General features: G+C 45.9%; 1 protein-coding gene across 1 annotated transcript; it reads left to right on the top strand.

The window, feature by feature from the left end:
• The first annotated feature begins 19,665 nt into the window (after positions 1-19,665).
• On the top strand, positions 19,666-60,734 carry MUC4 (mucin 4, cell surface associated). Its single transcript, XM_066346856.1, has 29 exons — positions 19,666-19,865; positions 20,235-20,828; positions 25,805-26,029; positions 26,168-26,401; positions 27,364-27,582; positions 31,519-31,647; positions 31,985-32,137; positions 33,423-33,556; positions 34,417-34,581; positions 35,359-35,517; positions 37,097-37,227; positions 39,315-39,403; positions 41,908-42,087; positions 42,272-42,397; positions 43,208-43,327; positions 43,883-44,091; positions 44,592-44,670; positions 45,093-45,260; positions 45,820-45,918; positions 46,301-46,534; positions 48,767-48,907; positions 50,342-50,523; positions 52,367-52,526; positions 53,411-53,590; positions 54,020-54,093; positions 55,224-55,288; positions 55,372-55,610; positions 59,010-59,172; positions 60,124-60,734. Exons 1-29 carry the CDS (start codon positions 19,775-19,777, stop codon positions 60,308-60,310), a joined length of 4,929 nt encoding a protein of 1,642 aa, XP_066202953.1. The 5' UTR covers positions 19,666-19,774; the 3' UTR covers positions 60,311-60,734.
• Positions 60,735-72,089: the final 11,355 nt, after the last annotated feature.

Here is a 72,089-nt window from a genome sequence, read left to right as displayed (position 1 = left end):
TTTAAATGGTTGTGAAAGACAAATACCACACTGTGTTTTGATGCAACTAATGCTAATCTCTTCCTTCTAGCAACAGGCCCAACAGATTTAGGACCTGTTCAGGCTGCACCTACTCCCCTCCCTACACAATAAAACTGTCATCAACATGAAGGGGCTCACCTTGCTATTCGCTAGGGGAGGACATTCTAATCATCTCAGCCCATGACTAGCAAGTTCTTTCAATAAAAATTCAAAAAGCAGACACAGCCTTGTTTGACAAGATTTAAAACTATATAGTATTACCAAGCAAAGATTTGTTCAAAGGAAGAGGACATTTGGAAACAGGTACACTCTCATATTCTAATGAGATTGTAAATTGGCATGACTTTTCTGCAAAGAAATTTAGCAGTATGTAATGACATGAGAAATTTTATTATAGCATTAGCCAGTTATTCTACTTAGAGAAATTTCTGTATGTTTTCTTTACTGAGAGGAGAGGAGGCAGAGACAGACTCCCGCATGCACCCGACCGGGATTTATCCAGCAAGCCCACTAGGGGGTGATGCTTTGCCCATCTGGGGCCCTTGCTCTGTTGCATCCAGAGCCATTTTTTAGCACCTGAGGCGAAGGCCATGGAGCCATCCTCAGCACCCGGGTCCAACTCACTCTAATAGAGCCATACCTGCAGGAGGGGAGGAGAAGAGAGAAAGAGAGAGAGAGAGAGGAAGAAGTGAGAGGAGGAGGGTGCAGAAGCAAATGGTTGCTTCTACTGTGTGCCCTGACTGGAAATCAAACCCAGGACATCCACATGCCGGGCTGATGCTCTACCACTGAGCCAACTGGCTGGGGCCCACTTGGAGAAGTTTATGTTAAGGAGATGACCTGAAATAATAAAAACAAAACAAAATATTATACATAAAAATAGTCATCAAAGCTTTATGTATAATAGCAACACGTTGAAAACAGTAATTATGGGTTATTCTTATGATGGAATGTTATTTAATGTATAAAGATGATGTCCAATGTTCCATGAGGAACATGGACACCCCCTCCCCCCCGCCACACACACACACATACATTATCACACATAATACTAGCAACATGTTGGAGCAAGAATAAAGTAGGCCCTGGCCAGTTGGCTCAGCGGTAGAGCGTCGGCCTGGCGTGCGGGGGACCCGGGTTCGATTCCTGGCCAGGGCACATAGGAGAAGCGCCCATTTGCTTCTCCACCCCCCCCCTTCCTCTCTGTCTCTCTCTTCCCCTCCCACAGCCAAGGCTCCATTGGAGCAAGGATGGCCCGGGCGCTGGGGATGGCTCCTTGGCCTCTGCCCCAGGCGCTAGAGTGGCTCTGGTCGCAACAGAGTGTTGCCCCGGAGGGGCAGAGCATCGCCCCCTGGTGGGCAGAGCATCGCCCATGGTGGGCGTGCCGGGTGGATCCCGGTCGGGCGCATGCGGGAGTCTGTCTGACTGTCTCTCCCCGTTTCCAGCTTCAGAAAAAAAAAAAAAAGAATAAAGTAAGTTTTATTAAGGAAAAACTTTCAAGCAAAGAAGCAGTAGGGTGCATAATCCCCAAGCTCTATTTAGGTCACAGAGAGGTGGTTATAGCCAGACACACTCAAGGAAAAGCTCCAGGAGAGAGACTTACCCCTGTGCTGCTGCTATTTATAGGGAAATGGGAGTGGTGACAATGAAAGGATTCAGGTCGAGGGAATGCTTTTCTTTTGTTGGAAAAGGGGTCCTTCAGAGCCCGGCAAGGGGAGCTTACATGCAGCCCCCATGATCTTGCTGCTGGGCTTAGCAGGCCCAATCCCTCTGAGCCACACTTCCAAAAGGAAGAAGAGAAAAAGATGCCATTCAAGACACAAAAGATTTGTTTATCCTCAGGCTATGCTTACAAAAAATGAATACGTGAAGAACTGCTCATGATATCAGGGAAAATTTATTTTTTTTAAATTTATTTTAGAGAGGAGACAGACACAGAAAGAGAGAGAATGAAGGGAGGAGCAGGAAGCATCAACCCCATATGTGCCTTGACCAGGCAAGCCCGGGGTTTCGAACTGGCGACCTAAGTGTTCCAGGTCGATGCTTTATCTACTGTGCCACCACAGGTCACGCAATATCAGGCAGAATTTAAAAACAGGATATAAAGTTGTACATACTGAGTAAGTTAAACTATATATATATTTTTAATCTTATTTTTATTAATTTTAATGCAGTGACATTGATAAATCAGGGTACATATGTTCCAAGAAAACATCTCCAGAGTATTTTGACTTTTGATTATGCTGCATACCCCTCACCCAAAGTCAAATTGTCTTCTGTCACCTTCTATCTGGTTTTCTTTGTGCCCCTACCCTCTCCCTCCCCCTCCCTCTCCTTCCTCGCCCCCTCCCCACCCTTCCAACCCACCCCCTATTACCATCACACTCTTGTCCATGTCTCTGAGTCTCATTTTTATGTCCCATCTATGCATGGGTTCATATAGTTCTTAGTTTTTTCTTATTTACTTACTTCACTCAGTATAATGTTATCAAGGTCCATCCATGTTGTTGTAAATGATCTGATGTCATCATTTCTTATGGCTGAGTAGTATTCCATAGTATATTTGTACCAAAGTTTTTTAATCCCCTCATCTTCTGACGGACACTTGGGCTGTTTCTAGATCTTCGCTATTGTGAACAATGCTGCTATAAACATAGGGGTGCATTTCTCCTTCTGGAACGGTTCTATGATGTTATTGGGGTATATTCCTAAAAGTGGGATGGCTGGGTCAAAAGGCAGCCCGATTTTCAATTTTTTGAGGAATCTCCATACTGTTTTCCACAGAGGCTGCACCAGTCTGCATTCCCACCAGCAGTACAAGAGGGTTCCCCTTTCTCCACATCCTCGCCAGCACTTATTCTGTGTTGTTTTGTTGATGAGCGCCATTCTGACCGGTGTGAGATGATATCTCATTGTGGTTTTAATTTGCATTTCTCTAATGATTAGTGATGTTGAGCATTTTTTCATATGCCTATTGGCCATCTGTATGTCCTCTTTGGAGAAGTGTCTATTCATTTCTTTTGCCCATTTTTTTATTGGATTGTTTGTCTTTCTGGTGTTGAGATTTACAAGTTCTTTATAAATTTTGATTATTAACCCCTTATCAGACGTACTGTCAAATATGTTCTCCCATTGTGTAGTTTGTCTTTTTATTCTGTTCTTATTGTCTTTGGCTGCGCAAAAGCTTTTTAGTTTGATATAGTCCCATTTGTTTATCCTGTCTTTTATTTCCCTTGTCCGTGGAGATAAATCAGCAAATATATCGCTGTGAGAGATGTAAGAGAGCTTACTGCTTATGTTTTCTTCTAAGATGCTTATGGTTTCACGCCTTACATTTAAGCCTTTTATCCATTTTGAGTTTATTTTTGTGAATGGTGTAAGTTGGTGGTCTAGTTTCATTTTTTTGCAGGTTGCTGTCCAATTTTCCCAACACCATTTGTTGAAGAGACTATCTTTACTCCATTGTATGCCCTTACCTCCTTTGTCAAATATCAGTTGTCCATAGATCTGTGGGTTTATTTCTGGGTTCTTCGTTCTGTTCCATTGATCTATGTGCCTGTTCTTATGCCAGGACCAGGCTGTTTTGAGTACAACGGCCTTGTAATATAGCTTGATATCAAGAAGTGTGATACCTCCCACTTTATTCTTCTTTTTTAAGATTGCTGAGGCTATTCGTGTTCTCTTTTGGTTCCATATAAATCTTTGGAATATGTGATCTATATCTTTAAAGTATGTCGTTGGTATTTTAATTGGTATTGCATTGAATTTATAAATTGCTTTGGGTAATATAGATATTTTAATGATGTTTATTCTTCCTAACCATGAGCACGGTATATGCTTTCACTTGTTTGTATCTTCCTTGATTTCTTTTATCAATGTTTTATAATTTTCCGAGTATAGTCTTTAGTCTCCTTGGTTAAATGTACTCCTAGGTATTTTATTTTTTTGGTTGTAATAGTGAAGGGGATGGTTTCCTTAATTTCTCTTTCTGACTGTTTATTGTTGGTGTATAAAAATGCCTCTGATTTCTGAGTATTAATTTTATATCCTGCCACCTTGCTGAATTTATTTATCAGGTTTTTTGACTGAGACTTTAGGATTTTCTATATACAATATCATATCTTCTGCAAATAATGATACCTCTACTTCTTCTTTTCCAACTTGAATGCCTTTTATTTCTTCTTCTTGTCTGATTGCTGTGGCTAGGACTTCCAGGACTATGTTGAATAAGAGTGGTGAAAGGGGGCACCCATGCCTTTTCCTGATCTAAAGGGGATTTCTTTTCATTTTTGCCCATTGAGTATGATGTTGGCTGTGGGTTTGTCATAGATGGCTTTTTATCATGTTGAGGTATGTTCCCTGTATTCCCACTTTGTTGAGAGTTTTGATCATGAATGGGTGCTGTGTTTTATCAAATGCTTTTTCTGTATCTATTGAAATTATTATGTGGTTTTTCTCCTTCCTTTTGTTTATGTGATGAATCACATTGATTGATTTGTGAATATTGTACCAGCCTTGCCTCCCCAGAATAAATCCCACTTGATCATGGTGTATGATTTTTTTCATATATTGTTGGATTTGGTTTGCTAATATTTTGTTGAGGATTTTAGCATATACATTCATCAGGGATATTGGCCTATAATTTTCATTCTTTGTGTTGTCTATGCCTGGTTTTGGAATCAGAATTATGCTTTCCTCATAAAAGGAGCTTGGAAGTCTTCCTTCCTCTTGAATCTTTTGAAATAGCTTGAGAAGAATAGGAGTTAGTTCTTTGAATATTTGGTAGAAGTCATTTGTGAAGCCATCTGGCCCAGGACTTTTGTTTGTTGGGAGTTTTTTTATTACTGTTTTGATCTCATTAGGTGTAATCAGTCTGTTTAGGTTTTCTGATTCTTCCAGATTGATTTTTGGAAGATTATATGCTTCAAGGAATTTGTCCATTTCATATAGGTTGTCTAGTTTTTTGGCATACAGTTCTTCATAGTATTTTCTTACAATCCTTTGTATTTCTGTTGTGTCAGTTGTTATTTTACCACTCTCATTTCTAATTTTATTTGAGTCCTCTCTCTCTGTTTCTTGGTGAGTCTAGTTAAAGGTTCATCAATCTTGTTTACCTTTTCAAAGAACCAGCTCCTAGTTTCATTGATCCTCTGTATTATTTCTTTAGTCTCTATGTCATTTATTTCTGCTCTGATCTTTATTATATCCTTCCTTCTACTACATTTGGGCTTTACTTGCTGTTCTTTTTCTAGTTCTTTTAGATGCAGGGTTAAGTTGTTTATGTGAGCTTTTTCTAGCTTCTTAAAGTATGCCTGTAGTGCTATGAACTTCCCTCTCAGTACTGCTTTTGCTGTGTCCCATAAATTTTGAGTTGTTGTATGCTCATTATCATTCGTTTCTAGGAATTTTTTTATTTCTTCTTTGATCTCATTCTTAATCCATTCGTTATTTAACAACCTGCTATTTAGTTTCCATGTGTTTGAGAATTTTTGAGCTTTTCTGCTGTGGTTGATTTCTAGTTTCATGCCATTGTGATCAGAGAAAGTGCTTGATATGATTTCAATCTTCTTAAATTTGTTGAGACCACTTTTGTGCCCTAACATGTGGTCTATCCTAGAGAATGTACCATGAGCACTTGAAAAGAATGTATATTCTGCTGCTTTAGGGTGAAAGGTTCTGAAGATATCTATTAAATCAAGTTGATTAAACTATGTATTTTTTAAAGTGTAAAAAAATCCTGGAAAGATACATAATGATGTGGTTTTCTGGGTAGTGTGAGATGATAGGTTTTTGGTGTCTCAATTTTTTACATTTTGTAATTTTAATGAATATGTCTTCTTTAATATATTTCAGGATGTATAATTATTTTAATATGCTGCAGAACTTGATTTGTTGCTATTTTATTGAGGATTTTTGCATGTTCATAAGAAATATTGGTCATAGTAGATATGTGGTGGTGTTTTTTTATAGTGTCTTCATCTGGTATCAGGATAATGCTGGTATCAGGTTTGGTATCAGGATAATGCTGGCCTAAGAAAATGAGTTAGGAAGTACTCCTTTCTCTTCAAATTCGTTGGAAGAGTTTGAGAAAGATTGGCATTAGCTCTTCTCCAAACGGTAGAATTCATCAGTGAATCCTTTAGGTCCAGGGCTTTTCTTTGTTGGAAATTTTTTGATTGTTGACTCAGTCTCTACAAGTTATAGGTTTATTCAGATTTTCTATTTCTTTTTTATTCAATCTTGATAGATTTTGTGTCCCTAAAACAAACATTGACCATTTCATCTAGATTACCCAATTTGTTGGTTATAATTGTTCATAGTACTCTTATAATCTTTCATATTTCTATAGAATTGGTAGTGTCTCTACTTTCATTTCTGATCTTAGTAATTTAAGTTTTCTCTTTTTTTAATTATTCTATATAGCTAAAGTTTTGTCAATTTTGTTGATTTTTTTTCAAGGAACTAATTTTGATTTCATTGATTTCCTGCATTGCTTTTCTATTCTCTTGTCTACCTCATTTATCTCTGCTCTAATCTTTATTATTTTCTTCCTTTCACTTGCTTTGGGTTTAGTTTGCTCTCCTCTTTCTAGTTCCTTAAGTTATAAAGTTAGGGTCATTCCTAAATTTCCTTCCTTCCTCCCTTCCTTCCTTCCTTCCTCCCTTTTCCTCTTTTTCTTAATTAAATTGGCCCAGGAGTTGTCTATTTTATCTTCAAAGAACCAACTTTTAATTTATTGACTTTGTTTTTAATTTTTTCTATATCATTTAGTTCTATTCTTTTCTTAATTATAGCTCTCGTTCATCTTTATTTTTCTTATTTCTTCCTGATGTTTCTAGTTCACCTTTTCACTGAGGGTTCTAGCTTTATGCAGAAAATGTTCAATTTACAGCATTCTGATTTAAGATCAGTGTCTCCTTTCCACATGCAGTCCCTAAAACCCAAAACACTAGATCTCAGAAATCTGTAAATCCCATGAGAGCACAAGCTTACCATCTTAGTTTTCAAATCTTTCAGTCCTGTTTCCCTTTTTTCCTTCTGATCTCAATTCTGTATTTACAAAAAATTTATTGCACATTATGTGGTATTTGCAGGTTTTGTATTTAAACGGTTATCTCTTCTACCATGTTGCTAGAAATGAAGCTATATTACTTTTATAAATAAAAATCTTTAGGTAAAAAGTTGGACTGTGCCCTGGCCAGTTGGCTCAGTGGTAGAGGGTCAGCCCTGCATGCGGAAGCCCCAGGTTTGATTCCCGGTCAGGGTACACAGGAGAAACGACCATCTGCTTCTACACTCCTCCCCTCCCCCACCCCCACTCCTCTCTCTTCTCTCCTCCTGCAGCCATGGTTCAAATGACTCAAGCAATTTGGCTCCAGGCACTGAGGATAGCTCCATGGCCTCACCTCAGGTGCTGAAATAGCTTGGTTGCCGAACAACAGAGCAGCGACTCCAGATGGGCAGAGCCTCATCCTGTAGGGGACTTGCTGGGTGGATCCTGGTTCAGGCACATGTGGGAGTCTGTTTCTCTGCCTCCCTGCCTCCCCGCCCCCCCCAAAAAAAAGTTGGACTGTGATCTCAAGAAACATTTGCTGCTGATACTGATTTTAAGATAGATGATGAAGGCTATGAAAATATGCTAATTGCCGAATCTATAATAGTAGTTTGACATGTCAATAGCTTCTATCTGGTGACTCAAAGCCAGATGATGGACCAGTGCTTTCATTTATGTTATAAGAAAAATGAAATTAGGTTCATCATAATTGCATAGTGAATGTTTTCTCATCTAAACTTTATCTGGAGAAATCAAGTTTTGGAACTTTATTGAAGAGAGAGCAGGCACAGAGTTTGCTGTCCTATAAACAAATCAACTCATAATTCTGAATAAAGGAAGTTCCTTTTTAAAGTTGAAGCAGGGTCATTTTGGGTTAAGCAGGGACACAAGTTTCTCCTAAGACACTCTGAAACTCAGTTCATGCAGTTGTGCACACCAGTTGAGAAGTGTGTCACCTTTAATTAGCAACTATTAACAAAATACAGAAGTTTGTAAGCGAGTCACTTATTTTTATTTTTTTTTATTTTTATTTTTTTATTTTTTTTAGAGAGAGAGAGGAAGGGTGATAGAGAGAGACAGGAATATTGGTTTGTTCCTGGATGTGCCCTGACTGGCAAACTTGGCGCTTCTGAAGGATGCTCTAACCAACCAAGGTCTCCAGCCAGAGCAGCGAGTCACTTATTTTTAAAAAATTAAAGCTGGCTGAGGCTTTGTCTGTAACTAGTGTGAGTGTATTCAAATATTTTATTTTATTAAATTTTATTTTTATTTATTGATTTGAGAGAGAGAGAAAGGGAGAGAGAAAGAGGAGAGACACAGGAACATCGATATGTTCTTGTATGTGCCCTGACCAGGGATCAAACTGCAGCCTCTGTACTTCAGGATGAAGCTCCAACCAACTGAACTATCCACCCAGGGCTCAAATATTTTAAACCAAACAGCTTGGTAGTTAAATGTTCTGCCTAATAAATAAATTGGAAACAAAAACCAAAAAACTTGACATGATCAATTGAATTAACATCATGTTATGATGTGACCAGGACTGGAGTATATGCACTTACTTAGGTTTCTGCTAGACTGAGACAAATGTTAAAAATGAAAAATAAAAGGGTCTAAAATTTAATTTGCTTTTTTAAAAATGCTATAATTCAGGTTGAAAGAGTTAATATTCCCTCCCACTGCAGAGCTTTAAATGGTCTGATTACCCCTGTAGTCTAACCTTGCCTTTTTCCTCACCAGAAAGACAGCCTTGAGTTGTTATGTTCCTGAGATTTATTTATTTATTTTTAATTGGAAGCAACCCTAATCACTCTGTGAGAATCCTGCATCTCCACTCCTTAGTCTTTTTTAAGAAAATTATTTTCAATTACAGGTGATTTTCAATGTTATATTAGTTTTAGGTGTATGCATAGTGGTTAGACATTTATATAATATATGAAGTGATCTCCCCAATAATTCTAGTACCCACCAGACACCATACATAGTTATTACAATATTACTGACTATATTCCTTATGCCGTACTTTACATCCCTGTGACTATTTTGTAATTGCCAATTGTATCTCTTAATCCCTTCATGTTTTCACCCACCCTCTCAACCCTCTCCCACCTGGCACCATTAGTTTGTTCTCTGTATCTATGAAGCTGTTTCTGTTTTGTTTGTTCATTTATTTTGTTTCTTAGATTGCATGGGCCCTGGCCAGTTGGTTCAGTAGTAGAGCCTTGGTCTGGCATGTGGATGTTCTGGGTTCAATTTCCAGTCAGGGCACAGAGGAGAAGCAACCGTCTGCTTCTCCACCCTGTCCCCTCCTCTCTCTCTCTCTCTCTCTCTCTCTCTCTCTCTTTTCTCCTGCAGCCATAGCTTGATTGGTTTGAGTGCATTGGCATGGGGCACTGAGAATGGCTCCATGGAGCCTCCACCTCAGGGACTAAAAACAGCTCGGTTTCAAACATGGGGCTCCAGATGAGCAAAGCATCGGCTCCAGATGGGGTTTGCTGGGTGGATCCCAGTCGGGGCACATGCAGGAGTCTGTCTCTCTATCACCCCTCCTCTCACTTGGAAAAAAGAAAATAAAAATAATAAAAGATTCCACTTGTAAATTAAATCATATGTATTTGTCTTTCTCTGTTTTGTTTTTTTTTTTCACTTAACATAATACCCTCTGGATTCATCCATGTTGTCACAAATAGTAAAATTTCATTCATTTTATGGCTAAGCAATACTCCATCATATATATGCACTATTTCTTTTTTTTTTTTTTTAAATAAATTTTTATTAATGGTAATTGGATGACATTAATAAATCAGGGTACATATATTCAAAGAAAACATGTCTAGGTTACCTTGTCATTAAATTATGTTGCATACCCCTCACCCAAAGTCAGATTGTCCTTCGCCACCCTCTATCTAGTTCTCTGTGCCCCTCCCCCTCCCCCTAACTCTCCCCCTGTCCTCCCTCCCCCCACCCCTGGTAACCACCACACACTTGTCCATGTCTCTTAGTCTCATTTTTATGTTCCACCAATGTATGGAATCATGTAGTTCTTGTTTTTTTCTGATTTACTTATTTCACTCCTTATAATGTTATCAAGATCCCACCATTTTGCTGTAAATGATCTGATGTCATCATTTCTTATGGCTGAGTAGTATTCCATAGTGTATATGTGCCACATCTTCTTTATCCAGTCTTCTATTGAAGGGCTTTTTGGTTGTTTCCATGTCTTGGCCACTGTGAACAGTGCTGCAATGAAAATGGGGCTACATGTGTCTTCACGTATCAATGTTTCTGAGGTTTTGGGGTATATACCCAGTAGAGGGATTGCTGGGTCATAAGGTAGTTCTATTTGCAGTTTTTTGAGGAACCACCATACTTTCCTCCATAATGGTTGTACTACTTTACAGTCCCACCAATAGTGAATGAGGGTTCCTTTTTCTCCACAGCCTCTCCAACATTTGCTATTACCCGTCTTGTTGATAATAGCTAATCTAACAGGGGTGAGGTGGTATCTCATTGTAGTTTTGATTTGCATTTCCCTAATAACTAATGAAGCTGAGCATCTTTTCATATATCTGTTGGCCATTTGTATCTCTTCCTGGGAGAAGTGTCTATTCATGTCCTCTTCCCATTTTTTTATTGGATTGTTTGTTTGTTTGTTGTTGAGTTTTATGAGTTCTTTGTAAATTTTGGAAATTAGGCCCTTATCTGAGCTGTTGTTTGAAAATATCATTTCCCATTTAGTTGGCTGTCTGTTTATTTTTATATCAGTTTCTCTTGCTGAGCAAAAACTTTTTATTCTGATGTAGTCCCATTCATTTATCTTTGCCTTCACTTCTCTTGCCATTGGAGTCAAGTTCATAAAATGTTCTTTAAAACCCAGGTCCATGAGTTTAGTACCTATGTCTTCTTCTATGTACTTTATTGTTTCAGGTCTTATATTTAGGTCTTTGATCCATTTTGAATTAATTTTAGTACACGGGGACAGGCTGTAGTCGAGTTTCATTCTTTTACATGTGGCTTTCCAGTTTTCCCAACACCATTTGTTGAAGAGGCTTTCTTTTCTCCATTGTGTGTTGTTGGCCCCTTTATCAAAGATTATTTGACCATATATATGTGGTTTTATTTCTGGGCTTTCTATTCTGTTCCATTGGTCTGAGTGTCTATTTTTCTGCCAATACCATGCTGTTTTGATTATTGTGGCCCTATAATATAGTTTAAAGTCAGGTATTGTAATGCCCCCAGCTTCATTCTTTTTCCTTAGGATTGTTTTGGCTATTCGGGGTTTTTTATAGTTCCATATAAATCTGATGATTTTTTGTTCCATTTCTTTAAAAAATCTCATAGGGATTTTGATGGGAATTGCATTAAATTTGTATATTGCTTTGGGTAATATGGCCATTTTGATTATATTTATTCTTCCTATCCAAGAACAAGGAATATTTTTCCATCTCATTGTATCTTTTTCAATTTCCCTTAACAATGCTTTGTAATTTTCATTATATAGGTCCTTTACATTCTTTGTTATGTTTATTCCTAGGTATTTTATTTTTTTTGTTGCAATCGTGAAGGGGATTATTCTTTTGAGTTCGTTTTCTAATATTTCATTGTTGGCATAGAGAAAGGCTATGGACTTCTGTATGTTAATTTTGTATCCTGCGACCTTACTGTATTGGTTTATTGTTTCTAATAATCTTTTTGTGGAGTCCTTCGGGTTTTCGATGTATAGGATCATATCATCAGCAAAAAGTGATACCTTTACTTCTTCTTTTCCAATATGGATGCCTTTTATTTCTTTGTCTTGTCTGATTGCTCTGGCCAGAACTTCTAGCACCACGTTAAATAAGAGTGGAGAGAGTGGACAACCCTGTCTTGTTCCTGATTTAAGGTAGAAAGTCCTCAGTTTTATGCCGTTTAAAATGATGTTGGCTGATGGTTTATCATATATGGCCTTTATCATGTTGAGATATTTTCCTTCTATACCCATTTTGTTGAGAGTCTTAAACATAAAATTGTGTTGTATTTTATCAAAAGCCTTTTCTGCATCTATTGATAAGATCATGTGGTTTTTGTTCTTTGTTTTGTTGATATGGTGTATTACGTTAACCGTTTTGCGTATGTTGAACCATCCTTGAGATTCTAGGATGAATCCCACTTGATCATGATGTATTATTTTTTTAATATGTTGTTGTATTCGGTTTGCCAGTATTTTGTTTAGAATTTTAGCATCTGTATTCATTAGAGATATTGGTCTGTAGTTTTCTTTCTTTGTATATGCACTATTTCTTTATTCAATCATCTGTGGATGGATACTTAGGTTGCTTCTATAACTTGGCTATTGTAAATAACACTACAATGAACATAAGGGTGCATATATCTTTTCCAATTCTCCAACCCTTAGTCTTTTTTTGCAGAATTTTTCCTTTAAGCTTCCCTTCAGGCATGTCTAAACTTTCAACCCAAAGCAGGTTTTATTGACCAGACAGAACTTCTGGCTGTTAGCCTAAGGGCTGCCTGGCTGTCCAGGGCTACACACCATACTGCAAGACTGAAGGTTTTCCTCCTACATGGGTGCTACTTATTCTCCATAGTGAAGAAACTTGTCTTTATCTTTGTATTTCTCAGGGCTGTCTTAAGGGATGGAATATTTGACAAATTTAGCAGAAAAGACTGGCCACTTCAGATCAAATAAACAATATTAAAATTTGACAAATTTACTTTTGAGGTGCTGAATGTATCCATTAAAGCCCTCAATCACCAGAGAAGCATTTTCCTCTAAAATAAATATTAATCTTATTAATACTCTGAAAAAACTTCTCCTAATTAATAATTTTGAAACATTTGAGAAAAAGCTTTCTTCAAAAACAGTAGCAGTGTTGGCCCTGGTCAATTGGTTCAGTGGTAGAGTATCAACCCAGCATGTGGAAGTTCTGGGTTTAATTCCTGGTTAGGGTACATAGGAGAAGCAACCTCCCCCTCTCCCCACCCTCCCCTCTCCTTTCTTTCTCTCTCTTCTTTTCCGAAAGCAGCCATGGCTCAATTAATTTAAGTGTGTCAGCCCTGAGGACTGAGGATGGCTCTGTAGAGCCTCCACCTCAGGCACTAAAAATAGCTCAGTTGCGAGCATCAGCACCAGATGGACAGAGTGTTGGCTCCAGACGGAGGTTGCTGGGTGGATCCCAGTCAGGGTGCACATGAGAGTCTGTCTATCTCCTCTCCTCTCACTTAGAAAAAAAAAAGAAAAGAAAAAAAAGCAGAAGCAGTGTCTTAGCTTTGATGTTCTTGTTCTTGATTACTTGAGAGAATATCTCTTGACAAGAAAGTGTTTTTGTTTTGTATTTTGGGGGGGGGTTTGACAGAGAGAGACAGGAAGACAGAGAAATGAGAAACATTAACTCATAATTACAGCACTTTAGTTGTTCATTGATTGCTTCTTATATGTGCCTTGACTTGGGAGGCTTCAGGCAAGCCAGTGACCCCTTGCTTAAGCCAGCACCTTTGGGCTCAAGCCAGCAACCATGACAAGCCGGCACCCCTGTGCTCAAACTGGTGAGCCCATGCTCAAGGCAGCAACCTTGAGATTTCAAACCAGAGACCTCAGTGTCCTAGATCAATGCTCTATCCACTGCACCACCACCGGTTAGGAAGAAAGGGTTTTCAATAAAGAGCCAAATACTACTAATGTGTTAACTGAATTTGTTGTTATATCTCAATAACTGCATGGGGGGTGATTTAGGATCAACATAAGAGCTGAGTCAAAAAGAAGTTAACTCTGGTTTTTAAATAAACTTTCTTTTTAAAGCTAAAGATAGCTTTGGGAAAAATCAAAAGGGACACAAATTAATGTAAAATATAAAATGAAATTAGATTGCCATTGGTGAACTTATGCTATTATGCCTATCTTTTTTTAGTTATTATAATTATTTTATAATAATATATATTATTATATATAATATATAAATATATATATATAAATTTGAACTTAACAAAAAAAATAAAAATAACTCAAGTAAGTTTGGATTCTTATGAAAAAAATAAGTTAAATAAATGAAAGTGTTTTGAGTTATGCCTATCTCTTTTATTTTTTTTAATTTTTTATTGATTTTAATTTATTGTGTTTACATAGATTCTAGTGTTGCCCTGAATGCATCCCCCCTCCTCCATATTCCCCTCAACATCTCCCTTGTCCCCTTCCCCATTACGCCCTCCCCCTTCCCTTCAGGTTTATCCCATCCTATCATCCCCCTTCCCTCTGTCCTCTTTTTCTCTGGTCCCTTTGATCCTTCCTCTGTCTCAGTTTCGTTCCTCAGTTCACATTGTTCATTGGATTTCTCAAATGAGTGAGGTCATATGATATTTTTATTTTTTTGCCTGGCTTATTTCACTTAACATAATAGTTTCCAGGTCCATCCACGTTGTCGCAAAAGGTAAGATTTCCTTCTTTTTCATGGCCCCATAGTATTCCATTGTATATCTGTACCATCGCTTTTTAATCCACTCATCCACTGACAGACACTTGGGCTGTTTCCAGATCTTTACTATTGTGAACAATGCTGCCATAAACATGGGAGTGCATTTCTTCTTTAGAAACAGTGCTATGGTGTTCTTGGGGTATATTCCTAAAAGTGGGATAGCTGGGTCAAAAGGCAGTTCAATTTTTAATTTTTTGAGGAATCTCCATACTGTTTTCCACAGAGGCTGTACCAGTCTGCATTCCCACCAGCAGTGCAGGAGAGTTCCCTTTTCTATGCCTATCTCTTTAAAATGTAAATATAGACCTGGCCATTTGGCTCAGTGGTAAAGCGTCAGCCTGGTGTGTGGATGTCCTAGGTTTGATTCCCAGCCAGGGCACACAGGAAAAGCAACCACCTGCTTTTCCACCTCCCCTCTTTCTCTCTCTGTCTCTCCCCCTTCCTGCAGCCATGGCTTGATTAATTCAAACAAGTTGGCTCTGGTACTGTGGATGGCTCCTGTGGCTTCCACCTCAGATGCTAAAACAGCTCAGTTGCTGAGCAGTGGAGCAATGCCTCAGATACACAAAGCATTGCCCCATAATGGGCTTGCTGGGTGGATCCTAGTTGATCCTGTCAGAAAAAGCATGCAGGAGTCTGTCTTTCTTCCTCCCCTGCTCTAAATTAATTAGAAAAAATAATTTTTAGGCCCTGGCCAGTTGGCTTAGTGGTAGAGCATTAGCCCAGCATGTGGAAGTCCTGAATTCAATTCCCAGCCATGGCACACAGGAGAAGCACCCATCTGCTTCTCCACCCTTCCCCTTCTCCTTTCCTCTATCTCTCTCTTCCCCTCCCTCATCCAAGTTTCCATTGGAGCAAAATTTGGCTCGGGTGCTGAGGATGGCTCCATGGCCTCTGCCTCAGGCGCTAAAATGGCTCTGGTTGCAATGAAGCGACACCCCAGATGGGTAGAGCACAGCCCCCTGGTGGGCTTGCCAGGTGGATCCCAGTCCGGCTCATGCGGGAGTCTGTTTTTGTGCCTTCCTCCTTCTCATTTCAGGAAAAAATACAAAAAAAAATTTTTTTTAGATATAATTGACATATAATGTTAGTTTCAGGTGTACAATCTAATAATTTGATGTTTCTATACTTGTATTTTTATTAATGTGTCTAGATTTTTGTTTGGGTTGTTTAGCAAAGGGCCATACGATGACTTTCACAGAACCTAAGCACTTTTGCTTTCCTGAGCCCCTTTCTCTATTAAAAACAATTTTTTAAAACTATGTTATACAATTATGCTAAACTAAAGGCTAATGCAATCAATGCCGGATTCATTATTATATGTTTTTTATTATTATTAGACTGATTTCTTACCCTCTGATTGTAAGAGAAATGAGCATAAAAAGAGTTCTTTTGGATTCCAAAAATAGCTTCGGCCTGTGCCTTGTGGGATCTGCACCCCACCTATTCGTGGCCTCACTGGCAATTGTAAGGTGGTGGTGCCTTGAGAAATTGTAAGCCTGCTGTGGTGAGTAAAAAGGAGATGATCCTAGATTAGGACCTCACAAGATGCTGAAAAGGAGACAGAATTACCTCTACTCCCAGTAAATAGAAAAAGTGAAGTAAGCAAGAAAAAGTTCTAGATTGTAGTAGGTAGAGGGACTGCAGACAAAGAAAGGTCCTCAGGGAAAGTACCATGAAACAAAAGTAACTATATCTCTAAAATAAGACAGTGTACACCAACAATGACCCCCACAATATTCCAGTCACGTTAAACTTGATTCCTCATAAATTCTCTTCTATAATTGGTTACATGCTAGACTGTTCTATATTGCAAAATTGTTTAAGACAGTACAATTTGTTCATATGTACTGTCAATAGTGCATGTAATTGGACACGTTGGGCATTCAAATATATAATTATTACATGTCCTTTGTTAGAATGAGAGCATTAAACGTCACCCTCTATAATGATATTTTCCACTCCTTTCACCTCAGGAACTATAATGACAACGAAAGTAAATAGACAAGCTACAGAAACCTTTACCAACACCTCTTCTCAGCAAACAGTAGCATCTTTGCAGAACCACCACACAGAAAACAATCAGACAACCAAAGAACCACAAACCACCATCAACGCACCAGTGAGTACATCTACAATTTCATCTTCACCAATTGGAAGCTTCCCAACTGCTGATCTCCCTCAGGAGAAATCCACTTCAAGTGAGACAACTACTTCATCCTATTCCACTGTCTTCCACACACCTTTCACAACATTTGAAATGACGACTGTCCTAACCTCAACAGACACCACTGAAAAGGAGTCAAAGTCAACTTCTGAAACAACAACTTCTACTTCAATCACCTCAAAACATATAATGAAAACTCAAGTAAAAGAACAAACATCACAATCCACATCCGGCACCTCTCCACAAGAAACATCACCATTTTCTCAGAACCATCATACAGAGAACTCTCAAACAACCAAAGAACCACAAACGAGCATCAGAGTACCAGTGAGTGCACCAACTCTTCCATCTTCACCCATAAACAGCATTTCTACTATGGGTATCCCTCAGGATACATCCACTTCAGGTAAGGTTACGAATTTATCCCATTCTACTAATGGCCACACACCTCTGCAAACATTAGAAATGATGACAGTCCTAACCTCAAGAGACACCACTGTAAGAGAAGACAATTCACACCGTATAATGACAACATCTACTTCAGTCACCTCAGAAGGTCCAGTGACAACTCAAGTAAATGGACAAACAACTAAACCCTCTTTCAGCACCTCTCCTCAGGAAACATCAGCATCTTCTCAATACCAGCACACAGAGAACTCTCAGACAACTACAGAACCACAAACCAGCATCAGTGCACCAGTGAGCAAACCACCTCTTACATCTTTGCCCATAGGAAGAACTTTTACTACGGATCTCCCTCAGGAGACATCTACTTCAGGTAAGGCTATGATTTTATCCCATTCTACTAATAGCCACACACCTCTGCAAACATCAGAAATGAAGACAGTCATAACCTCAACAGGCACCACTGTAAGAGAGGACCAGTCAACCTCTGTGACATCTTATACTGCCCTCACCTCAGAAGGTCCAGTGACAACTCAAGTAAATGGACAAACAACTAAACCTTCTTTCAGCACCTCTCCTCAGGAAACATCAGCATCTTCTCAGAACCAGCACACAGAGAACTCTCAGACAACTACAGAACCACAAACTACTATAAACACACCAGTGAGCACATCAACTCCTGCATCTTTACCCATTTCAAGCATTCCTACTTTGGTTGTTCCTAAGGAGACATCCATTTCAGGTAAGACTACCACTGCAGCCCATTCTAATACTGGCCACACACCTCTGCACACATCAGAAATGATGACAGTCCTAACCTCAACAGACACCACTGTAACAGAGGACAATTCACCCTCCACAATGACAATCTCTACTTCAGTTACTTCAAAAGGTACAGTGACAACTCAAGTAAATAGAGAAACAACAAAACCCTCTTTCAGCACCTCGCCTCAGGAAACATCAGCATCTTCTCAAAACCAGCACACAGAGAACTCTCAGACAACCACAGAACCACAAATCAGCACCAACGCACCAGTGAGCACAACAACTCTTTTAACTTCACTCTTTGGAAGCATTCCTACTTTGGGTGTCCTTCAGGAGACATCCTCTTCAGGCGAGACTACCACTTCATTCCATTCTACTATTGGCCCAACACCTCTGCCAACATCAGAAATCATGACAGTCCTAACCTCAACAGACACCACTGTAAGAGAGGATAAGTCACACTCTATAACAACAACATCTACTTCAGTCACCTCAGAAGGTCCAGTGACAACTCAAGTAAATGGACAAACAACAGAACCCTCTTTCAGCACCTCTCCTCAGGAAACATCAACATCTTCTCAGAACCAGCACACAGAGAACTCTCAGACAACTACAGAACCACAAACCAGCACCAACGCACCAGTGAGCACACCAACTCCTACATCTTTACCCGTTGCAAGCATTCCTACTTTGGTTGTTTCTAAGGAGACATCCATTTCAGGTAAGACTACCACTGCAGCCCATTCTACTACTGGCCACATACCTCTGCACACATCAGAAATGATGACAGTTCTAACCTCAACAGACACCACTATAAGCAAGGACAATTCACGCCCTGTAATGACAACCTCTACTTCAGTCACCTCAGAAGGTCCAGTGACAACTCAAGTAAATGGACAAACAGCAGAACCCTCTTTCAGCACCTCTCCTCAGGAAACATCAGCATCTTCTCAGAACCAGCACACAGAGAACTCTCAGACAACTACAGAACCACAAACTACTATAAACACACCAGTGAGCACATCAACTCCTGCATCTTTACCTGTTTCAAGCATTCCTACTTTGGTTGTTTCTAAGGAGACATTTATTTCAGGTAAGACTACCACTGTAGCCCATTCTAATACTGGCCACACACCTCTGCACACATCAGAAATGATGACAGTCCTAACCTCAACAGACACCACTGTCACAGAGGACAATTCACCCTCCGCAATGACAATCTCTACTTCAGTCACTTCAAAAGGTACAGTGACAACTCAAGTAAATAGAGAAACAACAAAACCCTCTTTCAGCACTTCTCCTCAGGAAACATCAGCATCTTCTCAAAACCAGCACACAGAGAACTCTCAGACAACCACAGAACCACAAATCAGCACCAACGCACCAGTGAGCACAACAACTCTTTTAACTTCACTCTTTGGAAGCATTCCTACTTCGGGTGTCCTTCAGGAGACATCTTCTTCAGGTGAGACTACCACTTCATTCCATTCTACTATTGGCTCAACACCTCTGCCAACATCAGAAATGATGACAGTCCTAACCTCAACAGACACCACTGTAAGAGAGGATAAGTCACACCGTATAACAACAACATCTACTTCAGTCACCTCAGAAGGTCCAGTGACAACTCAAGTAAATGGACAAACAACTGAACCCTCTTTCAGCACCTCTCCTCAGGAAACATCAGCATCTTCTCAGAACCAGCACACAGAGAACTCTCAGACAACTACAGAACCACAAACTACTATAAACAGACCAGTGAGCACATCAACTCCTGCATCTTTACCTGTTTCAAGCATTCCTACTTTGGTTGTTTCTAAGGAGACATCCATTTCAGGTAAGACTACCACTGTAGCCCATTCTAATACTGGCCACACACCTCTGCACACATCAGAAATGATGACAGTCCTAACCTCAACAGACACCACTGTCACAGAGGACAATTCACCCTCCGCAATGACAATCTCTACTTCAGTCACTTCAAAAGGTACAGTGACAACTCAAGTAAATAGAGAAACAACAAAACGCTCTTTCAGCACCTCTCCTCAGGAAACATCAGCATCTTCTCACAACCAACACACAGAGAACTCTCAGACATCCACAGAACCAAAAACCAGCATCAGTGCACCAGTGAGCAAACCACCTCTTACATCTTTACCCATAGGAAGCATTTCTCCTACGGACCTCGCTCAGGAGACATCTACTTCAGGTAAGGCTATGACTTTATCCCATTCTACTAATAGCCACACACCTCTGCAAACATCAGAAATGATGACAGTCCTAACCTCAACAGACACCACTCTAAGAGAGGACCAGTCAACCTCTCTGACATCTTATACTGCCCTCACCTCAGGAGGTCCAGTGACAACTCAAGTAAATGGACAAACAACTAAACCCTCTTTCAGCACCTCTCCTCAGGAAACATCAGCATCTTCTCAGAACCAGAACACAGAGAACTCTCAGAAAACTACAGAACCACAAACTACTGTAAACACACCAGTGAGCACATCAACTCCTACATCTTTACCCGTTGCAAGCATTCCTACTTTGGTTGTTTCTAAGGAGACATCCATTTCAGGTAAGACTACCACTGCATCCCATTCTACTGCTGGCCACACACCTCTGCACACATCAGAAATGATGACAGTTCTAACCTCAATAGACACCAATATAAGCAAGGACAATTCACGCCCTGTAATGACAACCTCTACTTCAGTCACCTCAGAAGGTCCAATGACAACACAAGTAAATGGACAATCAACTAAACCCTCTTTCAGCACCTCTCCTCAGGAAACAACAGCATCTTCTCAGAACCAGCACACAGAGAACTCTCAGACAACCACAGAACCACAAACCAGCATCAGTGCACCAGTGAGCAAACCACCTCATACATCTTCACCAATAGGAAGCATTTTTACTACGGATCTCCCTCAGGAGACATCTACTTCAGGTAAGGCTATGACTTTATCCCATTCTACTAATAGCCACACACCTCTGCAAACATCAGAAATGATGACAGTCCTAACCTCAACAGACACCACTCTAAGAGAGGACCAGTCAACCTCTGTGACATCTTATACTGCCCTCACCTCAGGAGGTCCAGTGACAACTCAAGTAAATGGACAAACAGCAGAACCCTCTTTCAGCACCTCTCCTCAGGAAACATCAGCATCTTCTCAGAACCAGCACACAAAGAACTCTCAGACAACTACAGAACCACAAACTACTATAAACACAGCAGTGAGCGCATCAACTCCTGCATCTTTACCTGTTTCAAGCATTCCTACTTTGGTTGTTTCTAAGGAGACATCCATTTCAGGTAAGACTACCACCGCAACCCATTCTAATACTGGCCACACACCTCTGCACACATCAGAAATGACGACAGTCCTAACCTCAACAGACACCACTGTAACAGAGGACAATTTACCCTCCACAATGACAATCTCTACTTCAGTTACTTCAAAAGGTACAGTGACAACTCAAGTAAATAGAGAAACAACAAAACCCTCTTTCAGCACCTCGCCTCAGGAAACATCAGCATCTTCTCAAAACCAGCACACAGAGAACTCTCAGACAACCACAGAACCACAAATCAGCACCAATGCACCAGTGAGCACAACAACTCTTTTAACTTCACTCTTTGGAAGCATTCCTACTTTGGGTGTCCTTCAGGAGACATCCTCTTCAGGCGAGACTACCACTTCATTCCATTCTACTATTGGCCCAACACCTCTGCCAACTTCAGAAATGATGACAGTCCTAACCTCAACAGACACCACTGTAAGAGAGGATAAGTCACACTCTATAACAACAACATCTACTTCAGTCACCTCAGAAGGTCCAGTGACAACTCAAGTAAATGGACAAACAACAGAACCCTCTATCAGCACCTCTCCTCAGGAAACATCAACATCTTCTCAGAACCAGCACACAGAGAACTCTCAGACAACTACAGAACCACAAACCAGCACCAACGCACCAGTGAGCACACCAACTCCTACATCTTTACCCGTTGCAAGCATTCCTACTTTGGTTGTGTCTAAGGAGACATCCATTTCAGGTAAGACTACCACTGCAGCCCATTCTACTACTGGCCACACACCTCTGCACACATCAGAAATGATGACAGTCATAACCTCAACAGGCACCACTGTAAGAAAGGACCAGTCAACCTCTGTGACATCTTATACTGCCCTCACCTCAGAAGGTCCAGTGACAACTCAAGTAAATGGACAAACAGCAGAACCCTCTTTCAGCACCTCTCCTCAGGAAACATCAGCATCTTCTCAGAACCAGCACACAGAGAACTCTCAGACAACTACAGAACCACAAACTACTATAAACACACCAGTGAGCACATCAACTCCTGCATCTTTACCTGTTTCAAGCATTCCTACTTTGGTTGTTCCTAAGGAGACATCCATTTCAGGTAAGACTACCACTGTAGCCCATTTTAATACTGGCCACACACCTCTGCACACATCAGAAATGATGACAGTCCTAACCTCAACAGACACCACTGTCACAGAGGACAATTCACCCTCCGCAATGACAATCTCTACTTCAGTCACTTCAAAAGGTACAGTGACAACTCAAGTAAATAGAGAAACAACAAAACGCTCGTTCAGCACTTCTCCTCAGGAAACATCAGCATCTTCTCAAAACCAGCACACAGAGAACTCTCAGACAACCACAGAACCACAAATCAGCACCAACGCACCAGTGAGCACAACAACTCTTTTAACTTCACTCTTTGGAAGCATTCCTACTTCGGGTGTCCTTCAGGAGACATCTTCTTCAGGCGAGACTACCACTTCATTCCATTCTACTATTGGCCCAACACCTCTGCCAACATCAGAAATGATGACAGTCCTAACCTCAACAGACACCACTGTAAGAGAGGATAAGTCACACCCTATAATGACAACATCTACTTCAGTCACCTCAGAAGGTCCAGTGACAACTCAAGTAAATGGACAAACAACTGAATCCTCTTTCAGCACCTCTCCTCAGGAAACATCAGCAACTTCTCAGAACCAGCACACAGAGAACTCTCAGACAACCACAGAACCAGAAACCAGCACCAACGCACCACTGAGCAAACCACCTCTTACAACTTTACCCATAGAAAGCATTTCTACTTCAGGTGTCCCTCAGAAGACATCTACTTCAGGTAAGGCTACAACTTTATCCCATTCTACTGCTGGCCACACTCCTCTGCAAACATCCGAAATGATGACAGTTCTAACCTCAACAGACACCACTGTAAGAGAAGACAATTCACACCCTGTAATGACAACCTCTACTTCAGTCACCTCAGAAGATCCAGTGACAACTCAAGTAAATGGACAAACAACTGAACCCTCTTTCAGCACCTCTCCTCAGAAAACATCAGCATCTTCTCACAACCAGCACACAGAGAACTCTCAGACAACCACAGAACCACAAACCAGCATCAGTGCACCAGTGAGCAAACCACCTCTTACATCTTTACCCATAGGAAACATTTCTCCTACGGACCTCGCTCAGGAGACATCTACTTCAGGTAAGGCTATGACTTTATCCCATTCTACTAATAGCCACACACCTCTGCAAACATCAGAAATGATGACAGTCCTAACCTCAACAGACACCACTCTAAGAGAGGACCAGTCAACCTCTGTGACATCTTATACTGCCCTCACCTCAGGAGGTCCAGTGACAACTCAAGTAAATGGACAAACAACTAAACCCTCTTTCAGCACCTCTCCTCAGGAAACATCAGCATCTTCTCAGAACCAGCACACAGAGAACTCTCAGACAACCACAGAACCAGAAACCAGCACCAACGCACCACTGAGCAAACCACCTCTTACATCTTTACCCATAGGAAGCATTTCTACTTCAGGTGTCCCTCAGAAGACATCTACTTCAGGTAAGGCTACAACTTTATCCCATTCTACTGCTGGCCACACTCCTCTGCAAACATCCGAAATGATGACAGTTCTAACCTCAACAGACACCACTGTAAGAGAAGACAATTCACACCCTGTAATGACAACATCTACTTCAGTCACCTCAGAAGATCCAGTGACAACTCAAGTAAATGGACAAACAACTGAACCCTCTTTCAGCACCTCTCCTCAGAAAACATCAGCATCTTCTCACAACCAGCACACAGAGAACTCTCAGACAACCACAGAACCACAAACCAGCATCAGTGCACCAGTGAGCAAACCACCTCTTACATCTTTACCCATAGGAAACATTTCTCCTACGGACCTCGCTCAGGAGACATCTACTTCAGGTAAGGCTATGACTTTATCCCATTCTACTAATAGCCACACACCTCTGCAAACATCAGAAATGATGACAGTCCTAACCTCAATAGACACCACTCTAAGAGAGGACCAGTCAACCTCTGTGACATCTTATACTGCCCTCACCTCAGGAGGTCCAGTGACAACTCAAGTAAATGGACAAACAACTAAACCCTCTTTCAGCACCTCTCCTCAGGAAACATCAGCATCTTCTCAGAACCAGCACACAGAGAACTCTCAGACAACCACAGAACCAGAAACCAGCACCAACGCACCAGTGAGCAAACCACCTCTTACATCTTTACCCATAGGAAGCATTTCTACTTCAGGTGTCCCTCAGGAGACATCTACTTCAGGTAAGGCTACAACTTTATCCCATTCTACTGCTGGCCACACTCTTCTGCAAACATCAGAAATGATGACAGTTCTAAGCTTAACAGACACCACTGTAAGAGAAGACAATTCACACCCTGTAATGACAACCTCTACTTCAGTCACCTCAGAAGATCCAGTGACAACTCAAGTAAATGGACAAACAACAGAACCCTCTTTCAGCACCTCTCCTCAGGAAACATCAGCATCTTCTCAGAACCAGAACACAGAGAACTCTCAGACAACTACAGAACCACAAACTACTATAAACACACCAGTGAGCACATCAACTCCTGCATCTTTACCCGTTTCAAGCATTCCTACTTTGGTTGTTCCTAAGGAGACATCCATTTCAGGTAAGACTACCACTGCAGCCCATTCTACTGCTGGCCACACACCTCTGCACACATCAGAAATGATGACAGTCCTAACCTCAGCAGACACCACTGTCACAGAGGACAATTCACCCTCTACAATGACAATCTCTACTTCAGTTACTTCAAAAGGTATAGTGACAACTCAAGTAAATAGAGAAACAACAAAACCCTCTTTCAGCACCTCTCCTCAGGAAACATCAGCATCTTCTCAGAACCAGCACACAGAGAACTCTCAGACAACCACGGAACCACAAATCAGCACCAACGCACCAGTGAGCACAACAACTCTTTTAACTTCACTCTTTGGAAGCATTCCTACTTCGGGTGTCCTTCAGGAGACATCCTCTTCAGGCGAGACTACCACTTCATTCCATTCTACTATTGGCCCAACACCTCTGCCAACATCAGAAATGATGACAGTCCTAACCTCAACAGACACCACTGTAAGAGAGGATAAGTCACACCCTGGAACAACAACCTCTATTTTAGTCACCTCAGAAGGTCCAGTGACAACTCAAATAAGTGGAGAAACAACTGAACCCTCTTTCAGCACCTCTCCTCAGGAAACATCAGCATCTTCTCAGAAGCAGCACACAGAGAACTCTCAGACAACCACTGAACCACTAACTAGTATAAATACAGCAGTGAGCACATCAACTCTTTTATCCTCACCCTTTGGAAGCATTTTTACTTCAGATGTCTCTGAGGAGACATCTACTTCAGGTAAGACTACCACTTGATTCTATTCTACTAATAGCCACACACATCTGAAAACATCAGAAATGATGACAGGAATAACCCCATAGACACCACATTAAGGTTGAGAGAGGACAAGTCACTCCTTGTAACTACAATGTCTTCTTTACTTATTTCAGCAGCTATAGTGACAACTCAAGTAAATGGACAAACATCACAACCCACATCCCAAACCTCTCCTCAAGAAACATCAGCATCTTCTCAGAACCATCATACAGAGAACTCTCAGACAACCACAGAACAAAAAACCAGCATCAGTGCACCAGTGAGCACACCGACTCCTGCATCTTTACCCATAGGAAGCATTTCTACTTCAGGTGTCCCTCAGGAGACATCTACTTCAGGTAAGGCTACAACTTTATCCCGTTCTACTGCTGGCCACACTCCTCTGCAAACATCAGAAATGATGACAGTCCTAACCTCAACAGACACCACTGTAAGAGAAGGCAATTCACACCCTGCAATGACAACTTCTTCTTCAGTCACCTCAGAAGGTCCAGTGACAACTCAAGTAAATGGACAAACAACTGAACCCTCTTTCAGCACCTCTCCTCAGGAAACATCAGCATCTTCTCAGAAGCAGCACACAGAGAACTCTTTGACAGCCACAGAACCACAAACTAGTATAAACGTACCAGTGAGCACATCAACTCTTTTAACTTCACCCTTTGCAAGCATTCCTACTTCGAATGTCCCTCTGGAGACATCCACTTCAGGTGAGACAACTACTTCATCCTATTCTACTGTCTACCAAACACTTTTCCCAACATCAGAAATTATAACAGTACTAACCTCAACAGACACCACATTAGGAATAAGAGAGGACAGGTCCTGGCTTGTCGACTCAGTGGTAAAGCTTCGGCTTGGAATGTGGAATTTTTGGGTTTGATTCCTCTTCCAGGCACACAGGAAAAGCACCCATCTGCTTCTCCTTCCTTCCCTTTCTTCTTTCTCTCTATCTCTTTATTCCCCACTTGTCGCCAGGGCTCCATTGGAGAAAATTTGTCCCTGGGTGCTGAGGATGGCTCCATGGCTTCTGCCTCAGACATGAGAATGGCTTTTCTTGCAACAGAGCAATGGCCCTGATGGGCAGAACATCACCCCTTAGTGAGTTTGCTGGGTGGATCTCGGTCAGGTGCATGCAGGAGTCTATCTCTCTGCCTCTCTGTTTCTCACTTCAGAAAATAAAAAATTTTTTTTAAATGAATAAGAGAGGACAGTCTGACCAGGTGGTGCAGTGGATAGAGTGTAAGATTGAGATGCCTAGGACCCAGGTTCAAAACCCTGAGGTCACCAGCTTGAGCATGCACTCATCCAGCGTGAGTGCGGGGTCACTGGCTTGAGTGTGGGATCATAGGCATGACCCCATGGTCACTGGGTTGATCCCAAAATTCGCTAGTTTGAAGCCCAAGATCACTGGCCTGAGCCCAAGGTCACTGGTTTGAGCAAGGGTCACTCACTTTGCTGTAGCCTCCCAATCAAGACACATGTGAGAAAGCAGTCGATGAACAACTAAGATGCCGCAATGCAGATGTTTCTCATCTCTCTCCCTTCCTGTCTGTCTGTCCGTGTCTGTTCCTCTCCCTGACTTTTTCTGTCTCTAAAAAAATAAAGAAAGAAAGAATAAGAGAGGGCGAGTCATCCTTCGTAACTACAACCTCTTCTCCACTTATTTCAGCAGCTGTCACTTCAGCAGCTGGACAAACAACAGAACCCTCTTTCAGCACCTCTCCTCAGAAAACATCAGCATCTTCTCAGAACCAGCACACAGTGAACACTGAGACAACCACAGAACCACAAACTAGCATCAACACACCAGTGAGCACATCAACTCTTGCATCTTCACCCATTGGAAGCATTTCTACTTTGGGTGTCCCTCAGGAGACATCCTCTTCAGGTAAGACTACCACTTCATCCCATTCTCCTACTGGCCACACACCTCTGCAAACATTAGAAATGATGACAGTCCTAACCTCAACAGAAGCCACTGTAAGAGAGGATAAGTCACCCTGGCCGGTTGGCTCAGCGGTAGAGCGTCGGCCTGGCGTGCGGGGGACCCGGGTTCGATTACCGGCCAGGGCACATAAGGAGAAGCGCCCATTTGCTTCTCCACCCCCCACTCCCCTCCTTCCTCTCTGTCTCTCTCTTCCCCTCCCGCAGCCAAGGCTCCATTGGAGCAAAGATGGCCTGGGCGCTGGGGATGGCTCCTTGGCCCCTGCCCCAGGCGCTAGAGTGGCTCTGGTCGCGGCAGAGTGACACCCAGGAGGGGCAGAGTATCGCCCCCTGGTGGGCAGAGCGTCGCCCCTGGTGGGCGTGCCGGGTGGATCCCGGTCTGGCGCATGCGGGAGTCTGTCTGACTGTCTCTCCCCATTTCCAGCTTCAGAAAAATACAAAAAAAAAAAGAGAGAGGATAAGTCATCCTCTGTAATGACAATATCTACTCCACTTACTTCGGGAGCTGTAGTGACAACTCAAGTGAATGGATAAAAAACAGAACTTCATTCCAACACCTCTCCTCAGGAAACGTCAGTATCTTCTCAGAAGCACCAGCAGAGAACCCTGAAAACACCAAAGAACCACAAATTAGTATCGTCACACCAGTGAGCATATCAACTCCTTCATCTTTACACATTGGAAGCATTTTTACTTCGTGTGACTCTCAGGAGATTTTCATTTCAGGTGAAACTATCGTTTCATCATATTCTGCTGTAGGCCACACACCTTTCACCACATCAGAAATGATGACAATACTAACCTCAACAGACACCACTTTAAGAATAAGAGAAGAAAAGTCTCCCTCTGTAATGACAACTTCAACTCCACTCACCTCAGCAGCTATGGTGACAACTCAAGTAAGTGGGCAAAAAGAAAACCCAGTACCCTTTTTCAGCACCTCTCCTCAGGAAACTTCAGCATCTTCTGAGACCTGCCACACCGAAAGCCCAGAAGCCGCTGAGGACCCAGAAACTATCATCATTATAGCAGTGAGCACTTCAACTCTTTCCCTGTCACCAAGTGAAAGTTCTGTGTATGGGAGCATTTCGCTGGCAACATTTTTTTTTAGGTGAAACAACCACTTCATCTTCTTTCACTGTCAGCAACACACCTTTGTCAACATCAGAAATATTGACACAACCAGCCTCAGAACATACTTCTGTGGATAACACCTGGAAGACATCACTGTCTGCCTCTAGAAGTTTTTCCCCATTTACATCTAAAGTTTCTACAACCTGAGAGTCTGGGGTACCAGCAGCATCACTCCCTATCAGTTCTTCAGCTCCACATTTATCTATAGTTTTTCACACCCACCAGAGCAAAGGCACAGAGACCACAGGATGGCCTTATGCCATCAGCTTTTCTCATGAAACGTTCACTCCAGGTGAAACAACATTCACTTCTTCTTCCTTTAGTGATAGCCACAGAACTCAGTCACAAAAAGAACAGTTTTTAACACCAATAACTGCCACTATGCTGGCCCCTGAAAACACATTTATTTACACAGCTAGAACCATTATTTGGGTTACCTCTAAACTCTTAACTGTATTGGCCCTGGCCGGTTGGCTCAGTGGTAGAGCATCGGCCTGGCGTGCAGAAGTCCCGGGTTCGATTCCTGGCCAGGGCACACAGGAGAAGCGCCCATCTGCTTCTCCACCCCTCCCCCTCTTTTTCCTCTCTGTCTCTCTCTTCCCCTCCCGCAGCCGAAGCTCCATTGGAGCAAAGATGGCCCGGGCGCTGGGGATGGCTCCTCGGCCTCTGCCCCAGGCACTAGAGTGGCTCTGGTCACAACAGAGCGACCCCCGGAGGGGCAGAGCATCGCCCCCTGGTGGGCAAAGCGTTGCCCCCTGGTGGGCGTGCCGGGTGGATCCCGGTCAGGCGCATGCGGGAGTCTGTCTGACTGTCTATCCCTGTTTCCAGCTTCAGAAAAATACAAAAAAAAAAAAAAAAGAAACTCTTAACTGTAGGTGAACAGGGAGAGCCAATCACATACATGAGCACATCTCCTCAGGAGACAACACTGGCATTTCCCCAGACTCATTGGTCACAAGTCTCAAGGACCACTGGAGATACTCATGTCAGCAGCACTAGCTCCAGTGTGACTGAAACTATCAAAACAGGCACATCTGAATCTCCTTCACCCATACTAAGTGAATATACCTCTCCACAAACTGTAACAGTAAGCCCAAGGCAGTTAACACCACTGTCTACCACCGTCTCCCCTCAAGAATCATCAGTTATTACCCAGATAGATCCCACTGAAAGCACACAGACCACACAAGAATCACACACCATGAGTTTAGTCTCCCCCATGACAAACACATTCAAGACAATCACATCTGCAATTTCTTCATTCAAACCAATTGGATACACAGTCTCAGAACGTGTTCCTCAGGTCCACAGGTGAAGTGACAACACTCACGTCAGCACCATCCGGGACAGCCACACAACTCAAGTCACTGCTACTGCCACAGAACAGTGGACAGAACCAACCAGCCCTGCCACCACCCTGGGAACCTCAGGAGGCACATCATTTTTCATGAAAAGCACCATTCCTCTGGCCACCTCTATAAGTGTAGGGGGACAGTCAATATCTCCTGTTACCTTGCCTGATACAACATCAGCCATTTTCCAAACCCATCAGGCTCAAGGCACAGTAACAACTGGAGAACCACACACCAGCACACTGGCTTGTTTGGTGATGGAAACCACCTTGGGGGAGGCACCACCTCAGTGAGCACAGCTGCAGCCTCTTCATCCACAGCAAGCACAACCGCAGGAGGTGCTGTCCCAGAAATATCCACCTCAGACAAGATTAAGAGTTTCTCACCAACTCTCTCCAGGGAAAATCACACAACTCAGTCCACAACTGAATTGTCCACTGCAGCCAGTCATGACACTCCAGGAACCATGGGAATCATGTCCGTTATTGTCCCCAGCACCATTCCAACCATCACCTCTGAGGTCTCAGCAGCAGGGAGACTGACAAGGCAGCAGCCATCCTTAACTTCTGCCAGCACCTCTTCTCAGGAAACACCAGCTATTTCCCAGGTAGCTCAGACTCTAAGTACAGGAACCACCAGAGGGTCTGAAGCTGTCAGCTCAGGCTCCCAGGTGACTAACGGCTTCTCAACAGTCACATCTTCATTCACACCAAGTGTGTACACATCTCCACACACTGTTGCCCACGCTCTGTCACCTTCAGGCATCAGTATAACATTAACCTCAAGCCCAGTCAGAGACAGCCACAGGACCCAAACAGCAATGCCCACCTTGTCATCAGGGCCAACTGAAGGGCCAACTACAGTTGGTTCTACCACCCTGAGTGATGCAGCCTCTTATTTCACTACTTTGTCACAAGTGGAGAAGTTCTGACATTGACCTCAAGCCCAGTCATCCATGAAAACATGACTGCAGTGGCCATTCCCACTGTGGGTTATGGCGGTAACTCCTTGATGAATACCACGCAAGTCCCAACTTCCTCGGTGAGCAAGCCAAGCACACCCACCACTGAGCATCCTGCAACTGTTCACCTGGCAGCCTCCACTACCAACCCTACTACAAGACCAACACATACGAGTTCGACAGATAATCCTAACAGCGTAGCTGGGTCCACACTGACTCTGTCATTTCCATCTACAACCTACCCTTTGATCAAGACCACTCCTGATACTTCAGCATCTGAGTATTCTAAGGGTACATTGTTTACAGTGTACTACAGCCATTGATGGACTAGGACTCTACTTCTCTGACTCTACTTCCCCTGGTAATGTTAACCAACCTCAGATCATACCGAGTTTCTATACTTCAACCTGTAATTCTTCATTCTCTCAATCAGCCCCTGGCCCTGCAGTCACCTGGAGCTCCACCACCACAGTCACAGGCCATCCCACACTTCTGTCTGGAGCTAGCACTTTCCCACCATCCACAGCATCCTTAAGCTCCACTGTGAAGACTCAGACCTCAGGTAGGCGGGGACTCCGGTGTCTCGGTCTCTTACAGTGGCCCATTGGCTCAATTTGGCCTAGTGCTTCAGAGTTGATGGTCAGTAAACATTACCAGGCTAGAATTTAGGTCAGGTCCACAAACGGATGAAGTGAATGGAGGTGTGGTGGGTGACAGGGTTACCATCCTCTCTGCCTCAGCAGACAATTGCTTACCTGCAGAGAATGGTTTGGGAATGACCAGAAGACAGACAAGAGGGTTTCTAGTCATCTCTTACAACTCCTAAAGTCTGTGGCTGGTTTTGACTCTGCTATTTTCTGACTGTAAGACCCACTCCAGTCTTCTCTCCCCTCATCCAGGAGCAATTACAACCTCACTGAGGACAGATAGCGACAGAAGCATAGCAACATCACTACCCTCAACAACTTCCCAGACCCTTACAACCTCAACTGCCAGTACGTCCACAGGCACACGCTCAACGGCTACCCTAGTCCCCACCAAGCCCATGACAGGTAAGTGATGCCATCGAGCTGGGACCTTTCCACCCTTGGATGAAGAGGACTGAGCTAGATGTGAAGTTAGTAATTGTGTCAGCTGGATTGGATCTACCAACGAGGGCCCTTGTAGTTAGTTCTGTGGATATCTTCGATGCCCTTTCTGGACCATGGAAAGTCGAGCTGCTCCCCATATCTCCTTTATAGGGTGATGTAACTGAATGCTCTCAGCCTGTTTGCTCACAGCCTCTGTTCTTTCATGTCAGAAGGGCCCCACAAGGGACAATGAGATGGCACCAGAGTTGGGTACTGAAGGCTGGCTCTGTACATGGCACTGGGGTAGGAGGTGGAGATAAGGAAATGATCAAGGTGCTGTGATCAATCTGCTGCCGGAGGAGGTGCAATTAGAGAAATAAGCCCAGGGTATTAGGCACACACAATGAAAGTCCCTGAAGGGATATGGGGGTGGGTTCAAGGTGAGGAGGAGGCTTCTTAGAAAGAATTAATAGGAGCTGGAGAGAAGAAACACCCTAAGTCAGCAGGAAGGCCTGAACAGCTGGACTAAAGGTATAAATGTGAAAAGTAGTCCCAGTATAGGATGGGGAGACCCCCAAAGCATTCGGGGTTGCTGGAAGGAAGGTGAGGAGTGTTGAGAAGAAAGACTATGATATAAGGGAATCTTCTGGGTAATGGGAACCAGGGTGGATGTGGCTAGATTTGCATTTGTGAATGGTGCTATGGTGGCTGGGGTGGAGGATGAATTACAGGAAGCCAGGAGAGCAGTGTAGAGACTGCTGTGGATTCCAGGCAAGATCAGTTGTGGGTGAGTATGGGAAGAAGGAGACCCATTTGAGAAATGTTTAGGACAGTTTCTCAAACTGCCCAAAGACCTCCAGGGGCTCCTGGAAAAATTCTAAGGGAGTCTTCAAGTTTACCTAGAGAAATAGTATTTTAGGAAATGTCTCATTCTATAAAATGGTCTTTCAATTACTCATCTTCACTGCATTGGAGGAGTTTCGTCTTTTTACCCTTAAAAGAACTATGAGTGCCATAACAGATGCAGAATAATTTGTTGGTATTTTGACAGCAGAAAATTTCCCCATATTTTCTAAACTGGGGAAGAACGACAGTATCAGTTTAAAGGGTAAAATGAGGAGAAGGGTTAAATACAGGTGGAAAGGGGGAGAGAGGAGGAGTTGACGGCTCCCAGTGAGGGGAACAGAGAATAAGGGCAGAGGGGCAGCTGGGGAAACTTCCTGGGCATGCGTCACTGGACTTCCCACTCTTCTGTGCTCTGGCCCAGGCGTTTCCCTCTTCCCCTACGGGTCACGTGTTGGAGACTGGGAGTTTGTCAGGAGGCATGTGGACTTCACCTCGCCGCTCTTCAAGCCCCAGATTGGCTTCCTTTTCGGCTCTTCTCTCCGAGATTTCCTCTATGTGAGTTCCTGGCTGTAGCCCAAAGGGCAAGACCTGTGCATCTGGTGTTTCCCACCCTGCTTCCCTCTCCAGGGCTCCAAGATGGCCCTGTGACTGTGACTGTGAACCTGATAGAAAGGAAGAAAGAATGAAAGCAGCACTTGTTAGGCACCTACTGTATCCCTGCCTTTCTCAGTTTGCATTCACAATCTCTAATGTCAGACAGAGCATTAGCCCCGGAAGGCAAGGAGCTAGGCGAGGCTCACCTACCCGCATGAACAAATGTGCTTTTACCTCAGGAAGGAGATCCCGCGGCCCAGTTAGCTCTCTACTGTTTTTACAGGGCCCTTTTATGAACAGGAAGCTCTACTTGGGAAACAACTGTTTGATGCCATTCACATTTTCTGTAATTATTTCCTGAAACTCCCGTGTCCTGAATGACAGTCATGGTCCCTGTAGCTCTCAGTGAGGGAGGCTGAGTCAGGACACATTATGAAAGTGAGACACAGTGGTAGGGTAAGGGTTTCAGTCCTTTTAGCCCGTTCAGATATGGCACCAACTTCAGGGTGGGGCCGAGTGGATATACCCAGAGAGGTCTGCTCTGGGACAGGCTGGTCTACTGCTGAAGCAGGGCGAGCCCTACCAACTTAGGAAGAATTCAGACCAGAGGAGCGTCCTGTGGGTGAACAGTGTCCGTGTGAGAATTAAGTAAAAGGGTCTCTCCCAGCAGGCAGGTGGGGGGTGACTTGGCCTTCCAGAGGTTGTTGGCACCTCTAAAGTTCTACCCAGAGAGGCCCTTGGGTGTCACGTTTCTGAGGAGCTGTCCCACAGTTGTTCCGCTGCCCTCCCTGAATGCTAACAGGAAGAACGTTTGTGCTCAGTTCACAGATAACGGTCAGATCGTTTTCCCGGAGTCAGAATATCAGACTTTCTCCTACCCCAACCCTCCACGGGGAGGCTTCACAGGCGGGGACTATCCTGCCGTGGTGGCTCCGTTCTGGGACAATGCTGATTTCTCTAGCCGCCGGGGAACCATATTTTACCAGGTGGGTCTTTCCAAGTCTGGCATCCAGGACCCCCTAGAAGCCAGCAAGGGGCGACAAAGTGCTGTGTGGAGGGCGGTGCATGTGCTATTGCTGTCAAGCCTGGGCTCAGTATGAGCAGGGATTGGTGCTTACATATGGGGATGGGGAGGAAGCAGATTAGGACTACTACACAAACTCAGGAATACCCTGACACAACCATGAGAATACCTGCAGGTGACAAGAGTGGGCCTGGCAATCAGAGTTTTAGTTTAGAATAAGGTTTTAGAGGCTCTTTCCTAATAAGCCTGAGCCAAGCAGGGCCCCTGTGTGTGCTCCTGGATTGAGTTAATAGTTCTAATTAGTGGGAGTGTGTAATGAAAGCTCCTGCAGGTGAGTGTGGACAGTGCCCCTGCCATGTACAGGCATTGTAGAAGGTCCAAAGATGGAGAAACACATACCTGTCCTCAAGGACCCATCAGGTGGACATAAAGAGGCACAGTGGGCACAGGTGGCTATGCTGTGCAAGCCAGCTGGTGCTAAGAAATGCATGAGTTCAAGCCCAGATGACTTGGATTTCTGGGCTTTGACTCTCCACTCCACACACCCCAGGCTTCCCTGCCACCGAGTCTGAACTGAGGTCCAAGGAGCTCACTGAAAATGGGGGTCTGGGCGGGGGAAGGATGTCAGACACAGGTAGACTAAAGTGATCAGGACCACCATGCAGAAAGTGGGGCTCCCTCGGTAGGGGTGTTGAGCTGGGACCTCACTTCCTTGTCCTTGTTTGCCTTCCTTTCCCAGGAGTATGAGACACTCTACGATGACTACAAACCAGCTGTAGTCCAGCAGGCGGAGTCTTGGATTGAAAAGTTTACAAACACCTGGAACTACAAAGCCAGGTGGACCCTAAAGGTCACATGGGTCAACGCCCCTGCCTATCCTGCCCAGCGGAACTTCAGGGTGAGTGGATCAATGAACATCTCCTTGTGAACCATCTAGAAGTCAGACATCGTAGAATCCTAGGCAGGAGCCAAGTTTCCACAACGCTTTCTGACTCAAGGACAGGTTGCTGATCACAGCGCTCTGCTGCCCACCCCAATGCTGAACACTTTCTGCGCACCAGGCTACCGCGACCCTTTCCTTTCATGACCTCAGCAGCCCGGAGCCCTGGGTGTTACATTAGTAGGTTCAAATTTAGGAAATGGAATGTTTGTAAATCAAAATGGCTGGCTGTTGGCAATTTTATACGGTTTAACCTGATAATATCTACATTTTAGAAATGAGGAAGATGATGGTTAGAGAGGTTAAGCAACTTGCTCAAGGTCACTCAGATAGCAAATGACAAAGCCAGGTCTGGAACTGAGGTTTTTCTGACTTCAGTTTCTGGTTCCCAACTGTAACTCCTTCCAGTGGAGAGGGACACACCACAAAATCGCCCCAGTTTTTCTCTCTGAGGACTCACAGCTCTTACAGTCACAAGTTCTCCTTTGTGTCTGGCCTAAAGTCATTCATCTCTTCATTGGTTCAACAAGTTCATTGATTACCTATTTAGTACAAGCACAGTATTTAGTGTTTGCCTTCAGAGAACCTCCAGTCTCACCTGCTATGGTCCTTCCACTACTCAGTTTGAGGAGACATTTGGACAATGTCCTTAAATATCCCGGGCCTCTCTCAGCTCTCTGGTGTCTTGGCAAATCTCTGAGGTTCCTGATTCTTTCTTATACAAATACTGATCGACTTATGACCTATGCAACTTACAACCATTCAACTTCACAACCATAATCGCTAGCCACGACTGCTCCGCGTCTGGCAGCGCAAGCATTGCCCAGCTGGGCCTACGACAGTGCGGAGCAGTTGCCCAGCCGCACCATTTCAACTGTTATCCCAGACTCGGTACAGCAATTTGTGTTTTGTGTCTTGGATATTTTTCATCAAACCCCTCCCAAGATGTCTACCAAGAGGAAATTGTCTTTGCAAATATTAAACCAGTTGTACTGGTAATGCAGTGTTTTACTTAAACCTGACGAATGTAAAAATAAGAAACAAAATGGTGTAGAGATGATACAAATGGCATAAAATGAACAAAGAAATTATGATATATAACAACAATGAAAGAAAATTATGATACAATATGACTTAAAGATTTTTATAACATCATTTCACAGTACTGTACATATAACCTACTCAACTTACGACCAAATCGTGTTACGACCAGTCTGTCAGAACCAATCGTGGTCATAAGTCGAGCACTAGCTGTACTGTTTTCCAACTGGTCTCTAACCCAAAGCCTTCTATTGCCCTTCTCTGGAAAGAAGTCACAAAGAAGGCACATCCACCATGCTAGGTGTTTTAACACCAAGAGTGAAAAGTAGCCTGCGTACTTCCGAACTTGTCAGCATTTGAAGCCCATGCCTTTCTGAGTGGGCCAGGAAAAGATCTGTGTGTCAAGGCAGGGGTGTGGGATGAATGATGGGACATTAGGAAGGACTCTCCAGCTCTCTCACAGGCATCTCCATGTTTGTCTCCAACCAACCCCCAGACCAACACCTACCAGGCCATCCTCTCCACAGACGGGAGCAGATCCTTCACCCTGTTTCTCTACCAAAGTGGTGGGATGCAGTGGGATGTGAGCCAGCACCTAGACAACGAGGTGCTCATGGGCTTCTCCAGGTAGGAGGGGAACGGGCTGCCAGCACTGAGCAGACAGAAGGAAGCAGGGCAGAGCGGTGTTGTTGCTGCACACACACTCCTGTACCCCGTGACCAGGCGGAAGCCTCCTTGTTAGTGCTTCTGACTCACACTGGTGCCAGTTCCCATGAATAGGCTATATCCTATTTCTTACTGTTTCACATTAAAAGATCCCTATTCACTGCCATTCTCTTTCCTCCCCAAGAACATTTGCAATGTAATAATTCCCAGAGCTTTGACTTCTCTGATTTCCATTGACATTAACTGACCTCTTTTGATTTTTTCAATATCATAATAATAGTGGCCAATATTTATTATACTAAGTACTTAACATGCATTATTTCATTTAATTACAATAATCCTATGAAGGAGATACTGTTTATTACTTATTCTACAGAGAAGAAAACTAAGGTACAAATAGATAACTAATTGCCCAGAGTCACAGAGCTGGGAAGTGGCAAAGAAAAAATCTTTTTTTTTTTTTTTTGACAGAGACAGACAGATAGGAAGGGAGAGAGATGAGAAGCCTCAATTCTTCGTTGCGGCACCTTAGTTGTTCATTGATTGCTTTTATGTGCCTTGACCGGGGGAGGGGGAGCTACAGTAGAATAAGTGACCCCTTTCTCAAGCTAGTGACCTAGAGCTCAAGCCAGCGAAAATGGGGCCATGTCTTTGATCCCACACTCAAGCCAGCAACCCGGCATTCAAACTGGTGAGCCCACACTCAAGCTGGAGACCTGGGGGTTTCGTACCTGGGTCTTCTGCATCCCAGTCTGACACTCTATCCACTGCGCCACCGCCTGGTCAGGCTCACTCTTTCTTTCTTTCTTTCTTTCTTTCTTTCTTTCTTTCTTTCTTTCTTTCTTTCTTTCTTTCTTTCTTTCTTTCTTTCTTTCTTTTTTTTCAAAGCAAGAATTTGAACTCAGACATCTGAGGCTGAAATCTGCCTTCCTGACTTCTGATGCCCCTGGGCTGAGAATGAACCCCTCACCCAGGACCACCAACAGCTTGTGTGGGGTCACTGGGAAAGACAGGGAGCAGAGGGATGAGGCTGCAAAGGGGGGCATGGGCTCCTGTGTGTGATGGTGGCTCAGTCTCTGACACCACAATTCCCCACCGTGATGTTTCCTGGTGCTGGCTGTGAAGGTCACATGTAATTTGTTACTGGTAATTGCTCAAATGGTTTTCATTGCTCCGGTGTTCAGGATTGCCTTTATAATCACACCTCTTTCACTTGCTTGTTAATGTGCTGTGAAGGAGAAAGGAGTGGAAATCACCTAATCACCTAGATATTTCACACCATCCTGAGTGTGCCTGCCCCCTGGAAGTTGTCATGCCTGTGTACATCACCCATCCTGTGACAGAGAGGAGAATATATCAGTCACTGCTCTGAGGCACACACCCAGAGTGCGCGGCAGGATCCGTTCCAGGATTTTCTCCTTCCTGGAGCAGCCTTGGGACCCCACCACGGGTGGGGGGGCACCTGTTGCATCTGGTCCTCACTCAGTTCTGAGGGATTTACAAATATCACCACTTTTCATCCTCACAATACTGTGAGGTAGATGCTACTATAATCTCTTTACATGGATGTGAAAACTAAGAATCAAAGAGGCAAAGTCACTTTTCCTTGGTTACCAAGCTACTAAGTGCTGGAATCAGGGGTTGAATTCCCGGCTGCTTAACTTCAGAGACTGGCCCTTCACCATCCCCACACACTTTCCCCACTAATCCCTAGCTGTAGGGAAACTAACCTGAAGGAGGCCTGAACTCTTGTTTTCACACCCCTGCCTCATGACCAGTTTCTGCCCATTGTCGGTCAGATGTGGATTAGATTAGAGTTTCCAACCCCTGCTCTATCCATGTCTTCCTCCTTCCTGCTTAGTGGTGGGAGTCAGTGATTCTGGCTGGCTGACTGACCAACTGATTGAATAACTGTCGGACCAGCGGATAACTACCGACTAGTTGGACTGAATGAGTGCCTAACTGGCTGACTGACTGGTTGAATGAATAACTTGCCGACTGAAAGACTCTGTGTGACAGAGGCCTGAGCTTCTTTCCTTTGCCTGCAGTGGAGATGGGTATTACGAAAACAGCCCACTGACATCCCAGCCAGTGTGGGAGAAGTATCGTCCGGACCAATTCCTGAATTCCAACTCAGGTAAAAGGGTCACCTAATCACACTTGGGTTGGGCTTCAGTCCTCTGCTGCCCTCCCCTTTGTGGGCCCTGACAGTCCTGGAGAGACAACCCTCTAGCATCCCCACCATCCTGAAGGGTGTCCCCAGCACAAACTGGCCTCCCGCAGATGGAATAGGGACTTGGTACTGCCCAGGGAGCAGCTGGTGCCTTCTTTGCCCTCCCCCAGTACAGTCTCCATTGGGGTTCTGTCTCCTCCCTGGGATGAGCTAAACTCAGGTGGTCCCTCAGTGGGGGCCCAGGTTCTGAAAGTGAGGACCAGGGTGTGGCAGGGTGTGGGACTATGACTGGGTGGTTAAGACGGTACTCCAGGTATCCTGTCCAAGAAATGGAACGTGAAGCCAGATGAGATCCCTTAACTTAAAGGAATCTACCAAGAGGTGCTCCAGAGGTCTGACTTTCATTTAGTCATTTATTGAGCATCTGCTACATGCTGGACACTGTGCTAAGAGCCAGGAATATGAAATAAAAGGGAAGAGACCAACTATGTTTGCTCTCAAAAAACTCTCACTCTGGTGAGAAGGCTAGTACTTTAGCGTCAGGAAGAAGCCCATGGGGCCTCCTCCATGACTCAATGTACTGTCTGGAAGCCCCAAAGGGAAAAAATGATCATTTCCAAAATGTGATAGAACAAAAGATATTTTATCATTAGAAATCAGCCATGTAAATTCTGAAGCATAAATCCAGTTCTCTTTGTTCTGTAGCAAGAACATTTGGTAAACAGAAGCTAAGCGCCATCTAGTGGAGAAAGCTACCCAGTCAGATTAGGGTACTTCTGTCAAGATGCATCAGCTTGTGACCCTAGGGGGCGCAATACGACAAAGTGTGCATGTGTGTTTTGGGGGAGACTATCTGGTATGTTTCCCCTGATACCAGGTTGTTGTGGAGAAGATATACAAAAAGATAATCATAAACAATTATTCCTTTCAAAACCTTAAGAAGTTATAGTTATCTTGACAATATTTCTTTTATGTGAGAACAGGGCCAAAATCTAATGTCCTAGTATATCTGATTGAACCCTGAAGCCCCCCACCCTTCTCACTCAAGGAAGTTGGGGTGGACAGAATATAACTTACAGTTAATTGGCCCTGGCCCATTGGCTCAGTGGTAGAGCGTCGGCCTGGCGTGCAGGAGTCCCGGGTTTGATTCCCGGCCAGGGCACACAGGAGAGGTGCCCATCTGCTTCCCTACCCCTCCTCCTCTCCTTCCTTTCTGTCTATCTCTTCCCTTCCCGCAGCCGAGGCTCCATTAGAGGGAATTTTGCCCAGGCGCTGAGGATGGTTCTGTGGCCTCTGCCTCAGGCACTAGAATGGCTCTGATTGCGGCAGAGCATCGCCCCCTGGTGGGCGTGCCGGTGGCTCCCGGTCGGGTGCATGCGGGAGTCTGTCTGACTGCCTCCCTGTTTCCAACTTTGGAAAAATACAAAAAAAAAAAAAACCCCACAAAACAAAACAAAACAAAAAAAACTTACAGTTAATTGAAGGTCTATTTAAAGTTCACACCCCCTCTCAGGGCTTCTTCTCCCGCTTACTTCTCCCTTCCAAGGACAGTGTCTGGGCACAGCAGACACTTCTTAGCTTTGTGGTGTTGGAGCAAGACTCAGCCTCGCATGCCAGCTTCTCTGTGGTCCCCAGCTGGCCTCTGAGCATCGGCCTCGGCCCTGGCTGCCTTGGCCACTGACATGTCTGGGCTGGGGAAACCAGGGGTCAAGGATGAAAGCCAAGTATCTAAACAGGTGGCTAGTGGCTGGTGGCATCATGCTTTGAGATACAGGGCACATGAGGAGGAACTGGTTTGGGGCATTGGCAGGTAAGCTTAGAGTGACAGACTGAAACTCAGGTCCAGGGTTTGGCTCTGAGTTGAGTACAGGTGAGGCCTCCTTGCTTTAAGGGTTTCATCCTAAGGTCCAAGCTTTGAGGGCTTTGGAGATCACATCAAAGGGGTCTTTGGGGAGGAACTGCTGCCAATCTGAATTGGGTCCCATCCATGGAAGAGCTGTCCAGAGGGGAAAAGTGGCGTACAGAGGGTACATCTCTGAGTTTTGATTTTCCCTAGAGCTAGGGCAGAACCTGTGGCCCCAGGCCCTGGCATGGCCCCAGGCCTTGGCATAGCCCCAGGCCCCGGCATGGCCCCAGCCCTGGCATAGCCCCAGGCCCCGGCATGGCCCCAGGCCCCGGCATGGCCCCAGGCCCCGGCATAGCCCCAGCCCTAGCATAGCCCCAGCCCTGGCATAGCCCCAGGCCCCGGCATGGCCCCAGACCCCGGCATGGCCCCAGGCCCCGCATGGCCCCAGGCCCTGCATGGCCCCAGCCCTAGCATAGCCCCAGGTCTCGGCATGGCCCCAGGCCCCACATGGCCCCAGGCCCCAGCATAGCCCCAGGCCCTGCATGGCCCCAGCCCTAGCATAGCCCCAGGCCTGGCATGGCCCCAGGCCCCAGGATAACCCCTAGATCCTTTGCTCCCCCAGGCCTCAGAGGGCTGCAGGTCTACCGGCTACACAGGGAAGAAAGACCCAACTACCGTCTCAAGTGCCTGCAGTGGTTGAAGAGGCAGCCTCAGTGGCACAGCTGGGGCTGGAACCACATCTCCTGCCCTTGCTCCTGGCAGCAGGGAGTATGGGACTTCCGCTTCCAGCGCATCCACATAGGTGACAACTCCTTCCTGTCTCTCGGGGCATCCCCACTGTCCCCCACAAACCCACCCACCACCCCTCTGGTCATGCCTAACCTGTCCCTTTTGAGGCACCCTCAGCCCCTCCCCAGAAACACCCCGCCCCCATCCTGCCCCCACCACAAGCGTCCTGGGCCTGAGGGTGTGTGCCCTTGTTGCAGGCTGGTGGGGGCTCAGCAGCAGGCAGCTGTGCAGCTTCTCCTCCTGGCGCGGGGGCGTGTGCTGCAGCTACGGACCATGGGGAGAGCTTCTCCAGGGCTGGAGAGTGTGGAGTCCTTCGCATCTGGGTATGTGTGTCCCCACAGGTCTCCACCCCGCCTCCTCTGGAGCTCTCTGCTCTTCCCTGTCAGAGGCCAGCCACGGGTTCCACACCAAGCAGTGGGACCCACAGGATGAAGCCTTTTGTCCCCATCCTTCCCAGTTCCTTCCTGCTCTGGCCCTCAGTTTCCTGATCTTGTAAACTTAGGCAGCTCCCAACATCCCTTCCAGCTGGCATCTTAGGGGTTTATGACTGAGTGCCTTCTGCCACATCTCCACTTGGCCCCGTAACCCCAGCCCAGAGGGGGGTATCTTCCCAGGGAAGGGGAGGGAACCTGGTCTGATCCTGTTCCTCTGGAGCCATATTAGCAGGCTGTTCAGGGAAAGACATAGAGTCATCCAGGGAAAGACACGGAGTCATCTTCTTAGACTCTTCAGAACAGCTAGAGGGCAGAGGTGTAGTGGGACAGATGATGTGCGTCCTCCCCCTCCTCCCTGTAATCCAAGCAGCCTCCTTAGTCCCAGATCATCAGCCACATCCTCCCCCTCCCTGCACTGAGAACAGTGAGACTCAGCACCCCACCCTTCAAGGAAGTAAGTTCTTCATTTCCAACCTTGAGCGGGCCCACCCGGGGGCTTGGCTGCAACAAGCCTGCAAAAGAGACCGTCACTGGTCCATGGCCTAAGGTCATCGAGCAGGAAGGGATCTGAACTGAGGTATGCCTGGTTCCCAAACCACGCCCTTGCCACCCACATCATACTGCCCCACGAACCTTCCAAGGGATTCTGCAGGCCCTCCGTGTCCCACCCACCTTTCAACACGCTGCTCTTCTCCACAGAGCAAGAACTGGAGCCGTGGAACTGGTGCTGCCGCTGGAATGACCGGCCCTCCTTCTGCGCACTGTACCAACAAAGGCGGCCCCGCATCAGCTGCCTTGGGTACCAACCCCCAAGGCCCGGTGAGTCCGCTGGGGCCCGCCCTGGGACAGGCCCAAAGCAGAGGACCTGGGGAGGGGTAGCCTCTCGGGGCCTGGACAAGGGCTGCACTCGATTCCCGGAGCAAGGCTGTGGCTCCAAGGGAAGGTGGAGATGGTTCTGTTGTTCAGTGGAGAGCAAACAGAAGGGCTTTGTACATGGTATTGGGAATGGGGGGTGGGAAAGGATGAGCAGATATGGGTGGGGTGGGGGCTTTGTACATGGTATTGGGAATGGGGGGTGGGAAAGGATGAGCAGACATGGGTGGGGTGGGGGCTTTGTATATGGTATTGGGAATGGGGGGTGGGAAAGGATGAGCAGACATGGGTGGGTGGGGGCTTTGTACATGGTATTGGGAATGGGGGGTGGGAAAGGATGAGCAGACATGGGTGGGGTGGGGGCACAGAAATGCAAGAGGGCTTCCAAGGAGGATTCTGTAAACCGTGAACAGCTCCCCAGGCTTCAGTCTACCTGGGGCCATGGGGAATCTCAGACCTTTCTGTCATCTGACATGCCAATGTGGTGCCTCCTTTTCCCAGCCTGGATGTTCGGGGACCCCCACATCACCACCTTGGACGGTGCCAATTACACCTTCAATGGGCTGGGGGACTTCCTGCTGGTCAGGGCCAGGGATGGAAACTCCTCCTTCCTGCTGCAGGGCCGCACTGCCCAGACCGGCTCAGCCCAGGCCACTAATTTCATCGCCTTTGCTGCTCAGTACAGCTCCAGCGGCCTGGCCCCCATCACAGTGAGTGAGGCACGGGCGCTCAGCATCCCTGTCTCCTTCCCACAGAGCCCTCAGGGAACTTCCGCTGGAGACAGAGGCCCAGGAAGGGAAGAGAGGGAGGAAGGGAAGGGCCTGGGTGAGGGGAGGACACCTCCTGCTGATGTATACTTTAAGAGTCAACCCTGGAGACACAAGATTAGGATCCAGGGTCCACCAACTATGTGACTGAAGACATGACTTAACTTCCAATGCCTTAGTTTCCTTACAGTAAAATGGGGGTAATATTACCTACCTCACAGGGCTGTTGTGAGACATAATGAGATAATCTAAGCTGTGTGCCTAGCTCAGAGCTTGGCCCATGCTAAGCCTTCATAGGCATTAGGCAGAAAAACCTCCGAGTCACACGCTCCATCACCTTCCCTTTCATCCAGGGCCCAGGTTCTGAGCTCTTCACAGCCTTTTTCCTCAGCCTTGGAGCCCAGCAGCGGGTCAGGCTTAGTCCTCCTCCAATGTCCTTTCAGGTTCAGTGGTTCCTTGAGCCCAACGACACAGTCCGCGTGCGGCTCAATAACAAGACTGTGACATTTGAAAGAGGAGAAGGTAGGCTGGGGACAGCTGTGAGGGTCCGGGGGGTGGCCCCCTGCCTAGGAGCAGTGCGATGGGGTGTGGAGGCAGCACTGGGCAGAAGAGAGTGGTGGCCGCCATGCTGTCCTGTCAGCAGTGCCTGAACAGCCTCTTCCCCCGGGAGCAGGGCATTAAGCACTCCCTCCTCACTCCTGTCCCTCCTCCGGTGCTGTGACAGCCTCTCTGTGGCAGCCCCTGTCTTCAGTCCCCAAGTATCAGTGGAGGGTGTGGCCTTGAGGGGTGCCCTGTTGGTTTGGTTTGGGGACCACTGGAGAAGGACATCCCAGAGCTGCTCCCAGTCTCCTCTCTGCATCTTGAACTTCAACACTGCCAAGTCTTGAGCCTGCAGGGAGGGACCCAACGCTGGTTTCCTCCTTATATGTCTCCCAACCTTCTAGACCAGGAAAACTTCACCACCACTGGAATCGTAATGACCCGCAATGGCTCCCGGGTGTTAGCCAGCTTAGATGGGACGGTGGTCATCTCGGTGATTGCTCTCTCCAACATCCTCCATGCCTCCTGCATCCTCCCAGAGGAGTACCGAAACCACACAGAGGGCCTCCTGGGTAAGAAGCAGACAGGACCCTGCCTCGGAGGCAGTGGCCACAACAGGAGCTCAGACACCCAGAACCCCAGTGTCTCTCCCCCATCCCCTGCCATTGGCCTGCAGACAGCCCAGCTGTTTCCTTTTCTTAACCTCCCTCCTTGAAAGAATCTTGTGGGCACAGAGCAACAAGGAAGGACAGGGACCTCTTCAGCTACCCCTGAGACTCACTTCCTGTCCTCCTAAAGCTCCACTTCCGGGGCAGCCATGGGAACATCCAAGACGGGCTCTGAGAAGGATGGAGCCAGCAACCCTTCTCCCTACGCCTCCCGTTTTCCCATACTACCTTTTGTTGCTTCCACTCCTTCCTTCTCTCCTCTTCTCTCCATAAAGCCGAGGGGTGAGCTCTGGGGGTCTGGCCCATCCTCTACCCTCCTCCCAGAAGACTGAACCAAGAACAGATGTAACAGAAAGATGCTTCCTGGCGCCCTGCCCTTCTCACACCTTGAGCATGACCTGTGCTCCCCAGGGAATGGGAGAACCACCACCCAGGGCGGCCAACCCCCTACTCTATCTTTCAGGAGTCTGGAATGGCAATCCAGATGACGACTTCAGGATGCCCAATGGCACCACTGTTCATAATGGCACTGAAGAGATGCTTTTTCACTACGGAATGACCTGTGAGTATGGACTTCAGAGTGCTGGGGTAGAGGGGACAGGGCCAGGATGTCTCCCTCAGGCCTGTGGGACCCAGACCTCTGTCCTTCATAAGGGAGAGGTGGAAAAGTGAGGAGGAGACACTGAGGATTCTTGTGCCACCCCAGATGTCTGCCCCACCTGCCTCCCACCTGTGTCTCTCTACCTGGAAGAGAGGACAGGGGAACTGGGTGGCCCTCAATCACTACAACAGGATTTCCATACTCAGAAGCCAAAGTCAACTGGTCCTTTCATGTCCCCTCTCCCCTCCATGCCATACAAAGTGAGGATAAGGGGTGGGCACTGCAGAAACACAGCTGGAGGCCTGCGCCTGGTGCCACCACCATCGAACCTCGTGTGTTACAGGGGAAATCAACGGAACAAGCCTCCTTGGCAAGAGGGACGACCACCTGCCTTCCAACTTCACCCCTGTCTTCTTTTCCCAACTGTTGAAAAACAACTCCTTGAATAAAGACTTGACCTCCCAGTGTAATGGAGTTGAACAATGCATCTATGACACCCTGGCCACAGGAAACAGAAGGACTGGACTGAACACTGAGATGCTCTTGCAAAGCTACCAGCAGATGAACAATACCCTCAGTAAGTGGCATGAGGCCCAGAGAGGCGTTTTCAGAGTTAGGGGGCAGATGAGGAGCTACCTTCCATGACACTCTCTTAAGTTATACATTTCAAAATTTACCAGATTCCTTGGCTCAAATTATTCCTTTGCTCAAACCCTCCCATGATTACTCAGCTCATTCTGTTCTTAGGACGACCTTCAAAGCTTTATCTAAACTGCTCCTTGAAATATCCAAGCCCTCCCTCCTCCCTCTCTCCACTGCAGCTCCACTGGCTTCTTTGTGTCCTCCAAACATGCCAGACTCGCTATTTATTATTATTATTATTATTATTATTTATTAAATGAGAGGTGGAGAAGAAGAGAGACAGACTCCGCATGTGCCTTTACTGGATCCACCCGGCAAGCCCCCTATGGGGCAATGCTCTGCCCTTCTGGGGCTGTTGCTCTGTTGCTCAGCAACCAAGTTACTTTAGTGCCTGAGGCAAGGCCATGGAGCCATCCTCAGTGCTCAGGGCCAACTTGCTTGAATGAGCAATGGCTGCAGGAGAGGGACAGAAAGAGAGAGTAGGAGGAAAGGGAGGAGTAGAGAAGCAGATGGTCACTTCTCCTGTGTGCCCTGACTGGGAATTGAACCCGGGTCTTCAACACTCTGGGTCAACACTCTACCACTGAGCCAACTGGCCAGGGCTGCCAGACTAATTTTTAACTCTGAAACTCTACACATGCTGTTCTTTCTGCCTGGAACACCCTTCCACCAGACAACCGCGGGCTTGCCCCTCACCTCCTTCAAGTCTCTGTTTAAAAGTCACCTTTCTTGGCCCTGGCCGGTTGGCTCAGTGATAGAGCGTCAGCCTGGCGTGTGGAAGTCCCGGGTTCGATTCCCGGCCAGGGCACACAGGAGAGGCACCCATCTGCTTCTCCACTCCTCCCCCTCTCCTTCCTCTCTGTCTCTCTCTTCCCCTCCCGCAGCCAAGGCTCCATTGGAGCAAAGTTGGCCCGGGTGCTGAGGATGGGTCTGTGGCCTCTGCCTCAGGAGCTAGAATGGCTCTGGTCGCAGCAGAGCAATGCCCCAGATGGGCAGAGCATCGCCCCCTGGTGGGCGTACCGGGTGGATCCCAGTCGGGCGCATGCGAGAGTCTGTCTGACTGCCTCCCCGTTTCCAGCTTCAGAAAAATACACACAAAAAAAAAAAAAAGTCACCTTTCTTAACTAGCCTGTCTAAAACCTCACACCCACAGTCCCTAGTCACTTTTCCTGCTTTATTTTTTTCTTCTTTGCATTTATAACTATCAAACATATTTTCTAATTTTCATAAGTATCTTTTTTATGATTTGTTCATTGCTGTGTACTCACTACCTGGAACAGTGCCAGCCACATAGTAGGTGTTCAATAAATACTTTAACAAGTGACTGACTGAATGAATGAACAAAAAATAAGATGAATATAGCCCGGCTCCAAAAACCAGAGACCAGTGAAAAGATTTAACTCCCTATTTCCTGACAAATGCAATACCCGCTTAGATATTACCTTCATGGTTTTTAGCCCTCTTTCAAAGGTAAAAAAAAAAAAAAGGCTATGATGGTCTGAACAACTTTGTTTTTGGATTCACTTCATACCAAGCCCAACATAGCACTCTGATCAGGAAAGATCTTGAGATCTTGAAATGATCATGTTTGGGGGAAGATAAGGAGAGAATAAAGATTTGGCCAGGTGGGCAGTAAGCCCCAACCTGCTCTGCATAGGTCTGAGAACAGGTACACAGAGTAATTCTTACTTCGGGAGGTGGGTCACAGTCCTGTGAATGCCTTAGACAAGCTAGAAGTCCAGAGAAAGAAAGAAGAGGCCCATGGCCCTGGCCGTTGGCTCAGTGGATAAAGAGTTAGTCCAGCATGTGGGAGTCCCAGGACCCGGTCAAGGCACACAAGAGAAATGACTGTTTGCTTCTCTTCCCCTCTTTCTCCCCCTTCTCTCCCTCTTCCCTTCCCACAACCAGTGGCTCAGTTGGTCTGAGCATCACCCCGGGTGCTGAGGATAGCTCAGTTGGTCTGAGCATCACCCCGGGTGCTGAGGATAGCTCAGTTGATTTGAGCATCAGCCCCAGATGGGGGTTGCCAGGTAGATAGATCCTAGTCTGGGCACATGCAGGAGTCTGTCTCTCCATATCCCCTCCTCTCACTTAAACAAAAAAAAAAGAGGCCCACAGTCAGGGGAGTGTCCTACCTCAGGCCCCAAATCCCCACTCTGTGTTCCAGATCAGAACCCGCCGTCTATCGATGGTCCCGATGTGGTAGAAGCCTACATGGGCCAGACCGTGCAGATCGACTACACCAGCAGCTCTAAGGATGTCACATTCACTCTTAGAAACGACCACACTGACGACCTCAATATTTTGGGTAAGAATGTTTGGTTGTGGGCATAGGGAATAGGTTCAGAGTCAAGCTTGGGGTAATTTTGCATTATTATACCCTGTGCAACTTCATGTCACTTTTCCATTGGAATATTCAGGCCTAGCATTTCTTAGAAATGATTCCTATCATTCAAATAGGTGGCCACCCCCACAGGGAATAGTGGTGGACTTATGGAGACTTAGCTAGAGAGCTAGACTGACTCGGAGCATGTACACCTGATTTGAGGATCATTTCATCTCAGTCTAATAATATGCAATCGCCTTTAACCATCTCTGTGTAATCACCAAATTATTAGAATAAAGTATAACTAAGAAATACTAATTTAAAACATTTTTATATCTACTTTTTAAAAGGATATAATGTAGAACAATATGTAAAGAAATACAAATACTTTTGTTTAGAACATTTGTAACTATTTTTACATTTATCTATTATGTTTACCTTTGTCTCTTCTTGTCTGATTTTTTGTGCTGGGACAAAGCAAAGCTCCTTCTCTCTATTTCTCAGTAATGGTATGGAGACCCCCAGGCCTGCAACTATGACTGACTCAAAGTGTGAAAGCCCACAGGATGCAGTTTGCCTTCTGTTGCCAGCACTAATTATGCTGGTGACTGTTCTTTGCTAAACCAAAGCCCTTAGGGACCATATTCTGAGCTCTGAGCACCTCTCTTCCTCATTTTCTTTCTCTGCGCATAAGAAGGGACTGCTTCGTCTGCAGGCTTTTGCTCCATGTGGCATCCTCACAGGGACAGACAAGGGCATCAGGAGATTTTCTCCTCCACTGGACTCGTCTCCTGAAGAGTGGTGGCTTGGAAGTTACTCTTGTCTGCTCCTACTATCAGTTCCCCCTAACCTGATGTTTTAAGGAGTCTTTCCTATTTTCTTGAAAAACATGAGACAGGTTTGATCAAAAGAGTCCTTCTTGAAACATAATGGTGCTTTCAGTACAAACTGGTGTCTGAAGGGGTGGCTGGTCTAAGGTCCAGGAAGTGAGAGGAATGGGCGAGACTTCAGGGCAAGGGGTGGGCTGCCGTGAAGGTGAAGCCAGTTTGCCTGCGGTGCTGCCTGGGGTGTAGCCTGGCCTTCATCCTCCATCCCCCCTGGATGTCCCACCCTGGTGCAGGCCCAGCAGGTTGCTCTCTGGGGGTTTCTTCAGGAGGCAACTGCTTTCCCCTCTATGGGGAGTTCCACCCTATAATCAGTTCGTTAGGTGCTTCCCCCAGCTTGGAGCATGCCCAGGATGACCCCAGGAAACCAGCCTTGCTCAAGGAAATGCCCGATGAGGTTTGAGGGCTGGTCTGAGAGAGGCGGGGAAGGTCCAGCATCAGCTCTCAGGGTGTTAGATGCCAAGTCATGTCGGACAGCAGAGAAGACGAGGCTTCCACCTTCCCACCGTCTCGTCTTCCTTCCCTGGGGCAGAGAATGGGACATTGCTATGGACGCCAAACTCGCTGGAACCGTTCACTCTGGAGATTGTAGCAAGAAATGTCAAGAACAACTTAGCATCTGTGCTCCAGCCGAAGACCGTGGTCTGTGCTTGCAAGGGCAAGGACCAGTGTTCATACAACCAGACCAGCAGGGTGGGCAATTCCTCCCTGCAGGTGAGTGCTGGGAGGGGCTGGGGGAGGTTTCCGTCCTGAAGGGAAGGCAGTGGGAACTGGAGGGATGTGGTCAGCCCCTCTGAAGGGAAGGCAGTGGGAACTGGAGGGATGTGGTCAGCCCTTCTGAGGGGAAGGCAGTGGGAACTGGAGGGATGTGGTCAGCCCCTCTGAAGGGAAGGCAGTGGGAACTGGAGGGATGTGGTCAGCCCCTCTGAGGGGAAGGCAGTGGGAACTGGAGGGATGTGGTCAGCCCCTCTGAGGGGAAGGCAGTGGGAACTGGAGGGATGTGGTCAGCCCCTCTGTGGTAGTGTGCGTTGGGATGAGGGTGGAGCTGTGGGAGGTGAGGCGTGTGGATTCCAATCTCAGGCTACAAAATTATTCATGTGAAAATTAGAACTTTCTCTACAGCTTACAGCTCAACTGAATCTCCATCTCCCAGCTCCCATTCTGCCAGTCTGGCAGGAAATCTTCACCTCAGGCTTTCTTAGAGTTCCCGGTGGTTCATAGCTCCGTGTTTCTGGAAGCAGGCACTGAGATGTGGGTTAGGAAAGTGGGCCCCTGGGCACGGCCTACAGTGATTACAAGCTCCATACTCCCTCCTCTTCAGACCCAGGGAGGTGCTCTGAGATTCTGTGCTCAGAAACAGAATCTTCCCGGCCCTGGCCGGTTGGCTCAGCAGTAGAGCGTCGGCCTGGCGTGCGGGGGACCCGGGTTCGATTCCCGGCCAGGGCACATAGGAGAAGCGCCCATTTGCTTCTCCACCCCCCCTCCTTCCTCTCTGTCTCTCTCTTCCCCTCCCGCAGCCAAGGCTCCATTGGAGCTAAGATGGCCCGGGCACTGGGGATGGCTCCTTGGCCTCTGCCTCAGGCGCTAGAGTGGCTCTGGTCACGGCAGAGCGACGCCCAGGAGGGGCAGAGCATCGCCCCCTGGTGGGCAGAGCGTCGCCCGTGATGGGCGTGCTGGGTGGATCCCGGTCGGGCGCATGCGGGAGTCTGTCTGACTGTCTCTCCCCGTTTCCAGCTTCAGAAAAATACAAAAAAAAAAAAAAAAGAAAGAAAAAAGAAACAGAATCTTCCCTAAGGGGGTGTAATCCCCGCACACCATTTCTCTCTGCGGTCTCACCATCCTGGTGTTAGGAAGAGAGGTGGGGGAGCCCAGGGATTGGAGAAGAGAAGAAAACATAGTGAGTGGGGAAAATAGAGATTAAAGTCAATGTATTATCCTAGAGATTCCAAAATATCCAGTCTGGGAAGCAGAAAGTGTTGGGGAGTTGCATTTCAGGGAGATTTCCAGCGTCATCTCAGGAGAGGGGTCAGAAAAGAGAGCCCAGCGAGTGTGACGAGGTTTCCAGAACTGCTACCTTCCCTGGGCCATTGCTCGGTTACAGGTGTTCTCGTTGTGCTGAGCAGCAAGGCTCTGTCTTCTTGGTTTCGGGGTTAACAAGGGGGAAATGAGCAGGAGACTGCAGCTTTCAGGGGATCCAGTTTTCAAGGGATAGTAGAATATTTATTTATGTATTTATTTAGCCCCCCCCCTCCCGTCTTACTCTAGAAAGGATTTCAGGCGTGGAGATATGGTGAGAGAGGGAAGAGCCAGACACCTGGGGCAGGGCCAGGCAGACCGAGGGGTTCAGGGAAAGAATGGCCGGGGCATACGGTGTGCCTCTGGGCAGGGGCGCGAAGGCCCAGGGCCTGGCCAAGAAGGCGCTCAGTGAACGCTGGCCGAAATAAGACAAGGACTCAAGGTCCATGGATTCTCAGACCAAATGGGTCAGTACTGAAACGCCCAGGTGCCCTTAATTGTTCAGCCTCCTGACCACCCAGTGATAAGCAACTTATTCCAGGTGGCCAGCTGCAAGTGTGACAATAACACCTTCGGTCTCTACTGTGAACGCTCCAACAACCTCTGTGAGGAGCAGTGCTTCCCAAACGTGAAGTGCAATCCTGGGAGGGGCTGCGAGTCTTGCCCCCCAAATCTAACTGGGGACGGACATCACTGTGCACGTAAGCTGATAACGGGACCCTGACCAAAAAGGGTTCTGGGGACAGTTGGCACCTGGAGGGTCCAAGACAGCCACAAGCAAACCATTTCTTTTCCTTTTCTTGGAAGTGTTTAGAATGATCAACAACAGGTGGGTGTGACAGGAGGTAGGGTAGGCATGGAAGGCTGTCTGGTGGACGGAGAAGAGATTGTATAGGCATGGGGTGGTGGGGGAGGCTGGGGCAGGGCCACCCTGAGACACTGGTGGGGAAAAGCCAGGGCAAAAGGCTGAAGGTGGCCTGGAGAAGAGAGATTTCTGTCAGAGCCAGAAAACCAGAGGCGTCCTAGACCCTCATGCTCCTTGGGGTCTTCATAAATGCAAGGCCTGGGTCTTTGCATCCTCCAATCAGGAAACTTGGAGGAGCTGTCATGGGCAGCGGGAGGCAGGGATGCCTCATATTCCCCTTGAGGTCTCCCACCATTTGTTCCTTGACCTCTGAGCCACTGAAGTCATGATGAGGGAAATCACAGTGAGGCTTCCACTAAGCCCAAATGAAATCTGAGCAGAGGCCAGAGTGGGTAGAACCACAGTCTTTTGAAGACAGAAAAGGGGATGGAAGTGGGGAAAGCCTTCTGGGTCCTTTCCCGACGTGGAGGGTCTGATTAACCCCCTCTTCCCTCAGCAGAAGTGGGCAAATACCACCTGGTAGAGGAGAAAGGTTTTTCAGTAGAGACGTGCCTGTAAAAGGGAGGAGGATAGTTTAGGGTTCAGAGTGACCCACGGGTGGAATGTAGATTGAGTGGGCTTTGGGGGAAAGAAACCAAGCTGTCTTGGGAGCAGCTTTCCACGGGTGGGGCTCTCTGCCGCTGCCCAGCATGGTGTTGCTGACCTCTGCCCTCTCTGCAGCTCTGGAGGACACTACACTCTGTCAGAACACGTCCTGCCCTGTGAACTACTGCTACAACCACGGCCATTGCTACATCTCCCAGACTCTTGGCTGCCAACCTACCTGCACCTGCCCACCAGCCTTCACAGATGCCCGATGCTTCCTGGCTGGGAACAGTTTCACTCCAACCATCATTTCAGGTTGTCACCAGATGCTGCCACCACTGTCACCATCACTCTTCTTCCTCTTGGGGAAAAATGGGGGGTGGAGGGACTTTGGGGCCCAGAGCAAAGTTCCACAAACTCACAGACAGAAATCCAACTTTCTCTTGGGTGGTAGTAATTTGCAGGCTAGGAGAGCTGGTGGGGGCAGCTGTCCCAGCATGAGACACGGGCCTGAGTGGTCTTACGAGAAAAGACTGAAGGCGACCTTATGGCTCAGTGAGAAGAGTCAGGGAAGCCCTGGTCATAGTCAAACGAGCTCTAGTGTGAGGGTCAGCAGACTCAGCCTCTTCTGCTGATCCTCTGGTGACCGATCGCTGTAGAATCAGCAGTCTCCTTGAACTGGCCTCTTGGCTAAGTCGGGGTAAACTCACAAAGAGATTATGAATCTGCTTCTCCCATCTCCAGAGCTTCCCTTAAGAATCATCCGGCTCTTTCTCAGAGAAGAAGAAAATGCCTCCGAAGCAGAGGTCAACGCCTCGGTCAGTGCTGCAGGTGGCTCTGAGGGGGAGGAGGATCTTGGAGGCTTGGGGCAGGGTCTTAGCCATCACGTGTGCATTCTGCAGTTTCATCAGCCACCTAGATTCAATTACCAGAGCAGACAAGGGCCTTCTGCCCCAGGAAAGGCCTGGTGAGGAAGGCAGAAGCTTCAGGACAGAGACCTTTAAGGGGGCTGGAAGGGCCAGCTTGAAATGAACAGAGCCCAGGGTGGCTGTATCCCCCCAGTCTCCATCTGAGAGTCCCTGGAGACCTGTACTTGGGTATTATATGGAAGAAACACAAGAGGCCTTTCACCTCCAGGAAGCCTTCCCTGACTTCCCAGAGGGAACAGAGGGCTCCCTTTTCTCGGATTCCATCCCCTAGCCATTCCTCAGTCACAGTGGTTGAGTTATTGAGGCTCTAGAATCCTACAGACCTGGGTTCATATCCAGGCTCTACCACTCATTAGACAAAGTATTTGATGTCTCATCTATAAAAATAGAAATGATAATAGTACCTGTGTCAAGGTTTAAATGATAACATATGTAAAGTACTTGGCATGGTGCCTGAAACACAAGTGTTCAAAAACTACGATACTTCCTCCTCCTCCTGCTGCTGCTATTACTGTTGCTACTGCTGCTGCTGGTGCTGCTACTGCTACTACTCTAGCAATCTACACTCATAGAATCTGTGGACATTTGTCTACTGCCCCAGACTGTGGGACTCTGAATCTGGACTGTTCCTAAATCAAGCTGACATCCCAGCCCCGATCATCCCCTACGTCTAGCTAATCTATATGCACTGTACATATGGGAAGGGAATGAGTGCGTAAGTCAAGGATCAGAGGCAAGGTGGGGCCATTCATCTCAGGTTCTCCCCTTGCACTAGGAGGCTGGGGGTCGAGGGAGGTATGTAAAGTCCTTAACTCACCAAGAAACTTTTATTAATCAGGGACCCTTGCCAGTCACGGGGTAGGCTGGGTGTGAGAACGCAGAAATGGACGAGATGGGGTCTTGGAGCTCTCATTCAAAGATGGAAACAGACAGGGATGAATGAATACATTAACATGGGAAGCGCCTCTTCTCTGACCTGAGCCTCACCCCCACCCCATTCCCCTAACCCTCTGCACTAGGTGGCCTACAGACTGGAGAAGCTGGATGTGCGGGCCTTTTTCAGGAATAGCAAAGTGGAAAAAATGTAAGTCGTATTGTTCCTGTCTGGTCCCCAAACTCTCCTCTTACCCTCACCCCTTAGTCCCTCACTCTGCCCCTCCCATACAGCGGCCCTCCAACAGCACTGGCTTCAGGAGGCTACCTTCAACAATGGGACGTCACCTCGGAGTTCCAGTACCGCCCTCGGGGGCCTGTCATCGACTTCCTAAACACCCGGCTGCTGGACGCAGTGCTGGAGGCATTTTTACTGGAGGCCCGGCCTGGGAGGTGGAAGAGGAGTGAGCAGCCTAGGAACAATGTAGTCTTCCACGCCATCTCCAGGAGAGGAGTGCTCAGTGTGAAGCTTTGTGAGTCGCTATCTTGGGGACAGTCACAGGGATAGCTGAAGGAGGAGGTAAACAGAGGGAGCCTGCCAGATAGCCCATACAAACCCATAGTAAGAGTATTCTAGCCCTGGTCGGTTGGCTCAGCAGTAGAGTGTCGGCCCGGCGTGTGGAAGTCCTGGGTTCAATTCCCGGCCAGGGCACACAGGAGAAGCACCCATCTGCTTCTCCACCCTTCCCCCTCTCCTTCCTCTCTATCTCTCTCTTCCCCTCCCTCAGCGAAGACTCCATTGGAGCAAAAGTTGGCCCGGGCACTGAGGGTGGCTCCATGGCCTCCACCTCAGGCACTAGAATGGCTCTGGTTGCAGCAGAGCAACGCCCCATATGGGGTGAGCACCGCCCCCTGGTGGGCATGCTGGGTGGATCCCGGTTGGGTGCATGCTGGAGTCTGTCTGCCTTCCCCCTTCTCACTTTGGAAAATGCAAAAAAAAAGAGTATTCTATTTGCACCTGACTAGGAGGTGGCACAGTGGATAGTCAGCCTGGGATGCAGAGGACCCAGGTTCAAGACCCCAAGGTCCCCAGTTTGAATGCAGGCTCATCTGGCCACTGGGCGTAGGATCATAGACATGACCCCATGGTCACTGGCTTGAGCGAGGGGTCACAGGCTCAGCTGGAACCCCTTGGTCAAGGCACACATGAGAAAGCAGTCAAGTATTCTACTTGCTAGAAGCAAGTTATTTAGTTTCTTTGTAATTTTTAAATTTTGATTTATTGATTGATTGATTGTAGAGAAAGAGAAACATCTGTTTGTTCTGCTTATTTATGCATTCATTGGTCGATTCTTATATGAGCCTTGACCTGGGATCAAACCCCACAACCTTGGTGTATATAGGGATGATGCTCTAACCAACTGAACCACCTAGCCAGGGCTTTTTGTTTGCAATTTTTGAGAGCAATTGTAAACATTTTACACCAGCTTTCTAGGTCCAAGAGCAGAAGCACAAAATAGTACTTGATAAATCCCCATGTACATAGTTTCACAGAGCAATTACACCAACCACTGCCTTCCTAACCACCATTAATGGTTTGCTTTCTTTTAGTAAAATTATTAGTGATTTTGTTAAGATACCATTTTACTTAAACCTTTTTTTTATTGATTTGAGAGAGAGAGGGAGAAGGAGAGAGAAACATTGATTTATTGTTCCTCTTATTCATTGGTTGATCTTGTGTGTGCCCTGACTCGAGTTAGATCCTGCAACCTTGACATACTAGGGACAGTCTGACCAACTGAGCTAACCAGGCAGAGCCAAAACACCATTGTACTTTATATACATAAACAAAGACATCCTTTTTCCTTTGTCCTTCAGTTGGAAGATATTAAGGTACAGTCTCAGCCCAGGGGCAGAGATAGCCTCCCTAGAGGGGTGTGATCCTTTGCAAAGGCATCCCCAGTCTAGGATTCAACCCCCCCATGTAGAAAATGGGATGGGATTTCTAAGGTCCCTTTCAGCCCTTGGCTATCCTGGAGCAGGAATGAGACAGTTTGACAAGCTTGTCAGAGAAGTAAAGGAATAGCCCACCCTGTTTTAGGAGTGAGACACAGAACAGGGCAGTGACCATGCCAAATCCAGCAGAAGTTGCTGTATTACTTGGGTCCAGAGCCAAGCAAGAGCTTCTTCTGGAATGCAGGCTAAGCCTCGTCCCTCTTGGGGGCCACAATAGGAAATTCTCTGAACTATTGTACTATGTGCATGTGCGGTAGGAGTGGGGACAAGGGAACAACCACCCAAGACAAGACTGTGCCTTTTGTTCAAGAAAACAAACAAAAACCAGTAGTTTTTATTATACAAGTAAAATATGTTTATTGTATAAACCAGGGGTAGTCAACCTTTTTATACCTACCGCCCACTTTTGTATCTCTGTTAGTAGTAAAATTTTCTAACCTCCCACCAGTTCCACAGTAATGGTGATTTATAAAGTAGGGAAGTAACTTTACTTTATAAAATTTATAAAGCAGAGTTACAGCAAGTTAAGGCATATAATAATAATTACTTACCAAGTACTTTATGTGGGATTTTCGCTGTTTGGCAGAATAAATCTTTATAAAACAACTTACTATTGTTAAATCTATCTTTTTATTTATACTTTGGTTGCTCTGCTATCGCACACCATGAAAGCTGGAACGCCCACTAGTGGGTGGTAGGGACTAGGTTGACTACCACTGGTATAAACTATAAACTTTAGGAAACAAAAATTAACAAAAAGAAGAGAAAAAAATCAGCTATAATTCCAATCCCCAGAGACAAATCCATTTTGTAAGTATCCTGATTTTTCTTTTATGCAGACATTTTCACACTGATCAAAATTTTTCTATAATAAAGGGCTCATATTATACCTAGTGTTTGATAACCTTATTAAACAATTGTGAACACATTACCTTGTATGTTGTGTGCATATTCCCATTTGATGCATTATTTTATAATACATATATTTTAATATAATATGGTATAATATATTTTAAATAGAATGTTATACTAATAGTGACCATTAGTAGTGCTTACTGTGTCAACCAGTATACTGAATATTATCTCATTTAAACTTCACAGAAAAATAAATGCTATTATCATTTTCTCTTTCTTTCTTTTTTTTTTTTTTTTTTTTGAGAGAGAGAGAGAGAAAGAGAGAGAGAGAGGGAGGAACAGACAGACAGGAAGGGGCAGAGATGAGAAGCATCAACTCATAGTTGCGGCGCTTTAGTTGTTCATTGACTGCTTTTTCATATGTGCCTTGACTAGGGGGCTCCAGCTGAGCCATTGACTCCTTTCTCAGGCCAGCAACCTTGGGCTCAAGTCAGCGACCAGGGGGTCATGGTTATGATCTCACATTCAAGCCAGTGACACTGTCCTCAAACTGGTGAATCCATGTTCAACCCAGATGAGCCCGTGTCAAGCTAGTAACCTCAGGGTTTCAAACCAGGGTCCTCAGCATCCCAGTCTGATGCTCTATCCACTGTGCCACTACCTGGTCAGGATCATTTTCTTTTAAAGATACAGAAACAGGCTGAAAGAATTAAGAATTTGTAGTAGATTTTGAATTTCAGCTCAGGTCTGGCTAACTTTAAATCATAGTCTCATATCCAATGCATTTTCCATTACTTTGGTGCTTACTGGTTGCACAATATTCCTTATTTAACAAAACTTCTGGCTTGAGCCCAGAGGTTACTAGCTTGGAGCCCAAAGTCGCTGGCTGACTTTGGCTTTGTTACTATTTAAACCATGCTGCTCTGGACTTTCATGAACATATGTATTTGTGCACTCTTCCAATTATTTCTAAGGATAAGTACCTAAAATGGAATTCTTGATGGAAAAGGTATAGATTTAGTGCTAATGAATTGCTTTCTATGTCCATCTGTGTCTTACAGTTAACGAGAGCACACTGCAGACTTACTTAAAATGCAATGGCTACAAGGACTACCGACTGGTCTACAGCCCACAGGACGGCTTCACTTGCGTGTCGCCGTGCAGTGAAGGCTACTGTGAGCACGGAGGCCAGTGCCAGCACCTGCCTGATGGGCCCCGCTGCAGGTGAGTGAGACGGCGCACAGGGAGCAGGAGGCAGAGGACAGTGCTGGGGAATCCAAGATGGGCAAATACACTGCAAGGGGTCCAGAAAGTCCATGGTCCCTCAGGATGTCTGAAAATTACAATGGTTCCCCTTGTTATGGAAAGAATAGGAATCAGAAAGAAAAGGATGATGGCAAAGTAAACGTGTGAGTGCCTACTCTGTGGGGAATAAACGGTGCCTATTACCTCTGAAACTCGCAATAGCTACTATATAGGTATTATGACCATTTTAAAGACGAGAAAACTTCAGCTCAGAGATGTTAAGGACCCTATCCAAGGTACCCATTAAGTTAAGTAGCAGGGTATGGGTTCCAAAGTCAAACTCTTCCACCTGATTTTGCTTCTTGGGTGACCACCCTGCTATCTCCTTGTGGAAAAAAGGAACCCTTTGCCTTGTGTCTAAGCCTGGCCTGCCCCTTCTTAAGAGTACCAGGCAGGGGGAGGGTGCTCTCAAACGGGAGCCCTGTGTCCCCTTGGACATAAGTTAACTGTTTGTGGGGCTGCCACGGGGGAACGCACTACGTCCGCAGGCCTGCTAAGGAGGAGAAGGCAGCGCACCTGGGCCTTGTCGCCTTGTCACATCAGCGCCATCCGTCTACACGCGTGCCCACTGCATTTCCTCTCGGTCGGAGGAGCGAGCGGGTGGAGCCGAGGGCGGGGCCCAGCTCTTAGGGGCGGGGTTGGGGTTGTGACTGCGCGTGCTCACCTGTGGCCAGCCCCGCCCCGCCCCGCCGCTCTGGTGATGCTGACCCCCTGAGAAGTCACATCACGTCTGCTCTTTTGCCCGGTGCCTTCTCTTCAGCCCCACCTCATGGTGACTGGGTCTCTTCCTCTAAAGGGGAACACAACTTGTCGTGGGAAACCTCCTCTGGCCCCGCCCCCACTGACCGTGTCCCCTCTTTCTGTCCCCAGCTGTGTGCCCTTCTCCATCTACGCGCCCTGGGGCGAGCACTGTGAGCATCTGAGCATGAAACTCGGCGCCTTCTTCGGCATTCTCTTTGGAGTCCTGGGCGCCCTCTTGCTGCTCGGGGCCGTGGTGTTTGTGGGCCTGCGCTTCTGGGGCTTCAGGTACTCCTACCCACTGGACTCAGAAAGCTGAAGCCTCAACCCCAGGGCGTTGCTGTGGCCTGTTACCTCAAGCCCCACCCCATGCTCACCTGGAGACTCCCAGGCGCCTTTGCTTTGGGGAGATCGGGAAAAGATGACTGAAGGCAATTCAGGAGTCTTCAAGGAGAATGAATAATAGGGATGAATAATGATAAAGACAAGAGCATAACTTATCAGCAGACGCAGAGGTGGGCTGGAAGAAGCCATAAAGATCTACTACATAAACGGATGGATTCTCACACAGACATACACACAAGCAGGGCACTAACCTGCACACACCCGCACACACACCAGAGTTAATAATGGGGTGATGGCTCTAACTTAAAAACCAAACTGCATTTGCACTTAACACTCTCTTGTTTACTTCTAATTAAAGTCTATTTAAATAAAGCCTCTCTTTTTGTCTTTGCAAAGCCCCAAGTTCCATTTGTTACTTTCCTCTGTTGACTAACAGCTAGGCCCGAGGGCTGGGGGAGCAGAGGTGGGTTAGAGCACATCCTGCTTCAGCTCTCATACAACACGTTGGGAAGCTCAGTTGCTCCAGCCCAGACTTGGACCCTTGCTTCTGTCTCCACATCACTTTCTTCTGCTCACCCCAACACAAGCCAAGGCTTGGTCCTCCAAGGACCCTGGCAGAGATACCTTTCACACTTTCTCTGTCCTTTCCCCTGCCCTAGGCAGAGCCTTCTGAGCTTCTCCACCCCACCGTCCAGCAGCCCCACTCTGCCTGCGTGTTCCCAGCAACCAGATCAGTTTCTACCTTATCCTTCTCTCTTAGCAGAAATAACTTACACTCCAACAACTGGCCCACAACTCCTGTATCTGGCGCACCTCGTTTCCAACTGTCTGCAGAAACTGGATAACTGCACTTTGGTCTTAAATACAAAATCCCTGAAGAGATCATCTGATTGGTCCAAATTATGTCAGTTGTCCATCTTTGGTCCAATCAATTGTGGCCATAGGGTAGGAGAAGAGATCACATGATACAAACCTGGTGCTCAGGTTCATTCTTGTAGGTGATGCGTAATGGTGTTAGAGGAAGTTTCCACAGAAACACAATCTTGAATCTGAACAGAGATTTCAAACTGTAGGCTTTACACAGAGAATGACTTCTCCTAGCAGGTGAAACCCCTTTCTTATGTGCAAGGTTGTGGCTTTACCCTCAAATGCCTCAAAATGTAATCATATCTCCATATAAAACAACATTAATTTAATCCTGGCATTCACTTATCAAGAATTAAGCACATAGCCTGACCTGTGGTGGCGCAGTGGATAAAGTGTTGACCTGGAAATGCTGAGGTGGCCGGTTCGAAACCCTGGGCTTGCCTGGTCAAGGCACATATGGGAGTTGATGCTTCCAGCTCCTCCCCTCTTCTCTCTCTCTCTCTTACCTCTCTCTCTCCCTCTCTGTCTCTCTCTCTCCTCTCTAAAATGAATTTTAAAAAAATTAAAAAAAAAAAAAAAGAATTAAGCACATAGCTCAAGTGGGTTCACAGGTAAATTCTACCAAATATTTCAGGAAGAAGTTCTATCAATTCTCTATAATAGGGGTCAGGAACCTATGGCTCGCGAGCCAGATGTGGCTCTTTTAATGGCTGCATCTGGCTCACAGACAAATCTTTAATAACAAAAATGATAACGTTAAAAATATAAAACATTCTCATGTATTACAATCCATTCATTTCTTACCACTCATGTTCATGGTTGTGGGTGGCTGGAGCCAATCACAGCTGTCCTCCAGGACACCAAATTTTTATTGGATAATGTGTAATGTACACGGGTTGTTGTGAGGTCAGGAAGTAAACTTCCCTCCTTTTAATCAAGTAGTCAGCTAGCTAATTGCAGAAACCCCGTTTTTTGGTTTGTTTTTTTGTTTTTCGTGGGGTTTTTTTTAGAGACAGAGAGAGAGTCAGAGAGAGGGATAGATAGAGACAGACAGACAGGAAGGGGGAGAGATGAGAAGCATCAATCATCAGTTTTTTGTTGCGACACCTTAGTTGTTCATTGATTGCTTTCTCATATGTGCCTTGACCGTGGGCCTTCAGCAGACCGAGTAACCTCTTGCTCAAGCCAGTGACGTTGGGTCCAAGCTGGTGAGCTTTGCTCAAATCAGATGAGCCCGCACTCAAGCTGGCAACCTCGGGGTCTCGAACCTGGGTCCTCTGCATCCCAGTCTGACGCTCTATTCACTGTGCCACTGCTTGGTCAGGCTGCAGAAACCCTTTTGACAAAGAAGATGGCTAAAAGAAAAAAAGAGGAGGAGTATAGGGCTTTTCAGCAAGAATCGACAGTGGAATTCGCCTTTGTGGAGAGAGCAGGTTCTGCAGTGTGTCTAATATGCAATGATAAATACACTGTACAGTAGTAACAGAAAAAAATAGTGTAAAAATATTTCTTACCTTTATTTATGGTTGGCTTGCACACTGGAAGGAGCATTGCAAGGTGGGAGAGAGTGACCTATTGGGAGGAAGAAGCTGGAGAGGCAGGAGAACCTGCAGAAGGTGCTGGAGATACTGGGTCAGGTGAATCAGGATTGCCTAAGGAACATGCAGGAGGCGCTGGAGATGATTCTACCTGTACTACAGGTGTGTCATCTAGAGAAGCAGCTGATGTAGAGGACAGAAGATCTGTTGCAGGCCTCTCTACCTTCTTAAAGAATTGTTCTAGCCCTGGCCGGTTGGCTCAGTGGTAGAGCGTTGGCCTGGCATGCGGGGGACCCAGGTTCGATTCCCGGTCAGGGCACATAGAAGAAGCGCCCATTTGCTTCTCCACCCCCCCTCCTTCCTCTCTGTCTCTCTCTTCCCCTCCCGCAGCCAAGGCTCCATTGGCGCAAAGATGGCCCGGGCGCTGGGGATGGCTCCTTGGCCTCTGCCCCAGGCGCTAGAGTGGCTCTGGTCTAGGCAGAGCGACGCCCCGGAGGGGCAGAGCATCGCCCCCTGGTGGGCAGAGCGTCGCCCCTGGTGGGCGTGCCGGGTGGATCCCGGTCGGGCGCATACGGGAGTCTGTCTGACTGTCTCTCCCCGTTTCCAGCTTCAGAACAGAAAAAATAAAAAAAATAAAAAATAAAAAAATTTTTAAAAAAAGAATTGTTCTAGGCTAGTCTGGAAATAGTTTGTCCACGTACTCTGTAAGTACAATGCTAACGGTGTAAGCTGAAACACTCATATCTCAGTTTTTTTAAGTTTTTATGGGAGTGAGTGTTGTAAACTATAAATGTTGTATGTTGAGACTGTCATAACCCGAGGTCCCCCGTACAGGCAAATGATCTTTGATGAAGGAGCAAAGGCAACATAATGAAGCAAAGATAATCTTTTCCACAAATAGTATCAGAGGAATTGAACATTTTCATGCAAGAAAATGAATCTAGACACAGATCTTACTTACACTTTTTACAAAAATTAACTCAAAATAGATTAGCGACCTAAACGTAAAACACAAAACATAGATTATACACCTAAGTATAAAACTCCTAGAAGATAACATAGGAGGAAACCCAGATGAACTTGAGTGTGCTCATGACCTTTCTGATATGACACCAAAGACATGATCCATGAAAGAAAAAACTAAGAAGGCAGACTTCATTAAAATCAAAAACTTCTGCTCTATGACAGACAAAGTCAAGAAAATGAGAAGACAAGGCACAGAATGAGAGAAAATATTGGCAAAAACACACCTGACAAAGGACTATTATTCAAAATATACAAAGGACTCTTAAAACTATACAATACGAGGCCCTGGCCAATAGTAAAGTGTCAATCCAGCATGTGGAAGTCCTGGGTTCAATTCCCAGTCAGAGAACACAGGAAATGCAACCATCTGCTTCTCTACCCCTTCCCCTCCCCCTCCTCTCTTTCTCTCTCTTTCTCTCTCTCTCATCCTTTACATGGCTTGATTGATCACGTTGGTTCGAGGCGCTGAGGATGGCTCCCTTGAGTCTTTGCCTCAGGCACTAAAAATAGCTTAGTTGGAAGCATGGCCCCAGCAGGTAGATCATCAACCCAGACAGGAGTTGCCAGGTGGATCCTGGTTAGGGTGTATGTAGGAGTCTCTCTTTCTACCTCCCCTCCTCTCACTTAAATTAATCAATTAATCTATGCAATAAGAAAATGAATAATCTCATTGAAATATAGGCAAAATACCTGAACATAGACCTCACCAAATAAGATATAGGGATGGTAAGTAAGCATATGAAAAAATGTTCAACATCACGTCATTAGGAAACTGCAAATTAAAACAATGAGATATCAGTACACACCCATTATTAGAATGACGAAAATCTAGAATGCTGGCAACACCAAATGCTGGTGAGGACATGGTGCAAAAGTAACTCTCATTCATTGCTGGTGGGAATGAAAAATGGTACAGCCACTTTGGAAGACAGTTTGGCAGTTTCTTACAAAATGAAACATACTTGCCTGGCCTGCGGTGGCGCAGCGGAAAAAGCGTCGACTTAGAATGCTGAGGTCGCCAGTTTAAAACCCTGGGCTTGCCTGGTCAAGGCACATATGGGAGTTGATGCTTGCTGCTCCTTGTTAGATTCAAGGAGTACTGACATGCTGGGGCTGCCAAGAGTGTACAAGGTCCCTGTGACGCTGAGAACAAAGAGTTCAGCAACATCCTGCATTGAGTCAGAGACCCTTATCAGAAGTTTATGTTTGAAATTCTCCACTGAGTAATACCCCCCCTGTAACTGCGCACGACCTCCCTAGCCAATGACTAACAGCCACATCAGCTTCTGTATGATGCTTGCTCATCCTAGATAGCCACCCTATAAAAAGGAGCCATTTTAGAAGCTCGGAGCTGCAGTCCCTGTGCAGGTTTGGGGGGCTGCAGTCCCTGCGCAGTTTGTTGGCTGCACAGGTTTGGTTGGCTGCAGTGCTCCCTTGCATGGGTTGCCTGCAGTCCCTGTGCAGGTTTGGGGGGCTGCAGTCCCTGTGCAGGTTTGGGGGGCTGCAGTCCCTGTGCAGGTTTGGGGGGCTGCAGTCCCTGCGCAGTTTGTTGGCTGCACAGGTTTGGTTGGCTGCAGTGCTCCCTTGCATGGGTTGCCTGCAGTCCCTGTGCAGGTCTGCAATAAAACTTATAAAATTCACTTTGGGTCTGCTGTAGTCTATCTCGCCAGGATGTAACACTCCTCCCCTCTTCTCTCTCTCTCCTCTCTTAAATAAAAATAAATAAAATCTTTTTTAAATTTTCAAAACAAAACATAGGTGGTGGTGCCACAGTGGATAGAGTGCAGGCCTCGGACACTGAGGACCCAGGTTCAAAACCCCAAGGTCACCTGCTTGAGCGTGGGATCATAGACATAACCCCTGGTCGCTGGCTTGAGCAAAGGGTCATTGGCTTGGCTGGAGCCCCCCAGTCAAGGTACATATGAGAAAACAATCAATGAACAACTAAGGTGCCACAATAGAGTTGATGCTTCTCATCTCTCTCCCTTCTTGTCTGTCTGTCCCTATATCTCTCTCTCTCTAAAAAATAAAATAAAAAAATAAAAAATAAATCTAAACATTCTTTTACCATATTGTTGGGTAAACAAATGTTTTAATGTTTTTAGGCTTGCTGGATCTTGTATTGGAGCAGCCCCATGTGTATAGTCTATGGAAGGCTGCAGGTGCGTGCCCTCAGGGCGGCAGACTGCAAATTGTGGATTGCCTCCCTGCTTGGGAGGGGCGATTATTTGCTATTGTTTGCTGGAGAAGGGGTTTCTTTCCCACCAGGTTTTTTTTCAGAGAATGCAGAGAGAGATAGAGAGGGAGACTGCTGAAGCTGGTGGGGGGCCTAGGATGGGGGTGGGTGTGCAGAGAATGAGTCGAGGCTTTGGGAGCCCTGAGTGAGAGGGAAGCAGTCTTCCCTGCCTGTTTGCTAGGCAGCCATCACAAGACTCTAATAAACAGAATGGCCCACCATCCTCTGGCTCCGCTGTTCTTTTACCATCTGCCCTAATCCAGTGGGAACCTGCATGTGCATGGCCACAGCAGGGGCCACTGGCCCTACACATATGATCCACTAATCACACTCCTTCATTTACTCAAAGGAGTAGAAAACTTATGTCCACACAAAAACCTACACTTGTATGTTTATAGCAGCTTTATTCATAATTGCCAAAACTTGGAAATAACCAAGATGTCTTTCAGAAGATGAATAGATAAATAAACTATGGTACATTCAGACAATGGAATATTATTCAGCATTAAAAGATATGAATTTTGAATCAAGCCATGAAAAGACATGAAAGAAACTCAAAGGTATGTTATTACATGAAGGAAGCCAATCTGAAAAGGCCATATACTTACAATTCCAAGTCTGGTATTCTGGGAAAGGCAAAACTATGGAGACAGTTAAAAGGTCAGTGGTTGCCAGGTATTAGGGGTTAGGGAAGGACGAAGAGGAAGAACACAGAGGGTTTTTAGGTGAGTGAAAATACTCTATGTATTAGAATGATGGATGCACCTCATTATACATTTGTTCAACCCCATAGAATGTACAATACCAAGAGTGAACTCTAATGTAAACTATGTACTTTGCGTGATAATGATGTGTCACTGGAGGTAACAAATGCACTCAGGTGAGGAATTTTGAGAGTAGGAGAGGTTGTAAACATGTAGGGTGGGGAGGAGATATATGGGAACTCTCTGTACTTTTGGCTTAATTTTGCTGTGAACATAAAATTACTCTAAAAGCTCTAACTATGATTAGAGCATAGTCCTGACATGCCAAGGTTGTAAATTTGATCCCCAGTCGGGGCACATACAAGAATCAGCCAATGAATGCATTAAAAAGTGGAATAAATCAATGTTTTTCTCTCTTTCTCTCTCTCTCTCCCTTCCTCTGTCTCTTTCTCAAAATCAATTAAATTTTTAAAATAAATTAAATTAAATTACTCTAAAAAATAAAGCTCATTAATTTTAAAAATAATAAAATTTTAAATAAAAAAAAATAAGCAGATATGGCAGTGGAGAGAGCTGGAGTGAAGAGGTGAGGTGCACTGACCAGCAGTTAGAGGGGATGTAAAACAAGGAGGAAGGGACGATGCAAGCGTGGTGGACAGACGACACTGCTCTGGCCCTGGCCACTGCAATCCCAGAACTAAGTCTGGCAATGAGGACTCTGCAATGTGACTCGAGGTCAGGAAGGGAAAGCCTCTTTCTTAGCGTAAGACCCAAAAGTTACATCTCATCCTAAATCCAGTGAGGACTCTTGGGCAGGGTTTGACCCGTGCTTTGCAAGACATGATCATTATAGATACTTTGTGTCATCAAATGTAGGAAAGGCCAACCTGAAAAAACAAAACTAAGTGGCAAATAAGGAGCAAGGCCACCCAAAGTCCTTCCTTCCCTCCCTCATCCATCTCAGACACTAAGCAACAGGAAGGGAACGGGAAGACAGAATGGGTGACAGACAGTCCTGCCAGAGGCAGTGGCGAGGACCAAGTCCTAAGAGAAGGTTGGGGCTTGCCACAGCAGAAGGAAACCCCCAGACTGGTGGGAAAGGAGACATTAAAGGTTGGGTTGTCAGGTTTAGGAAGTAAAACTACAGTAAACCTAGTTAAATCTGAATTTCAGATAAATCACAGACAATTTTTCAGTGTAAAGATGTCATGTGAAATATTGGAGACATCTATATATTTTAAAAAGTATTCCTTGTTTATCTGAAACTCTAACTTAACTGGTGTTCTGTGTTTTATCTGGCAACCTGGTCAAAACAGCTGAGTCACTAGGGATATAGAGAAAGGGAGTGATGAGGAAGAAAGAAGGCACCTGTGGGGGTCACCCTGCTCCGGCTGGGAAGGAAGGGGCTCTTCATAAATGACTCAGTAAGATCAAGGATTCAGCTGCAAATTTTCATCAGCTTACTCCCTAACTCTGCGTGGTTTGGATTCTGTCACTTATACACCTGGAATGAAGAACTGATGGGCATTTCTTCAGGGCTCCAGGCACATATTTGCTTGGCAGAGAGGAGGAAGCAGACAGCCGCCCACCCCCCAGTTTGTGGCAGGCAGGAGACACCCCTGAGGGCACCAGAGGAGCTGTCAGGAGATGCTTGGTCAGAGACACAGGGTCCCTCGCCCATCCTTCCTTGCTCTCAAAGGAGCCTTTCAGAAACTGCCTCTGAGCCAGAGGCAAGCAGCTTTTAGTGACCAGGATGCAAATAATAGATAACTAGCATAATATGCCAATGTAAATATTTATTGATACCCAAAATGATGCCCACTCATTTATTTTTTTTATTTTTTTTATTGATTTTTAGAGAGAGGGGAGAGAGAGAGAGAGAGAGAGAGAGAAGGGGGAGGAGCAGGAAGCATCAACTCCCATATGTGCCTTGACCAGGCAAGCCCAAGGTTTCGAACCGGCAACCTCAGTGTTGCAGGTCGACGCCCCATCCCACTGCGCCACCACAGGTCAGGTGCCCACTAATTTTGATTTGGGGCACACCCGTGGGATTACTCACCATTCACTGCTTTCCACTAACTGGCAGTCAGGCGCCCTCAAAAGGGATGCAGGAAGGACTGGCTGTGGAAGAAGCGTCAGTTGAAGTCTTTTGTCAGGAAAGTTCCACCTCACCTCATGTTGCCCTCATCTTGACCTTGTGATTCTTCCTTCTGAGTTTGTGCTGAGTCACAAGTGACTTTAGCTATCTTGTTTAGATCCACACCCACCTTTGTCTTTATAAAATATATGGCATTTTCACCTCCTATACACACACCTTTGGATCTTAACTAACTGGAGAATTTTCTCCAAGCGCTCTGGTTCTTGTTGGTTTGATAGCACTACTTCCTCTAACTTCAGACATCTCTAGTAATTCTCTCTCTCTCTCTCTCTCTCCCTCTCTCCCTCTCTCTTTCTCTCTCTCTCCCTCTCTCTCACTCACACACACACACACACACACACACACACATATGCATAATTATACACATTAATTCTCAAATGTTTCTAATTGGTATATCCCATATTTTACAAATTTTTGACCTTCAATAACAGTAATCTGCATTGTGTGTACCTGTATGTCCTTAAATGCATGTAATTAACATTGAATTATCCACTTTATTAGGCATCGCTGATTTGGATAAATGCAAAGAAAGAAAAGAAAAACTTTTTTTTTTTTTTTTTACAGAGACAGAGAGAGAGTCAGAGAGAGGGATAGGCAGGAACAGACAGACAGGAATGGAGAGATAAGAAGCATCAATCATTAGTTTTTTGTTGCGCGTTGCAACACCTTAATTGTTCATTGATTGCCTTCTCATACGTGCCTTGACCTCAGGCCTTCAGCAAACTGAGTAACCCCTTGCTCGAGCCAGCAACCTTGGGTCCAAGCTGGTGAGCTTTTGCTCAAACCAGATAAGCCCTCGCTCAAGCCGGCAACCTCGGGGTCTCGAACCTGAGTCTTCAGCATCCCAGTCCAACGCTCTATCCACTGCGCCACCGCCCGGTCAGGCAAAACTTTTTTTAAAAAAGATTTTATTTACTCATTTTAGAGGTGAGAGAGAGCACGGAGGAGCAGGAAGCATCAACTCCCATATGTGCCTTGACCAGGCAAGCCTAGGGTTTTGAACCAGCGACCTCAGTGTTCCAGGTTGACACTTTATCCACCACGCCACCACAGGTCAGGTGAAAATAGAAACATTTTAAGAACTAGATTCATATAACAGTGGTGTGATAATCACTTATGCAAACTGCTCTCCGTTCATGCCTGATTATAGTGCAGCTTAATAATAATTACATCATTAAATTTATATTTTGTTTGACTTCAACACTGAGTGCCATTTTCTTTACTTTCAGAGCCCAGTGCCCACATTTCTCAGTAGTCTATTCGCAGGCCCATCCGCTCAGGCATTCAACAAATGTTTCCGTGTGCAGGGTGCTGTGCTAGGTCCTAAAGCTGCAGAGATGAATACCATATGGCACTTGTCCTGAAGCACATATAATTTAACAAACTTGCAAATAAATAAATCACATGATACAGCATGTTAAGGATTATAACAGAAACATAAAGAGACTAAGAAATTAGCTCGTCTTTAGGAAAATTGAGGAAAGGCACCAAGAGGAGGTGCTGAATGAACTGAGCTTCTAAGCATGAGTAGAAGTTTTCCAGAGGAAGGGACCAGAGGGAAGGAAAACATTCCAGGGGCAGAAATCACGATGTGCAAACACTCTGGATCAAAGCAGGTGTTACTGGGAAGTAGTGAGAAGTTCCCTGTGGGAGGAACATGGGATATAGATCAGGCCATAGGACACAGAGCAGAGAAAGTTGGCCATGGACATATAACAAAGACCCTTATAGTTAAAGCTTAGGGGTTTAATCCTATAGGTAAGAATAGGACTAGCTTTGATTTTTGGAGAGGAAAGCTCTGAATATGATGTGAAAGGTATCTTGGAATTTAAAAAAGTGGTTTCATCTTAAGAAAATCAAAGAGAACGGATAATATTTCATGAATTTTTTTTCCATGTTAATAAATACACATCTCAATAACACTTGTATAAATTGTATAAAGTGCCCTGGCTGGTTGGCTCAGTGGTAGAGCGTTGGCCTGGCATGCGGAAGTCCCGAGTTCGATTCCCGGCCAGGGCACACAGGAGAGGTGCCCATCTGCTTCTCCACCCCTCCCCCTCTCCTTTCTCTCTGTCTCTCTCTTCCCCTCCCACAGCCAAGGCTCCTTTGGAGCAAAAGATGGCCCGGACGCTGGGGATGGCTCCTTGGCCTCTGCCCCAGGTGCTCGAGTGGCTCTGGTCGTGACAGAGCGACGCCCGGATGGGCAGAGCATCGCCCCCTGGTGGGCGTGCCGGGTGGATCCCGGTCGGGCGCATGCGGAGTCTGACTGCCTCCCCGTTTCCAGCTTCAGAAAAATACAAAAATAAATAAATAAATAAATAAATAAATAAATAAATAAATAAATAAATAAAATTGTATAAAGTAATACTATTATTAACAAAATGGCTACACTGGGATGTTATTTGTGCTTTGTTTTGTTTTTCTTTTATTGACTATTTCAAACAGTTCTATAGTGAACATTTTTTTATTTATAAATTTTTATTAATTTTAATGAGGTGACATTAATAAATCAGGGTGCATATGTTCAAAGAAAACATCTCCTGGTTCAAAACCCTGGGCTTACCTGGTCAAGGCACATATGGGAGTTGATGCTTCCTGCTCCTCCCCTCTTCTCTCTCTCTCTCTTTCTCTCTTCCTTCTCTCCTCTCTAAAATGAATAAAGTCTTAAAATAAATAAATAAATAAAAATTTAAAAAAAAATCTCCAGGCTATCTTGTCATTCAATTATGTTGCATACCCGCCACCCAAAGTCAAATTGTCCTCTGTCACCTTTTATTTGGCTTTCTTTGTGCCCCTCCCCTCCCCCCTCTCCCTCCCTCTCCTCCCACCCCCCCCAACTACCACACTCTTGTCCATGTCTCTTAGTCTTGTTTTTATGTCCCACCTATGTATGGAATCATGCAGTTCTTAGTTTTTTCTGATTTACTTATTTTACTCCGTATAATGTTATCAAGGTCCATCCATGTTGTTGTAAATGATCCGATGTCATCATTTCTTATGGCTGAGTAGTATTCCATAGTATATATGTACCACATCTTCTTTATCCGGTCATCTATTGAAAGGCTTTTTGGTTGTTTCCATGTCTTGGCCACTGTGAACAATGCTGCAATGAACATGGGGCTGCATGTGTCTTTACGTACCAATGTTTTTGAGCTTTGGGGGTATATACTCAGTAGAGGGATTGCTGGGTCATATGGTAGTTCTATTTTTAGTTTTTTTGAGGA

Source organism: Saccopteryx leptura, chromosome 8 (assembly GCF_036850995.1).
Source record: "Saccopteryx leptura isolate mSacLep1 chromosome 8, mSacLep1_pri_phased_curated, whole genome shotgun sequence".
NCBI lineage: Eukaryota > Metazoa > Chordata > Mammalia > Chiroptera > Emballonuridae > Saccopteryx > Saccopteryx leptura.
The sequence above is the reverse complement of the archived record's forward strand: the minus strand, read 5'-3'. Positions and strand labels throughout refer to the sequence as shown.

Coding starts and splice junctions, on each gene's coding strand:
- MUC4 (XM_066346856.1), top strand. CDS start 19,775: ATGATGACAGTCCTAACCTCAACAGACACCACTGTCACAGAGGACAAT. Junction 26,402..27,363: donor TCTGGAGACATCCACTTCAG/GTGAGACAACTA, acceptor CACTTATTTCAG/CAGCTGTCACTTCAGCAGCT. Junction 42,088..42,271: donor CTTCCAGCGCATCCACATAG/GTGACAACTCCT, acceptor CCCTTGTTGCAG/GCTGGTGGGGGCTCAGCAGC.